At 39.0% G+C, this 66,783-nt stretch overlaps 1 protein-coding gene across 3 annotated transcripts; it reads left to right on the forward strand.

Moving 5' to 3' along the window:
- The first annotated feature begins 11,139 nt into the window (after positions 1-11,139).
- STAMBPL1 (STAM binding protein like 1) lies at positions 11,140-59,463 on the forward strand. 3 transcript variants are annotated; one of them, XM_077944916.1, is made up of 11 exons: positions 11,140-11,531; positions 34,881-34,963; positions 38,697-38,914; positions 42,499-42,574; positions 45,024-45,119; positions 47,497-47,854; positions 48,934-49,058; positions 51,034-51,171; positions 55,586-55,698; positions 56,641-56,740; positions 59,273-59,463. In XM_077944916.1, exons 2-11 carry the CDS (start codon positions 34,934-34,936, stop codon positions 59,327-59,329), a joined length of 1,311 nt encoding a protein of 436 aa, XP_077801042.1. In that variant the 5' UTR covers positions 11,140-11,531; positions 34,881-34,933; the 3' UTR covers positions 59,330-59,463.
- Positions 59,464-66,783: the final 7,320 nt, after the last annotated feature.

The raw sequence follows: 66,783 nt of genomic DNA on the forward strand, positions 1-66,783 counted from the left end.
TTTGTCAATTTGGGCTTTTGTTGACATTGCCTTTGGTGTTTTAGTCATGAAGTCTTTGTCCATGCCTATGTTCTGAATGTACTGCCTAGGTTTTCTTTTAGGGTTTTTATGGTTTTAGGTCTTAAGTTTAAATCTTTAATCCATCTTGAGTTAATTTTTGTATAAGGTGTAAGGAAAGGGTCCAGTTTCAGCTTTCTGCATATGGCTAGCCAGTTTTCCCAACACCACTTATTAAACAGGGAATCCTTTCCCCATTGCTTGTTTTTGTCAGGTTTGTCAAAGATCAGAGGGTTGTAGACGTGTGATGTTATTGCTGAGGTCTCTGTTCTGTTCCATTGGTCTATATATCTGTTTTGGTACCAATACCATGCTGTTTTGGTTACTGTAGCCTTGTAGTTTTTATACGAGCAATTTGGTAAGATAACTTCTGTCTCCCCTCAGCCTTTACTGATGAGATTTCAGATATAAGAACTTCATATTGGAATGGATACCAACACATACTTTTGGCTCTGCACTTTTCTTTTCATCCTTTTCTTCTGCTTTGGTTATATGTGTGGCAAGGATACATGTTTATACATTAAAAAAAAAAAAAAAAAAGAAACAGGGTCTTTCTCCATGGCCCAGACTGGAGTGCTGTGGTGGGATCATGGCTCACTGTAACCTCAAACTCCCTGGCTTAAATGGTCCTCCTTCCTCAGCCTCTTGAGTAGCTGGGACTAAGGTGCATGCCATTGCACTTAGCTGTCTATACATTTTTGCAATTGTCCACTCTCTTCTTGGACTCGGAGAGTAGCAGGAGGCAATGAGAGGTTTCTTGTTTGCTGACCTAATTTCTGGTCCTTTCTTGTTTAAAACCTGGATAAGGATAGCAGATAATGGAAAATAAGTCTAGGAAGCTACACTGATTTACATAATAAAGAGTCAGACCAGAAAGGGGAGATGAAAACACAGACACACACAACCCTGCACAGGCTGTGTTTGAGAGATATTGGTAAAGTTGGAGTAGGGGAGGAATACAAGAAAAACTTTGGAGCCGCTGCCATCGATAAGATACTAAAAAAATTTAGCACTACACAAACATGCTCCTCGGCATCTTTATGACACACAGTAAAATTTACATTGCTCTCTAAAGTTTGGATGCTGAATAAATATTTCTTGAATGAAAAAGTGTGCCAAGAAAAAGTTACAAGGTAGCAGAACTGACTCTAGTTTATTCCTCTACCTCCCAAAAACCAATCTTCCTTCCTGCACCCTTGATCCCATCCTGTCCTGCCTCCTTGAGGTTCTTACTTTCTTCAATGTCTCTATCCACCTGCTATAGACTTCTGTTTCCCGCTTTCTACCATCCCCTTTCCTCTGCTTCTCCACCCAGAGGAAGAAGCTACTCTGCCCTCATGGCCCCGCGGTGACTAATCTAGTCCTCACCTTCCTTTGGGATTACTGGCCTGCAGTTGTCACCCCTATTTCCTTCTCAAAATTTATTTCTCAATTCCCTGTAACTGGCTTATGAGCCCACTCCTTTTCTGAAAATTCACACTCCATGACCAGTAAATTGCAAATCTAATGACCTTCTTTCAGACTTTGTTCTTCTTGTGATCTCTGCAGCGCATGGCCCTGTTCATCGTTCCCTCTCCCTGAGATTCTCCCCTCTGGTGGTTCAGAGCACCAGCTGTCATTATGGCTGCATCACTCCATTATCTCATGAACAAATGAAGAATGGGATAACATGATCTATCTCATAGGATTGTGTGGACTAAGCGAGATGATGCAAGCAAATCCCTCCGCATAGTGCTGGGCAAAGAGAAGGGTCAGTAAGGGTTAGCAACTGTAATTACTATTACCATCCTCAGTTATTTCTGGCTCACTACTGAGATCATACTATCCTGGGCCCTCTTTCTCCCATTGCCTGGTACAGATAGGCATTTGTTAAGGTTCAATCTTTGGTGCTCAGGCCTTCCCCAATTACTGTCCTTGAGGCTCTGATCCATTACCTTGGTTTTACCTATCACCGCTCAGCAGATGACCCTAAATTTATACCATGAGATTAATTTCTCAGGATTACTAGGCATTTCCATTTGATTCATCTGCATTCATCTCAAATACATCACCATCTCACTATAGCCTATACTATTGCTTGATATCTTTTTTTGTTTGTTTGTTTGTTTTTGAGACAGGGTCTCACTCTGTTACCCAGGCTGGAGTGCAGTGGTGCAATCTCAACTTACTGCAACCTCTGCCTCCCGCGCTCAAGCGATCCTCCCGCCTCAGCCTCCTGAGTAACTGGGATTACAGGTGCATGCTGCCACACCCAGCTAATTTTTGTATTTTGTATAGAGACAGGGTTTCACAATGTTTCCCAGGCTGCTCTCAAACTCTTGGACTTGAGCAATCTGCCTGCCTCAGCCACTCAAAATGTTGGGATTACAGGCATGAGCCACCACACTCGGCTTTTTTTTTTTTTTTTTCATTTCTAATAAAGATAATACCACTCCTTTTGTAGTCTGGGCTCAAAAACCTTGGATTCCTTCACTTCACTTCACTTGGACATAGTACTAGATGCATTATAAATGTGATTTCATTTAATCTGCATGAGAGTTCTATTGTATTTACTCATTAAAAAAATGAAACTTAGAGAAACTAATTAACCTACCCTTAAACTACAATCCTTTCAACCAAAAGTGCCCACTTTTTGTGCTTACTCTGCCACTTGATATCTTACTTTCATAATCACGTATTCCTTTGTAATATGTAAATAATGCCCATTTGCTTTCACATGGCATTTCAGTTCCACTTTAATTTTAACCCTTATTGTCACACATTTTACAGATTTGCAGTTACTTCTCGTAAATTCCTTTCTGTGTACCACTTCTAGAAACAAAATCCTTCATCCTTTGGCCTAATATGTGTCTTCCTATCTCCCAGGATTATTAAGGGAACCAACTCATATCATGCCTGGGAAAGTAATGTGCAATTAGTAAAAGTAGAATCTAAGAAACCTAGGTAATAGCAAGCTAATCATGTTTCCTGATCAGAATGGAACAGATAACTAGCTGTAGTACAGTCTTCAATGACTTGGATAAGTTATTGGCACTTTCAAGGTCTGTTTCCTCTTTTATAAAGTAAGGAAATTGGACTAAATGATATTTCTGGTACCATCTGATACTAAAACTAGAAGTTTTTTCTTGCTCAGAGGACACCTTGTTTTCTACCTCAAAGAACGATAGTAGTTTCTCTTAATAAAATTATTAAGTCAAAGAAAGACAATATCAACAACTTATTAGAAGTTCTCCTTCCCTTTTTGGAGAGGGACATGCATTTATTTGTGTTCACTCAAGCCTCTGAAAATATAAATAATATATTATGATAGAGTGAATTATGATGACAAAGTTTGGCATTTAATCAGAAAAATGGAATAAATTAATGTATAAAATGACCAATCCATGATTACACTCCTTTGTAATGCTGTAGTTCCTCAGACACTGGCATGAAACTATGTGGCTTCATCCAAAGTCTATGTTGTACTTACTTTCAAATGGCAAATGACATGTAACCTCCTAAAATTCATACGTTAAAGTTCTAGTCTCCAATGTGACTATATTTGGAGAAAAGGTTTTTAGGAGGTAATTAAGGTTAAATGAAGTCATACAGGTAGGTACCAATCTGATAGGATTGCTGACCTTACAGAGATCTCTCTCTCAGCCTTATGAGGGCATAGCTAGAAAGCAGCAATCTGCAAGCCAGGAAGAGGATCCTTACCAGGACTGAATCAGCAGGTACCTTGACCTTGGACTTCTCTGTCTCCAGAACTGTGAGAAACAGATTTCTGTTGTTTAAACCAACTAGTCTGTGACATTTTGTTATGGCAGCCTGAACAGACTAAGACATAGTGTTACAGCATTATGAGCCTAAGTGTTAAGCCCAGAAGCACATGCCCAAATATGTACTTAGGGATTTGCAATTTTTAATATTTGTCCTTGGAAAGGTCATGTCTTTGCTGATATAGCCATAGATAAATTTAAGCGTTGCATTTTAAGATAGTATTATTTACTCCAGTGAAATATCCAGTGGTCACATTTTTCTTTAAACAGAATTTTTTTTCCTGACCAAAGAAAATTTAAATACCAATACAGTACCATCTTGTATATCTACCACTTTTCTTTAAAAGGAAGTTGCTCAAACCTACCATAAAGCTGTTAAATAACAGCAAAAGTCTATGATGGAAGGGTTTCTATTGCACTGGAGCAGCCCCAGGGGAGATGCAATTTTTACAGAATATATTTATATATTTTGATTGTGAGGATTAGATGCTGTTCTATGACCTCCCACCAGGTCTCCTTCCACCTTTCTGCCCTTGTAAACATATATTTTACATTTGTAAATCAGCCTGCAAAAAAAAAGTATTTAAAAAAAATCTAACACCCCAAACACTATTAGTATTTGCTCCACATTCACCAATGGCTTATGTACCTAAATCAAAGGGGTTAAATAATATCAGCAGAAAAGAGAATTTACATTTTTCATCAAATGTCTCTCTGTATATTGAAATGTTTACTAGTAGTAAGCCTTATATTAATACCTGCAAAGCACATTATAATTTTTCAGAATGCTTTTTCACTTCCTTCATACCTACCTTAAGAGCAATCTAGAGCCATTATTCCCTGTTTTCCAATGGGAAAAAAAAAGCTCAGGTAGATTAGGTCCAGGATAATTTGTAAATGGCAGCAGAGGAAAAGATTCCATGTATTTCCCAAACCTCATTCAGTATCTGGATATGGGGACATAATGGATACAAAATTGTCTTAGTTTAAAGTAACAGGAAGAAAGCACCAAAATAAATCACATGAGTGGAAAAAATCAACCATGCCTGCCGTTTCCAGTTTTGAAGCAGTTGCTTCCTGCATTTAATGACATGGGCTAAATTACCATAGTTATAATCCCTCAAATAAAAAGAACAGGTTATTTGGAACTTACTACTCTTTAATAGCATAGACCAGTGTTTCTCAAACATTTTGGCCTAAAGGTTTCTTTATGTTTTTAAAAACTATCTTTAAAAATGATTGAGAATTCCAGAGAGCTTTTGTTTTCATGGGTTATATCTACCCATGTTTACTGCATTGAAAAATAAAGCAAAAACTTTAAAAATATTTTATTAATTTATTAAAAAATAGTAAATTAATGACATGTTAAACTAAATATTCACATTTTTATTACAATTTATTTCTCAAAACAAAAATTAGTGAGAAAACTGTCATTGCTTTCTATTTTTACAAATATCTTTTGAGTCTGGCTTAAGAGATGACTGGATTCTCCTATCTGCATTTGCGTTCTAGCTGTGGTGATATCATACATGTAGCTGAGACACTCCACTGCAAATCCATGAGAATGAGAGTGAAAAAGCCAAATAATGTGTTTGTGTGTTTTTTAAATAGTTTTGATCTTATAGGCTGTCAGGAATCCCTGAGCCATATTTTGAGAACTACTGGTATAAACAATAACAAAGCCAGAATTTTAAGAACATGTGTTTTCAATAATATAACAATTTCTGACATACATACTTTTAAGTGCATAATAATCTCTGAGAAGGATATTTTTTTTCCAATATAATCATTTGAGTCCTAGTTCTTTTCTTTCCCTGGATGCTTTGTCTTTAGAGATAATTCAGAGCCAGGAAATTCTAAATTTAAAACAAAGAACAAGGACTCCAGCCTATCTAGTGTCAGGAAGAACAGTCAATGAGAACACCACTTTGTGTGCATACACCAAACAACTCCAGTACAGTATATGAAAATAGTTTTAATCTCCTGATTAAGGTAAATTCAACACTAAATGTTCTCTTTTTGTACCGTCAGTTCTAAGAAATAAGATCCTAGTCGGGCGTTGCCAGATGGGGAGATGAGAGATTACTCCAAGCTCGTGGCCTTCGGGGTGCCTTAAAGATAGAGTGACAGACCTCCATATTAAGACCAGTCAGAGGCAGGAAAGGTCCTCTTCGTCTGGAATACCAACACTTTGAGGCTATGCCAGCTTCTCAGAACAGATCTAGCTCTGACGTTGTGAAACAGAATAAAATCTGAGTGCTGGCTCCATATTCCCCATTCAGTGAGAAAGGTATTAATGTCTTGTCACTTGTCATCAGTTGGTAAATACTCAAACACAGCATTAGTTAATGAACCAATTTAGAATGTAATGGCCTATTCCTAGGTATGGCATAAACTAAGCAAATGACAGGGCAGTCACCATCACTCACTTCATCACTCTTCTTTATGAAATAATGTGCCTTTCCTTCGTCCCTCTCTTCTTTATTCTTACCTTTGTCCTTTTCTTAAATACTTAAATTGTACCCATCATGAATGAGGTACTGTAGCAGATTCCAGCTCATATTTATCTGGCTGCCAAATCTGGTTTCTCTTTTTTTCCATTTTTTATTTTTGGAGACAGGGTCTCACTCTTTTGCCCAGGCTGGAGCGCAGTGGCACTATCACAGCACACGGCAGCCTCAACCTCCCGGGCTCAGGTGATTCCCCCATGTTTGCCTCCTGAGTAGCTGGGACTACAGGCGTGCACCACCATACCTGGCTAATTTTTTGTATTTTTACTAGAGGCTGGTCTTGAATTCCTGGGCTCACGTGATCCACCCTCCTCAGCCACCCAAAGTGCTAGGATTACAGACGTGAGTCACCACGCCAGGCCTGTTTATTTTTAATTACTAAATGTTTTTTCTTCTAAAACAAAAGGAAAGTATGTCCTTTATAGAAAAATTAAAGTTAGAGTAAAGTAGAAACAAGTCCATCATAATTGCCCATAACCAATCTCTAGGAGGCCATTTAAATAATTTATCCTGGATTTGCTCCTGTATTCTTATCCATTGGAGATTTACATACTTGAGATATATATGCACGCAATTTTGTATCCTTGTTTGCTTAACATTGTATCATAAGCACTTTCAACGTCATTAAAAGTCCATCATAAACATCATTTTAATACCCAAAGTTGGTGATAAATATCTCAGTGCAGGAATCTTCTTCTTTATTTCAGATTTCCTTAGGATAAATTGCTTCTTAGAAGTGGAATTACTGTGGGCAATGGGAATAGTACATTTTAGAATGTTCCTTGACACACTGACAAATTGCTTTCCAGCAGTGTAGCAAAATCACACCACCAGATAAGAGGGCTGATTTCACTGGACCCTCACCAATAATGAAGAGATGTTTATTGATAAGCAACATTTGTTAATATTACTGGTAAGGGGAAAAAAACCCTATCTTTTAAAAAAGTCTGGAGTTGGTTTAGTCTGAGACAGTACGGCTGCGGCGTTTTGGTCTTTCAGATAAGTTCTTCTGCCAGAGCTGCAGATTTCAGTGTATCCTGGCATGAGAGGCTCCGCCTCCACCTGCTGCCACTGTCCTCTTGGAGCTAAAAGATATCTACTTACAGATAATATTGTGAAATTATAAGAATTTCAGCATAAGAAGATGGTTGTTGCATATAATCTTCCTGGCACCAAATAAATCTGTTTTAGAAACTTGGAAGAGAAACTGACCTAGAACAAGCTCATCTTGAAGGGGAAGTTAAGAACCCTACTTCATTTGCGTGAGTCCTGGGACCACGTCGAACTGGCTAAAAATGTCACTTGCAAGTACCATACAGAAAACAGAAATGTCACTTTGGCGGATTATAAGTTTGGACCACTTTTCATAAGACTGTGTTATGACTCGAATCTTGAGGAATTTGCAATGGAGCTCATGAAAGATGAGCATTTACAAGGGTTCTCAGACTCCACACAATTTACTATTTTGATGGATATGTTATTTACCAAAAGCAAATATATAAGTGCTTTGAAAATATTGACAGAGATGAAAAACCCAGATGGGAAGTTCACCAGTATACCTATGTTCTTGCTTTTGCAATTGGCTACAAAATGAATAGCTCTCAATCTTTCAAAGTCTGTACTACATTAAGAAATGAGGCCCCAATCAAAAGAGTTCTCTCCAGGAGAGCATCCTGTTTCCTGTGGCATTAGAACCAGGTGGCAAAAGCTATGCCCATTTTTTTCTCACATCATGAATCCAGAAAGCATAAAGTTTACTAATTTAGATATGATAATCCATATCCAGTCAAATATGTTAGCAACTGTGATAGAGATAACAAAGGGTGTTGCAGAAGGAAGTGTATCAAGATTCGTTGAAAGGCCTGAGTTCTCAGAGGAACTGCTGGCCAAAGTGAGGAAAAAAGGGAAAGATGCGCTCGTCTTTGTGGCCAGATATCATGAGATGTATGGAAAACTGCATGTCATTGTCCAGGTCACCACTTACACTTTGGATCCTCTGCCTTGCGACATCCCTTTAAAAATGCAAGGGACGGGAAATCCCACATGTTGCCGTAAAACAACAGGATGGTCACCAGTTAGACCTTCACCCTCTCTGCTAGTCCCTGCTGGCTGAGTAAATCCTAGTTTCAGTCCACCCGTGGGTATGAAGGACCTGCTTCTAGTGAGTTATTGGCTTCCCTAAGAAACAGGCATCACACTTCACCAGACACTACAGTGACACTTGATTTCCTCCCTAAAATCACTGAATGGTGGCATGCTGCTCTCTGAGAGGTTATGTCGTGTCACTGTGAAGATCTAGATACAAGCACAGAAAGCTTAGCTCCTTCAGAAAGCAGGCTTCCCCTGTGCACACTATTGAGGATCCTTGAAGGAATATGGTCACTGTCTCCAGTCCAGCTTCCAGTACTGGAGTGGAACCCCGCAGGCACCATCAGGAATGAATTTCACTACAAGTGTGGTCAACTCTGATTTGCAAGGGAGTAATTACTTGCAAATTATACCCTTGCTGAATTCAGGAGTTCCAAAACCCTATTCTACCATATCAGAAAATAGCCCAGGATTTCCTCACTGCTCTGCCTTCATGTATTCTGTAACTTGAGCCGTCATTTTCTCATCTGCAAAATAATAGTGCTTATGTGTATTTGCATATATATTTGAAATCTTCATTCAAGGTTCAGTAGGGTAGAATTTTCTCAAAAATAAGAGAAATAAAGGTTCTGGAGCAAAAAAAAGAAAATCTGGATTTTAAATTACTACTGAGATTGAATCTTTAAAAATGCAAGTAAAACTATAGGTCACTTAAAACTTCTCTAAGATAAATGTTGTATAAATACACTGGTGCTTGCTCTTCATTAACTCAACTAATAAAAGGGAAATAACTTAAATCATACGTAAAGTTGCTATATCAGAGTTCTTGGTCGCAACACTGAAATCATTTCTGGCTGACTGAACCAGAAGAGAAATATATTGGAAAGTCATTAAGTAGCATACCAAAGAGACAGGAAGTTTGGCAAATCAGGCTCCTTCCACAGGAAGGGAAGCTTAGCAGCTGAAATTAGAACAGGTGGGTCATCACACCATTCAAACAGCTCACTGAGGACACCACTGGCATTGCCACAGTGTCACCTCTGGCACTACTGTCTCTGAACACAAAACCCACTTCACAGATAATGGAGACATTTCTAAAATGTTTCTTCTTGAAACACATAATCCAGACTCAAATAACGGTACAGGAGTCTCTGAGGCTGGTGTTGGGTCACAAAATGATACTCTAGCTGCCAGGGATCGGGAGACGGTGGGTATTGGGCCATTTTGGCTTTTATATAAATTTGGATGCCAGATAGCAAGACCAGGATCAATGACTGCTCTAAACATGTATGTGGAATTTTTTGTTTCATAATGCTTTTTAGGAATCTGGCTAACCTTCTTAATTATCACTGAATTTTAAATTGTCCAGGAGATCATGAGATCATCTGGTCCAATACTGCAAACTCAAATGCCTACCATATTCTCAAATGTCAGTGAGGTGGGGGTGTATGGGAGTGGTGGGGACTGTGGAAAACTGAAGAGTGTCTTCACAGTCTAAAGGGGACACCCGCTATTCAGCTCCAGCTGATGGCTGCTAGAACTCGCCTTGGACCAAATATCTGATGTTACAATTTTACAGAAAATGTGAAAAGTCTGAATTTCTGTGAAGTCTCCTAACTTCAACATTTGGAACCAACTTCAAACTAAGAAAAACAACACTGTTGCTTCTTAAAAATCAAGGCTGCAGGCTGCCTCCAACAATCAAACCTCCTCATTTAAAAGAAAAGAATTCAGGAAGATGAGGCTTAAGAAGGTGAAATGCCTGAGACCAAACAACTCAGTTGGTGGCTGAGCCAGGGCTAGAATTTTGGTTTCCAGAGGAAAGACTAAGAAAAGCCAGTGTTTTGCCACCCCACTCTGCAGCCATTTCTCTCACTTGGAGGTAAGCTCCCAACCAAGCTCAACAAAAGCGACTCTATTTCATCCAGCAGCAGCAACCTTCATAAAATGTTTATCAATTAATAGAACCTGTCAAGCCAATAGAAACAGCCTTCAGTATTGGATCAGAGTTAAAATTTAAGCTTCTACTACTTTCTTGGTGATTAACCTGGGAAAAATTATTTTACTTCTCTGTCTCTCGTTCATGGAAAAAACAAAAACAAAAAATGAGTCCTTTTATATATAGGTTGTAGCAGATGGAATAAGATCTTGTGTACCGACTGCCTAACACAGTGCCAGAACTGTAGTAAGAACACTGCATGTGATAGTACCATAACATCCAAGAGATATTCTAATAATTCGTATTTTCCAAGTACACACAAATTGGGGGTAGGGGGAAGAACTAAGGTGCTTCATGGTGGGCGTAGCCAGTTGTGAATAAATATCAAAAAGGAATTCCTGATATGAGGTATAAGTGGGATTTTCAACTAAAACCCTATCCTTCCCCAGACTCCAGTGACAGTTTAACGGTCAGCTGCATCAAGGCTTGTGTACTGTGCCGTCTTCAAAGGCACCACTCCTGTCTATCTCGGTGAAATTGATGGTGGAGCAAAGGGGACTTTAGGTGGTTCCGGGCTGGGGAGAAGACGTGCAGGGTTTCAGATGCGAAAGTGGCACCCAACCGCTTCACTCTCGCTCTAGGCCATCCGCAGGGGCCCTGCTTCCTTCCACCTGCGGGCTTTTTCTGCAGAATGCGGGAAGCTGCCGCCGCCAGGGAGGAGGGGGCGGAGGCAGAGGCGGAGGCGGCACCCAGGGGCCGGGGCAGGGGAGGCCGGGACCATCGCAGTGACAATTTATTTTCCTGCAGCAGCGGCAGCAGGGACGGCTGCTGAAGGTTCGAGGTCGGCCGGCCTGCGCGTGGGTTTGCGAGGAAGCTGTTCATCCCCTGCGCTGAGGTGTCCGACAGTGAGGAGGAAAGCGACGCACGGAGCCCGCGCGAGTGGAACCAGCAAAGCTCCATCGGTCGGCACAGGAGAAGGGGGAGGAGGCACGGCCGAGGCAAACGAGCGGACGCCTAGTCGCCGGGTACCGGTATCACCCTGCTGCAACGCCTTCCAGAAAAAGCCACCGCGGCCCGGGTTGCAGCGGCCGGACGGATGCCAAGGCCACACGGCAGGCGCGGGGGCAGCCGTCGCAGTCGCCGTCCCACGCGCGCTGCGGACACCCAGGGTTGCTGGTGAGTAGCGGCGCGCGCGCTTGAGTGAGAGCGCGCACCGGACGGGGAAGTACGCACGGCGGGTGCGTGTGCCTCGTGGCCTGGCGCGCGCCGGCCCTTCCGCTGGCAGCGTCCGGTCCCGGGCTGGCTCCGGGGGAGGAAAAAGGCACTTTGGCGGCTGATCGCTTCCTTCCTGCCAGTCCTGCGATCGGCCGCCTCCATCGGCGCCGCCTGCATGCGCCGCTCCGCGGGGCCCTCGGGGTTAGTTTCACCTTGATAGGGAGGCAGGAAGCCCTGGCTGCTGGTGGCGGGGCGGGACTCTGGCCTGACTTATACGTGGGTGCGCCTGTTTTTCTGGTTCAGCCCTGGGTTGCAGCCCTGGAGATGATGTCGACCTTGGGAGAGACCACTGCACTGTCTCTAGCGGCGCGGTGTGGAGGAGGGAAGGGCGAGGGTTAGAAAAACGGACCTTTACCCTGGCCGAGCAGGTGCCATGCCTTTCCGGATGATGTTACTTTTGTGCCGTTTATGAGCGACTAAGACATTGCGCCGCACCTGAATAACTTAAAGCCTTCACCTAAAGCCCCCAGTGAGATGCACAAAGAAATGGAATGTCTCCAAAACATATTTTTTTCAGAACTTTCTCTAAAACAACTCACGCTGCTGATACCCCAGAGCCAAAGGTGCCATAATTGCTGAAGTTTAAAAGAAAATTTATACAAGGAATAAGTAATTCAGGAAACGGAACCCAATCTAGAGGTTTGAAAAAAAAAAAAAAAAATCCAGTGCCTGGGAAGTGGGGTGGGGTGGCCTGCTTCCTGGAAATCTGTGTTCCGTAGTAAGTAAAAAAGACAGCTTTCAAAGTAAGCCCCAGTGAGCACACTGCTTTCCAAACATCCTGCTCATTACTGAGAATAACATGAACTCCTGGATTTTAAGCTATTTCCGAAGACATAATAGATATCACTAGGATGCTGGTTTATGGTCTCATGATTTAAGGCCCTGTCAAGGTCATTAACGTAGATTTGTTCCAGCTGATAAATTATACCTGAATGTTTGATTGTCCGTGTCAATATTTTTGAGGGTGGGTTTTGACGGTTGTTTTACACAGAAATTAAGCCACCGTGTTTTGTTTTTATCCCGACCTTGTTTCCATTGGAAATTTTGTGTTTTCAGGATGGATGCTACATTGTACTTCAAAAATATACTCTGCCACTGGATTATAGTGGGCATTGTGTAACTACGCTATCCATATCTTTATTTTTAATACAAGTTAATGTCGCTGAGCAGTAGACTCTTTTTGTTTACCATTTGCACCATGAGAGCTTCTCCATTCAAAGGCGTAAAATGTTATTGGAATCTACCTGGAAAATGAATTGGCTGATTGTTTTCTGTTCAGAAACGCATACAGCAAATTGCCACGGAGAATCTGCTTTTGCATATACTTTGGCTGTAATTTATGTAGCAACTGGTTCTTGGGAATTTCAAGAAGAAACTTGTTTTCTTATCCCCACCTGTAAAGTAAGCACCAAAATTTAAATTATAAGGCAGATAACCTAAGTCCTTTACCCCTATCTCAACCTTCAAGGCCTGTTTCTTGGTACTATTTCCCTGTTTCATAGGAGTCTTACGGTTTGTGGGAGGCTTGAAGGGAGTAATGAGGGAGCTGTCTCCTAAGGATGTCCTCAGTAGAGAGATTTGCTTCTGGAGGAGAGAGTGTCTTTGGGGTTGGTTCTTAAGAAGGACTGATAAAAATATTATAAAGGATTGTTAATAATAGTTCCCTCTTCTTACTTTCAGCACATAGGACTTAATTAACACCATTTGATCATTTCCTTCCTTTAGGACCCTTCCCAGCTGTAAGAATTTACTGCTACAATCCAAGAAATGAGATTGCATTTTACACGAAAAGAAGGCTGATAATTCTTGCCCAAAACATGAGAAGTAGAAGGAATGTGAGATAAAATAATGTAGCTTCCGTCCAGGAAGTGCTAGGTGCTTTCCTCGTGGGTACATTTACCAATTAGAGACATTTTAATTAATCTACTGGATTTGCGATTCTGTCTACTACTAACATCTTTTTCTTGACCTTATGAAAGATTTATAGATGGCTTCAACTGAAACTACAGGAAATGACTCATGGTTATCCCTGAAGATATTAGAGCCAGCTTTCCATTCCTTAGAGCTGATGCATAGCAGCTCTTTGATAAATATTTGCTACATAAATGAAAAATTTTAGAATGTCTTCCTAACCAAACTACATCACCTCTTTTGCTATTGATTTTTTAAATCATAACTTTATATGAGTCACCAAACATTCCATCAAATTGAATCCCAGTTCATATAATCAATTAAGAAGGCCAACATCCTCGATTGAAGAAACAATAATAAAATCAAAACAAAACAAAAACAAACAAAAAATACTATTGGTACCTGTTGACTTGCTTATTCCAGCTATCTGAACATGTGAACAGTCCAGTTGAACGTGTGAATGTACATTCAGAAATCCTGAGTTGACATCAGAATGTTCAACTCAGGAATAATCTGGATGTAGCTACATCTGGATGTGGCTTTTGTCAGAAATTATTTGCATTTCTAAGCAAATCAGATTAACTTCTAGTACAATCTTGCATCTCTGCATGTCAAGTGGACAGGCCAATTTAACATTTGGCATATTGCTGAGTCTTCAAAACACATATTGTTTGATTCTTTAACTTTTAAATTAAATCCATATTATTTTTTCTATTGATGTGGTTGGTTTAGAGACATTAAATTAGACTGGTGGTTACTTAGTAACTTGTGTTTGGTGGTTACTTAGTAACTTGTGTTTATTAAAAGAAGCCCGTTGATATAAACACCAGTACTTCTTATGTCTTGATTTGCTCTAGTTAACCTTTCAAGGTACTCTTTTGGAAATGGGTCCATTGTCTTGAATATTAAGGATGTTATGACTCCTTTTTTTTGTTTGTTTTAATTCTGACTTTCCATCTCCCATCATTAGAAAGTCTCCCAGTTATTCAGGTTCCAGTTTCAGGGTGACAGATTAGAAAGCTATCTGAAATTTACCTGGATATTAACTTTCTAGTGGATAATAATAATGCAAATCTTATTCTTGAAATTCTTCCTCTTATGTCCTTCTCTGATCAAGCTTGTTTCATTCTGAACAAAAGTAAAATAAGATTCTCAATTTATTTTTAAAAATTGGGCTATGTCCAAAGATAAATACATAAAAGTAAAATATTATGTAAAATAAAAAACTGCTTATCACTGTTCTGAAGTAGCACAAACACTGCTATTCTCTGCATAATGAAACGTGGCCATTCCTATCAAGTATTTATTTGATAAGTAGGCTCTTGAGCACTTGAACAGGAGTTAAAAGCAGATTTCCTCCATGTCGTATTAAGGCTGGGGGAGGAATTTTGATTTGAGGTGGTAGCCAATTGTAGGTTCCTTGAAAGGGAGCAGGTGTGAAAAGCATCTTGTCAGAAGAACTCTTTGGCAGTTGGGTGGAGAGTGGATTAGTATTAGCCAGTGGAGGCGACAATCCAGTGTCTGATGGTGACAGCCTGATCTCAGATCCCATTGCGATGGAGAAAAGAAAACCTCAGGCAGATATCAGGATTCTTTGTTTTATGTAAAAGAGATCGAAAACCTGTGGCACAAGTGTGATCATTAATACCTTCCATACCCACAGGGACATCACCAGTGGATTACAGCATTCTTTCCTGTGGAGCCCTGGTGTAACCTCAGAATCTTGCAAACATTTGACAAATATTTATTAATAGCTGTTCGTTATTGAAGATGTGTTATATGCCAGGCACTGTACTGCTTTAACACAAGTTTATCTCAATGGTGATGGAGTGGTTGGAAACAGGATTTTTCCCCCCACTTTCTAGTTGTGTATCCTTGGACAACTTACTGACTTCTGTGAGTCTCAGTTTCCTTGCTTTTCAATTGAAACATTAGTTTCTATCTCAGAAGGTTTTAGGGAGGGTTAAATAAATAGCTGTAAATACAAAGTGTTTCGAACAATGTCTGGCACAAAATTAAGTGCTATATGTGTTCGTTGTTATTCTTGTTATTATTCTTTAAATAACCTTATGCCTAAGTACCATTTTGCAGATTTAAAAAATGGATGTACAGAGGAGCTATGTGAATTGCTCAGCATCATAGGCTGGTAAATGGTAGAGCTGGCCATCAAACCCAGGCAGTATGACTCCAACACCTCTTGTCCTGACTTGTATGGATCCCTGTCTCCTATACTGCATACCGGGTGCTGGGGATACTGATTGGAGCAAGAAAAGTAGGGGCTTGTCCTCGTGGAGCTTCAGTGTTCCAATCCTCTCCAATGTAGATCTGTCATCTCCAATGTAGAATTAGTAGCCGGATTATAACTGTTTTTCCTTGATGTTTTGGTATTTTGTAGGTAATGTTTTTATTAAGTTCTTTATTAAGAAGTGCTCCAATTTGTGTTTTCATATATGCTTTAAAAATGGATTATTTTCTGGATCTTTACCCTAACACAGTTGGCATATACAATACTCATGTCTCTCCTTATACTCAAGGTTTCTTATGTCTCCCTCATATAATGTATCAGATTCTGGGGCAAGTTTTAGTATTCTGAAAAGCTTATATGCCATCCACTTACCTCCACACTCCCAGAGTCTCAGATATCTCCCATTGTAAGCTGTGGTGGAGTGAGAATGACATTTCTAACCATCTTTTAATTCAGCGTATTCAGAATGTTTTATAGAGTAATGGCAAAGCAAGTTTTAGTTATTCTTTGACTTGTTGAAGTAATTATGTCTAGTTATAAGAAGCCAGATTTTATTTATAGGTGGGAAGACTCCTGTGGCAGTGAAGACTAAGCAATTCTTAACTCCTTCAGAGCTTTAGGATGGAATCTGCCATCACTGATTCCCGTATTTTGACTTTATTGCATTAATTCTTATAAACGTTTGTTCTTATAACTCTCAGAAATCTATAGCTAGTATTGTTTTCATCTAAGTAGGTGCAACTTTTTCTTGGTCTTGTATAAAGTTGAATTTGCCTCCAGCGAAGCATCATTGAGTATAAGGAGAGATATATGTGTTGTGTATGCCAACAGTGTTAGGCAAAACAAAAACAAAATAATCAATTTTTTAAAGCATATGTGAAAACACAAATTGGAGCACTTTTTAATAAAGAACTTAATAAAAGCATTGCTTACAAAATACCAAAACGTCAAGGAAAACTAGCAATCCTCTGGGTACTAATTTTACATTGAAGATGATAGATTTACTTTGAGATTTACTTTGGAGATGGTTGGAACCCTGTAGTGCCATGAGGGCAGGCCCCCACTTTTCTTGCTCCAGTCGCTATCCTCGGTACCTAGCATGCAAGTATAAAACACTAATAATTTTGTTGATGGAAATTTTGAAATCTCACTGTCAAAAATATACTCTGCATCCTTTAATTTACCTTTTTGTGTAAATTACACATTATATTATTTGGCAAAAGTTCAATTCTTTTTAAAGAAAGATTTTAAATTTCATGAGTCTAAATCTGATAAAAGATGAAAGAATTTGAGATTTGGTGAATTTGGCTCTTTGTTTTTTAAACTGTTGCGATACTTAGGTTTCAGTGGCATCACAGTAACTGAACCAGATTCAGCAAAAGCTCATGCAAGAGATAACTGTTAAGAGGCCCATCAGGAGTTATTCATTTTAATTGTGTGATTTGATGCTTCTCTGGGTTAATTTAGAAACAGGAAGCCAATGATGACTCATTTTTAACCCTTTCTAGCTCCCTGTGAACCCTGCCTGCCTGTTTTGCATTTGGCTGTGTTCAGAGACAGGCTCAGCTGCAGGTTCACTTTGAGAGTGTTACATTTCAAACTTGCCTGGCTAGTGCACTCATCAGCTATGCACGTTTAATTAAAAGTGTAGGAAAAACTATAGCCAGGAATGATGATTATGGCTAAATTTGGCTCATCTAAGGACCCTGTGATTCTATTTATCCTGTCACTACAACTATCATTTAACACTAGAAATACAGAGAAGTCGTTCTGCCTTTGGGCCCATGCTTCTGTCTTCTGGTGGGTTGACTCTGGCTTTTTTCCCAATCTGTTCTGTCCTTGAAAGGTTGGTTTATAAATTGTTCCACAAGATAAGTTTTCTTTAACTATAGGAACAAATGGACATGGTGGATGGAATGAGATTGGGAAAGAGAGGCCTGAAATATGCCCTTCCTGTGCTAATGTTCCCATTAACCTGGGCAAAGAAACTGCTTACTTAATCTATAAAGTAAGCTAAATAAATTAATTAATAAATAAGATGAAAATCACTCAAAATCATTGGTGGGTGTAGAACTTTTTTTTTCAATTCATGAAAAATTCAATAAATTAAAATGTGGATCTTGAAAGAAATATAACTATCATATTCTTATGGCACACTTAGTTATTTTTCTTTTGTCAAATATATTATTATTGAATAACTTAGGTAACTAGGGCAGTGATTCTCAAACTAGGCTCAAAATAAGAAAATGTCCCCCATCTCACCCCTAGAGATGATTATTCAAAAGATTTGGGTAGAGCCTGGCAGCCTTCCTTTTTATCTTTTTAAAACAAGGGTCTTGCTCTGTCACCCAGGCAGGAATGCAATGGTGTGATCATAGCTCACTGCAGCCTTGACCTCATGGGTTCAAGTGATCCTCCCACCTCAGCCTTCTAAGTAGCTGGGACTACAGGTGTGTGCTGCCACACCTAGCTATTTTTTAAAAAATATTTGTTTTGTAGAGATGAGGTTTCACTGTGTTGCCCAGGCTGATCTTGAATTTCTGGGCTCAAGTGATCTTTCCACCTCAACCATTCAGAGTACTGGGACCACAGGCGTGAACCACCGCGCCCAGCAGCCTTCCTTTTAGCAATCTTCTCAGGAGATTCTGATGCAGGTGCTCAGTAAACCACCCTTTTGAGAAGAATCTACTTAAGAGCTAAATCTAATCTTATATTCAAATTCTTTCTTCTACTTTTATGTTTTGAGCATTTGTTCCTCCTGATTTCGATAGACATTTTCATGTAATAACATATATGTCAGTGCTGCCTTGGAGTTCTCATGAAGGTACGATATATTGCCTTTCCTAGTCTTAATATGATCTATCTTTTGATGGGTGGAATCAAGATACCACAGGGTTGGTGGGAATTTTTAGAGATAATGTACATTCTTCTGAGTGGCAGATATTTGGATAGGGCAGAGATGGTTTTGATCAAACGAATGTAAGAGAAAACATATTCTTACATGAGTAGTGGAAGACACAGAGAAGAGGAAAGGCTCAGATAACAGAGGCCACTGAAGGGCTGACGAGGGTTTAGACCTCTTCTGGCAGGCACTGGGTTGCTGTAGTGCAGTTTTTGAGCAGGGGACAAACTGGATGCAAACAAGTGCACACCTGAGCTAGAGACACACAGTACCTGGTCCAGAAACAGAGGATCAAGGAACAGGTGGGTGAAGCAGGCGGGTTTGTCACCATAAAGGCAGAAAGAAACAAGGGTGAGGACTTGGGGCCCAGAATTTGGTAGGACTGATTTTCAAGGGTTTATGCAGTAGGGTTCTCCAACTCTGTATTCCTGAAGGTCTATAGCTTTTTGGTAAATTGCTTTTTTCTGCTATTGATGTTATGGTGTGTACATGAAGACCACCCAGCTCAGCCTCATGCCAGGATTTAGGAAGTCCTTGAATAATTGCTACAACTACCAGTACCTTAATATTGTGAGGCAAGGAAACCTCAATTATTCTTAACTTTGGGTCAGAGAAATAGACTCAGAGAGTTAAGTAATTTACCAGAATTTACACATGTAGAAATTGGCAGGGCTAGGATCCAAATTCAGGGCAACCTATTCAAAACTTGTAGGTTTTAAAAAAAAGTATACTTTGATTACAAAGTGATACATACTTATAACAAATTGTATAGCAATGAACAAATAAAAAGTGAAAGTCCCTCATAATCCCACCCTTGAGAGAACAGCTGAGAAAAATTCATTAATGTTGTTCCAGACTTGTTTCTTGAAAAATTCCAGTATACGTAATGAATACATGTGTATTCATATTATAAGGATGGAGCTATGTTTTATATGTTATTCCATAGCTAGCTATTTTCACTTACTGCTGTAACTTGGATGACATCCTGGTTCAGTACAAATAGATGTAAGTCATTTCTAACAGCTTCATATGCTATAGAGGTTATTTATTTTAAATATTCCTCTTTTGATGGCTATTTATTTTTATTTCCAAAATTTTAATATTTTAAAACCATGCTGTAGTGTGTGTGTATATATTAAATGGTCAGGGAAATCTATTGGGAGATCTTAGAATTGGAATTGCTTAGTCAACATGAGTGCATATTATTTTAAAACGACAATTTTTTCAATCCTCATCCATACTGAGTTGGACAAATCATGTAAATGTTATCAATCAGATACATTAAATACCTGGCTTAAATTCAGTTTCTTAATTACTAGTGAATTTAGATGTTTATTTCTTGTGACTTAACTGTTTATATTTCTCTTATTACTTGCTCATGTCACTTGCCCATTTTACTCAACTCTTTCTTACTGTTATGCAAATGATTCCTATAGTTTAGAGATAATAGATATTATAGCTGTCAGTGGTGCAAACTTTTTTATTCTTGTTGAAAAGATTTTTAAAAGTACTATTCAAGCATTTACAAAATATTTTATTTAAAATAATTTTAGACTTTCAAAATATTTTGGAAATAGTACACAAAGCTTTTATACAAACTTTACCCATATTCCTCAAATATTAACACCTTGCAAAACCACAGTAGTTGTCAAAACCAGTAAATTAACACTGATACAGTACTATTGTCTAATCTGCAGATCTTATTCAAGTTTCACCGAAGTCCTTCTGGGCAAGGATCCTGTCGGGGATCATACATTGAATTCATTTGTTATGCCTCCTTAGTCTCTTTTAATCTGCAGCAGTTCCTGAGTCTTTCTGTCTTTCATGATCTTGACACTTTTTAAGAGCACTGGCTGATTGTTTCGTAGAAAACACCTTGATTTGGGTTTATTTGATGTTTCTTCATGAGTATGTAATCAAGAGAGTGACCTAGTCTGATGATGGTCAAAAATAAGTTGCCTGAAAAAGAGATGCTTAAGCTAACACTGCAAAGATGGGTAGAAAGTGGAAGTGTGAACTGAGGATGGAGTGCCTTTGCATTGACTTTGCATAGTGCATCTCAGCAACTGAAAGAAGCCAGTGGAGGAGGTGGTGTGAAAGAAGGCTCTAAGGAGGCAGTCTGGTCAGACCCAGCTTTGTGGGACTCATTAAGGATATAGGATATTAACAGCAATAGAACATCATTCAAGTGCTTTAAGCAAAGGAATGGCAATATCTGAATCAGATTTTTTAAAGATCACCACAGGTAGTTTCTTCACCAGGTAGAATTAATCGAAGGGGAGCAAGACAGAAACAAATACAACAATTAGAAGGCAATTCTAGCAATGCAGGCAGAGAAAAGGGTGGGGTGTACATTAAAGAGCCTCCCTGCAAAGATGGTGAAAACCTGCAGCTTTGAGAGATGCTTTGGAAGGCGAGTCTGAATCTGCACATGCAGATGGTAGAATGGATGTGGGGTTAAGGGAAAGGGTAGGTGCAGGATTGCTAATATCAGAGTTTGCCAGATTTTGTGTAAATGACTGGATGTTGGTACCATCCATGGAGATGAAAGACAATTCTTCACCTTCTGATAGTGAAGTCAGAAGCATCACCATCTCCAATTCATTTAGATGTCAACATTTACAATATCTTTGCTTATTTATGCTCCTGTATCTCGTTACAGCCACTTAGCTTCCAAGTTCTATGGTTTTTCCTTCTGAATCTTCCCCAATAACTGTTTGTCCTTCTCCATTTCTTTCATTGCTCTTCAGTTTGGACAAGGGTTTCCTCATTCCCGTGTTGCATACTTGCTTCCTCTCTGGGCTACCAATTCCTCTCTTCTCTGTAACTTTATCCATCGCTTCCAGAGTATTTGCATTTAATAATTATGTACTAAGTGCCTCGTTAGGGCAGATCACCTTGTTGGGAAGAGTTGGGAATTAAGTAAGTTAAGTATATTTTAGATAACTGGAGTCAATTCCCAGTTATAATTGAGGCAGAAGGAAAAAGGCCATTCTGCCTAGCGGTCAAGAAAGGTCCATATTCTTCTTTCACTCTTTACATAAAAATAAATTCCACATGGATCAAATATATTTATCCAAAAATGGCTAACCACAGAAGTACCAGAAAAAAGATTGGTAGACATATTTATTTCAAGACCTTTTAAAGAATGTTGAGAAACCTAGATACCATAAAGAAAATAGGTCCACTTGAAAGCTTAAATTTTAAAAATTCTATGTAAAAATTAAACAACTTTCAAGCACGAATGTCAACTGAACTAATAATTATAGAAGGAATAATGGAAATAGAAAAATGGCCACTTTCAAACACCACAATAATTGTCTTGGGGAAAAAAATCTTTGGATGCTAAAATTAGTGGGCAATGGTATATTTGCATAGTCTCCCTACAAGATACTTTTCAATTGTAAAGAGAAAAATAGTATCGGGAAGAACCTGAGAGATATAACTTAAACAAATATCAAGATTAACATCAATAATTGAACAAATCAATAACATATGTCTCCTGATACATTATGAAGGATACACCATCACTTATAAGGTATTTTTGCCAAAAAAAAAATGCATAACTCTCATTGTTTTCTGTATTTCATCTTTGTCACAGTTACCACAATCTTTATTAGATAATTGTGTACATAATTGTTTGTTATTTTTACACCTTTCTGCCCCATTCCAGGCCCCTAGCAGAATGTAAGGTCCATAAAAGCACAGAGTAGGGGCTTTATAAGTAACATTGAATAAATGAATGAATGAATAAATTTATTTGGAGCTATCAATATTTACAGGAAAGATCCATCTAGCCTTGGACTGTATCAAATGAAAAATCACAGTTGGGTGTCCTGGTGGAAATGGATGGAGGACATTTGAAGGTACAATGCTAAAGCTCAAATTAAGCCGAAGCCACAATTTAAAAAAAAAAGTGTCTTGTAAAATAAAGATTTATCAAGAGAAAAAGATGGAATATTAATATTTGAGATGCAGGGTGAGGGAGGAGAAAGGAAACACCTCCACTTCAGAGAGGCCAAGGCAGGAATTGATTTTAAATAGGGAATGTTCAGCAGCTCAGGGCCAGGTGCCTCGTGGGGGTTTGTAACTGTTTAATGCAGTGAGTCTCAAGTTTTAGTGTGCATAAAAACATCCTGGGCTGCTTGACAAAAACTAGAGATCCCTGGGGCACCCTTCCCAGAAATTTTGATTCAGTGGGGCCTATCAATCTGTGGGGTTTGTGTGTGTGTGTCTGCGTGCGTGCGTGTGTGTGTGTGTGTGTGTGTGTGTGGCCAGCACACCTCTCCTCCACCAAGTCATTGTAATGCAGGCAGGTTATCCAGGAACCACTCCCAGAGGGAACATGGCATAAAAATCAGGGGGATGTCAGCTCTAGGGTAGGAAGGTAGGAAGCGGATGAGTGGTGAGCAAATAGGAACAGCAGATGACCACTTGCTAACAACTTTGCCAGAATAAGGAGCTCTTCAAGAAAACTCTTTAAAATGGATTGCCAGGGAAAGTTAAGAAGGAAACTGTCTTTTCTGCTTCTGCCTACTGCATCGGAGAGATTGTCCAGTGCACAACCAAACATATGAATACAGCCTCCATTGGGACATGTTAAACGGTTAAGATTCTTATGGTTGGAGAACAGTGGAGAAGCAGTGAATGAGAAGTACTTCAGGATAGCCCTCTTTTGCTTTTGAATAATAGTGCTGGACTCAGTTCATTTTGTTGAACTACTGTCCTTAAGAAAGTTATGAAACTTAAATAAAATTGATTAATAATGCCCAAGGACTAACTCCATTTCTGAGCTTTCAGGCAACTGGCAGGCAGGAAAATGATGCTATTTAAAACATTTATTTGGGACTCATTATACTTCATTGAACTAAGTATTTTTTGGATAATATTTTCTTAAAAGCAAATTGCAATAAAAAAGGAAGTATATTAAAATGTACATTAAAGTTTAGTGCCTTATGGGTAGCTTATCTTTAGAAATGCATTATTTCCAAGAATTTTAAGTATTTTAGCAGGAGGAGAGCACAGTTAGCAAGTTCATATGAATTTATGGTGAAAAAATACCTGTGTACAAATGTGAATCTCCAGCACCTCAAATTCATTTGCCAAGTGTTTTGTGATGCATATTAATTGAATCATCACATTTAGAAAAGAATCTAAAATGAGTACAATGATGAGCATATGAAATGCCTTTTATATACCACAAAAATGTAGAATTTATATTAAAAACCAGCAAATATTTTGAATTGAACTGTGTCTAGGTAGAATAATTATGGATTTGAATTTGTTAACTACATATACCATGTAGTCAGTCCACAGACACGAAGTCATTCTGCCGATGAAAAAAGTGAAGGGGGCCGGGCACGGTGGCTCACGCCTGTAATCCCAGCACTTTGGGAGGCTGAGGCGGGTGGATCACCTGAGGTCAGGAGTTCGAGACCAGCCTGGCCAAAATAGTGAAACCCCGTCTCTACTAAAAACACAAAATTAGCCAGGCATGGTAGCCCATGCCTGTAATCCCAGCTACTCGGGAAGCTGAAAGAGGGGAATCGCTTGAACCTAGGAAGTGGAGGTTGCAGTGAGCTGAGATTGCACCATTGCTCTCCAGCCTGGGCAACAAGAGTGAAACTCCCTCTCCAGAAAGAAAAAAAAAAAAAAAAAGAAGGGAATGAATTTCCTTTTATTTCTTTGGCAGGGAGGAGATTATGAATCAGATATTTGTAATGCTGAACTGAAATCTTCATTTCCACAGTAAATTTTGTCATTCTTGTCCAAGGCCCAAGGATGTGACCTTCTCTTGGATTTTCCCGATTACTATGAGAGGCCAGTCGTTAGTGTTGTTGTATGACTGTGAGTATGAGCTCTGGACTCCTGCACATCTGGAGTCCCTGCTCTGTCATTTGGTTGAGTTACTTATCTCTTCTAGGTTTTAGTTTTCTTATCTGTAAAATGGAAATCATGGTCGTAATCATTTGTTGACTGTTTACTGTCACCAAGCATTGTGCTATATGTTTTACAAGCATTATCTCACTTCACCTTCTCAGTACCTCTATTCATTAGATACAATTATCAACCTCCTTTGCAGTTTGGGAAGCTGCAATTCTGCAGTTAGTGGTTCTTGGAGCCAGAATTTGAATTCAGATGTTCTAACCCTGGAGACTGCGTGTCTAATCCCAAGGCTCAACTGCCTCCTATTGGAAAAGGCTAACTGAGATCATGTGTGTTCATGCATCCATTGGCCAGGGAAGGAAAGCATTCTGTTAATGGTACCTGTTATTATTATATAGCCTCATTTTTTGTTTGTTTGTTTGTTTTTTTTTGCTATCTTTTTCTATTGAAGACGACATAGCACCTCACCTGCTCAGAATTCAGCTCGCTCTTACCTAGAAGACAGTCTGGGAAAAAAACAAGTAAGATAAAAGGCTTTTTGAGCAGCAAAATTAGAAATCATGTAGCACATTCACTGTAACCAGCAGGTAGTTCACACAGAAGATCTCTCCTGATGCACACCGAGTCTACACTTTAATTCATAAATAGTCTCAAATAATTTTATCAGTGAGAGAAAATAGATTAAAGGAGGAAAAAGACCGAAGTCAAGAAGTTTAGTAAATAAGTTGCCTTTTAATTGATTTTTTTCCAAATGAATGACAGATTAAACGGAGCAACTTAGAAATGGAGGGAAGCATTGTTATTGGCAGGTACATGAAATAAAATGTTGAATTATCAAGAAAAGGTTAATGTTTCTATATTAAGGAGTAAATAATATATCTTAGAACTGTTTCCCTTCAAAAATATTTAAATCTCACAATATTTTATTATTATTGTTTACTATTTTACTATTCAGAATCACCTTTTTTGTCATGGGATTCATATAGCTAAAGATTTTCTTGTATTTCCAGAGGAATCCTATACTAATTAGGGAGCATATTACAGAATCCTAAGTGTCTTATGTAATGGCATTTTAAATCTTATATAATCACACTTTAGAAGAGAACGGTTGCAGGGTAAGATCAGCAGCCCAGCCATGTGAGCAAGGAGCCGGGCTCATCCACCCTTGGGCTCTGCCATCCTCCAGACACTGGCTGTCCTTGGGCTTGACCCTTCTAGGTTGCAAAATGGCTGCTGCCTTTTAAGACTTATGTGAAGTCACATGTTCAGCTGATGAAAAGGCATATATTCCCGAGGCTGTCTCTTTGCATTAGAGATGGAAATTTCTCACAGAATCCTCCCAACAGATTTCCCCTCAGGTCTCATTGTCCGATATTTGGTCACCTGCCAACCAGCCAAGTCCCGATTACAAGGGAGACTGAGAAGAAAGTGACTATCTCTAGTGGGACTGGGCCCTGCTGGCGAGGAAGAAGTAGTGGTGGCTAGGGGATAGATAACTGTTGTCAAAAGCTCATTGCAAAGAAGCAAGTAATTACACATCAACCAACCATCTGATATCTGTAATATAAGTCAACTTTTAGCAGAGGTCATTAACCTCACCTCTCCAACATTTGCTGTGAGAAAGAATCTGATTTTCTTTGAGTTTCTTCCTGCAAGCTGGGAACTATAATGGAACTTTTATGTATTACCTCATTTAAGCTTTAGTTGAATTCTTCTGGAAAGCTGTTGTTAGCCCTATTTAATAGATGAAGCTAAGGTGCACAAAAAGGTTAAATAAGCTGCTGTAACACTCCCAACTAGTGATAGAAACTGGATCCTCCTAAAGTAGTATATGGTCCCCAAACCTGAGATCTTCATGCTAAGGGCACCGAACCACTTCATCTTGGTGGCTGGATAAAAAGTTTGTATTACGCTATGCAAAATAATTATTTTATGGCCCAGTGTGTGACTTGCTTGCCCTCAGAGTAGCCTAGATCTACCTCCAAGTAATTTAACACATACATCAGGAGTGGTTTATTTAATCATCTTTCCTGTAACAACTGTATTCTTGCTCATTGATCTGATAGAAACCATTCTGTTGTGACTGGTATATTTAATGTGGAATATACCTCTAAAAGTAACAGACAAGCACCTGGCACCTAGTAAATGATCATATATAGTACTTACAATTATGGGGAAAAATCCAATAAAGGCTATTTCTAATATTATGATCATTTCATTTTTATCTTATCAATATTTTAGTACAGATAATATATCATCTAGGTCACAGCATATTGCTGATTGCAGATATTACAGAAGATAAGTGTAAAAACAAATCAATGTAATCTTTGCTTTTGATGGCTGAATTTTTATTTTTATTTTTTATTTATTTTTTATTTTTTAATCAGCATTTTTATTAATTGCTATTTTTTAAATTATTATACTTTAAGTTCTAGGGTACATGTGCATAACGTGCAGGTTTGTTACATATGTATACTTGTGCCATGTTGGTGTGCTGCACCCATCAACTCGTCAGCACCCATCAACTCGTCATTTACATCAGGTATAACTCCCAATGCAATCCCTCCCCGCCCCTCCCCGCAATAGGACCCGGTGTGTGATGTTCCCCTTCCCGAGTCCAGGTGATCTCATTGTTCAGTTCCCACCTATGAGTGAGAACATGCGGTGTTTGGTTTTCTGTTCTTGCAATAGTTTGCTGAGAATGATGGTTTCCAGCTGCATCCATGTCCCTACAAAGGACACAAACTCATCCTTTTTTATGGCTGCATAGTATTCCATGGTGTATATGTGCCACATTTTCTTAATCCAATCTGTCACTGATGGACATTTGGGTTGATTCCAAGTCTTTGCTATTGCGAATAGTGCCGCAATAAACATACGTGTGCCTGTGTCTTTATAGCAGCATGATTTATAATCCTTTGGGTATACCCCGAGTAATGGGATGGCTGGGTCATATGGTACTTCTAGTTCTAGATCCTTGAGGAATCGCCATACTGTTTTCCATAATGGTTGAACTAGTTTACAATCCCACCAACAGTGTAAAAGTGTTCCTATTTCTCCACATCCTCTGCACCATCTGTTGTTTCCTGACTTTTTAATGATTGCCATTCTAACTGGTGTGAGATGATATCTCATTGTGGTTTTGATTTGCATTTCTCTGATGGCCAGTGATGATGAGCATTTTTTCATGTGTCTGTTGGCTGTATGAATGTCTTCTTTTGAGAAATGTCTGTTCATATCCTTTGTCCACTTTTTGATGGGGTTGTTTGTTCTTTTCTTGTAAATTTGTTTGAGTTCTTTGTAAGTTCTGGATATTAGCCCTTTGTCAGATGAGTAGATTGCAAAAATTTTCTCCCATTCTGTAGGTTGCCTGTTCACTCTGATGGTAGTTTCTTTTGCTGTGCAGAAGCTCTTTAATTTAATGAGATCCCATTTGTCAATTTTGGCTTTTGTTGCCATTGCTTTTGGTGTTTTAGACATGAAGTCTTTGCCCATGCCTATGTCCGGAATGGTAGTACCGAAGTTTTCTTCTAGGATTTTTATAGTTTTACATCTAACATTTAAGTCTCTAATCCATCTTGAATTAATTTTCATATAAGGAGTAAGGAAAGGATCCAGTTTCAGCTTTCTACTTATGGCTAGCCAATTTTCCCAGCACCATTTATTAAATAGGGAATCCTTTCCCCATTTCTTGTTTTTGTCAGGTTTGTCAAAGATCAGATGGCTGTAGATGTGTGGTATTATTTCTGAGGACTCTGTTCTGTTCCATTGGTCTATATCTCTGTTTTGGTACCAGTACCTTGCTGTTTTGGTTACTGTAGCCTTGTGGTATAGTTTGAAGTCAAGTAGCGTGATGCCTCCAGCTTTGTTCTTTTGGCTTAGGATTGTCTTGGCAATGCAGGTTCTATTTTGGTTCCATATGAACTGTAAAGCAGTTTTTTCCAATTCTGTGAAGAAACTCATTGGTAGCTTGATGGGGATGGCATTGAATCTATAAATTACCTTGGGCAGTATGGCCATTTTCACGATATTGATTCTTCCTATCCATGAGCATGATATGTTCTTCCATTTGTTTGTTTCCTCTTTTGTTTCACTGAGCAGTGGTTTGTAGTTCTCCTTGAGGAGGTCCTTTACATCCCTTGTAAGTTGGATTCCTAGGTATTTTATTCTCTTTGAAGCAATTGTGAATGGAAGTTCATTCATGATTTGGCTCTCTGTTTGTCTGTTACTGGTGTATAAGAATGCTTGTGATTTTTGCACATTGATTTTTTATCTTGAGACTTTGCTGAAGTTTCTTATCAGCTTAAGGAGATTTGGGGCTGAGACAATGGGGTTTTCTAAATATACAATCATGTCATCTGCAAACAGGGACAATTTGACTTCTTCTTTTCCTAACTGAGTACCCTTGATTTCTTTCTCTTGCCTGATTTTCCTAGCCAGAACTTCCAACACTATGTTGAATAGGAGTGGTGAGAGAGGGCATCCCTGTCTTGTGCTAGTTTTCAAAGGGAATTTTTCCAGTTTTTGCCCATTCAGTATGATATTGGCTGTGGGTTTGTCCTAAATAGCTCTTATTATTTTGAGATACGTTCCATCAATACCGAATTTATTGAGCGTTTTTAGCATGAAGGGCTGTTGAATTTTGTCAAAGGCCTTTTCTGCATCTATTGAGATAATCATGTGGTTTTTGTCTTTGGTTCTGTTTATATGCTGGATTACATTTATTGACTTGCGTATGTTGAACCAACCTTGCATCCCAGGGATGAAGCCCACTTGATCATGGTGGATAAGCTTTTTGATGTGCTGCTGGATCCGGTTTGCCAGTATTTTATTGAGGATTTTTGCATCGATGTTCATCAGGGATATTGGTCTAAAATTCTCTTTTTTTGTTGTGTCTCTGGATGGCTGAATTTTTAAAATCCTTCAAAAGGGAAGTGAAGGGTGGGCCTAGATTTATTTATTTTTCCTGAAGTAGGGCTCAATCTGTAAGGCTGTGACTTGGGAGATCCTTCTTTGTGTCTCTGTCATTTAACACCTGGGAATGACCCTTTACCTCCCTTTATCTAAATCAGATTAGGTCATTGAAGTCTGTAGACTGAGTTACAATAATTTTCTTTATCTATCTCCAACTGAGTAAATTGCACCATATTCTTCCTGGAAAACATGACCACTAACCCAGTGGCTGTTGGTTTGGCCAATTAGAAATGAGACTCCAGGAGGAGGTATAAGGTACTCTGTCCTCTCTTAACTGCCAGTGGGCCACACCTCCTTATCCAGGTCACTAGGGCACTCAAGTGCCTGGGAGAAAATGGCACATTTGGGTGATGGTCTCGCTGGCTTTTTACTGTATGCTGAGTCTCTTAGGAGACTGTTCGCTGCCTAGTAGTCACCTCCTTTCTGAATTCTGGAAAATATTTCTCTGTGGATGAAAATGGGTCAGGATTCTGAACTTTGCCACACACACACACGCACACACACTATTTTAAGAGAAAGAAAGAAAGAGAGAGAGAGACAGAAAGAAAGAAAAGAAAGAAAGAGAAAGAAAGAAGGAGTTAAAGAAATTAAGGCTGAAAAAATCACAAAATAAGCACCATGCTGGGTCAGATATTTTCCTCTGTTCATTCTTGCATTGTTTGCTGCTAGTTTTAAAGGGCAGAATTGTTGAGACTCTTCCATGTTTCCGTGGGGGACTTCAGACTTGGAGAGATTGCAGGGACACAGAAGCCAAGAGGATTTTGCTATGGTTATATAGAGAGTAAACTGTTACAAGCTCAGAGCTGTAAAATATCAATTTGGAGAGGATACCTGCCCCCTCCCAGGCCATTCATGGATGAGAATGCAGTTTTGCCACATCCCCTCTGGGCACAGTCGACTGCTCAGTTGGTTCTGGGAGCTACTTGTTAGCTGAATCTCTGGGACAGGAGTTGGCCTCCATGTGCTCACTGTGAATATGTAGGATTCTGACATCGTGATTCCCCTCATTCTTGTGAGTCAGGATTAACAGAAATCAGATACTCCCCTATTCCTCTATAAAAGGACAGATTAAAGAAAAAAAAATGATGATGTCTTTGGAGGTTATGGTCAGGAAAAGGAGCTAGCAATAAAAGCAAGAAGGCAAGAGCTCTGAAGCAAGAACTTTCAAGAGGTATCTTACAGGTTAAATAGATCACAAGGCTGCAGTTCAGATCTTCAGATGTTATCAAACCATAAGAATGTGAGGTAGAGGTTAGGGAGTAGGCTGAGATTAAAACAGGCATTTCTGATTAATGTTTTCCATTAGTTCTAAGCCACGCTGAAAGCATGGCTTTGACAAGCCCCCTGGCGAATGAGGAAAGTAAACCTTGGAGGGGGCTCAGTAAAGGATATTTAGCAGGCAAATGATAGAGCCTAGACTCACACCCAGGCTTATCTCACTCCAAAGGCTGTTTGCACCATGTGCTTTATAGCACTTTGGACCTCCACTTTGGAGGGGGAATTTGTTTTATTCTTGCATGATACTGAATACTTCCCATTAATTAGCATCTGTGGATCTCAAGTACTATGAGGTGAAGTACCTCTTACTGTACCCTCAGTTCAAATTTTCTAATTGTTTTAGTAAGACCACAGTAGCACAAATGGAAAGTGGTACTTGCCATTAATGTTCCCTGTTTTAGATTCTCCTGGCCCACTTTATTTCTGATTAGATTGAGGTAGCATGGTGAGTTTTTATTTTATTTCTTTGCATTGTTGATCTAGAGCCATGGTTTTCAAACTTTATTGGTCTTGGAACCCCTTTACAGTCTTAAGTACTAAGGACACTAAAAGACTTTGTTTATGTGAGTTATATCTATTTATATTTACTGTATTAAAAATCAAAACAGACATTTATAAGAGTATGCAAGTAAGCATTCCATTAACTCTTGTACCCTCTGGAAATCTCCACTATACAACTGTGAAAGATTGATATTTAAAAAGCCAAATAATGTTTTAGTAATATTATGAAAGTAATATTGACTTCACAGACTCCCTGACAGGATTGTGGGAAACCTTGACCATATTTGGAGAGCCACTGAACTAGAAAACATACCTGTGTTTGTTGATATTGGCAATTCTTTACAATGCAACTATAAGTGCCGGAACTGGGGGCAAAAAATAAAGGAATTAAGGCAAGACCATCAGGTAATAAATGGCTTAAAAAATAGTTACTGACCAGTCTGTGAACTTCTTTCATCTTAGATTTGAGGGGAGTTGGCTTCTATTTCTGAATTTTGAATATATTCATATGTGGGAGTGAATAGTTTTTATCTATAGTAGTTTAATAAACTCTGATGTTTAAAATATGTTTAAACATTTCATACATATGGAAGCTCATTACGGAGATGTTTATTTCATTGTTTCTGCTCACAGTTACCATTGTTTTTTGGTCACCCAGCCCTGAATCCACCTCTCCTCTCTTGGCATATCCCACTGCCTCCTACAAGAGGATAAAGTGCTAGATATTTACATCTTCGGCCATCTTTTCAGCCAGGCTGCAGGCATGGGACCCAGACTCTGCCAGTCAGACACCTGCATCTCATGCTTTGAAATAGAAACTAGAGACATAGAGAAGTACATGGCAGCTGCACGTTATTCCCAGGGCAGCAGCTAGTTGCTGGAGTTGCTGGTGTTGGTGGTAGAAGCTGCAGAATCCCCTGTTCATCAAGTGATAGAGATAGCGGAGGTGTTTTCACCAGACCAGTGCTGCTGTGTAGTCTGGGACAGTGTTCTTGGATCTGTAGCTTCCAAACCTGATTTCTCTGGCCCTCCTAGAAGTTTGTGTTTCTTCATTATCCTTCTGTGAATTCAAGAGTCAGACCTTTGCCTGCAACGAAGAATCCTGCTTAATGTAGTGTCTGTCAAAGTATTGTTTGGAAACCTCATGTGTTGGAATCACTGGGCCATATCTGACAATACCTACTTGTGGGCTTAAAACCGATGGATTCAGAATCCTTAGAGTGGGTCTTAGGAAACTGCATTTTAAACAGATCTCAGGGTTATGTGATTTTAGATGCAGTGAAGTTTAAAAACCCCTATCCTAGTATTTTCAACTTTTTAAAGTCTATGCTCTCTCTTTATGAATCTGAGCAATCATTAAAAGAAATAATTCTACTCTTTTTTATTTATCTTTTATTTTATTTTATTTTTGAGCTGGAGTCTTGCTCTGTCACCCAGGCTGGAGTGCAGTGGCGCGATCTTGGCTCACTGCATCCTCCGCCCCATGGATTCAAGCAATTCTCCTGCCTCGGCCTCCCTAGTAGCTGGGATTACAGGTGTGCACTACCACGCCTGGCTAATTTTTGTATTTTCAGTACAGACGGGGTTACACCATGTTGCCCAGGCTGGTCTTGAACTCCTGACCTCAGGTGAACCGCCTGCCTCGACCTCCCAAAGTGCTGGGATTACAGGTGTGAATCACTGTGTCTGGCCAATTCTACTCTTTTATAAGGCCCTAATAAATGACTTACTAGTGTTTCCTTGTTCCCCTCCCTCCCCGGCTTCACATTCCCCATAAACCTTTGCTCTGTCTTTTTAACTCTTTTAACGTCTTTTCCTGGTTTACTTCTTCTCACTGAGAAGTTTTAATTCCTCAGTTGGTATTGCCTACATTCAGTGGTGCCAAAATTGTTAACTCGACTTCTAAACTGCACTGTGATGAACCATGTTTTTTCTTTCTTGGGCATTTTTGTAGCCTGCAGGCTTAGAGCTCAGTGTTTACCCCAGGGGATTACTGGAGACAATGGAGGAGAAAGACTGGAATACAAGAGTAATTTTTCTTGAAGGGTTCCTCCACCATGGATTTAGGCCAGAAAACAGCACTGGAGGTGTTGATTGATTTACTTCTGAGATTTCTAGAATCACTGAATATTATAACTGAAAATAATCCATCTTAACCCCTTGTTTCCTTAATGAGGAAGTCAGGAGAAGATCCATGTTCAAAGTCATCTAAGTGATACGTGGGGTATGAAGGACAAAATAAATTTAGAAGTGGAAAGTGGTGATGCAGAGCTTGACCTAAACGAGCATAAAAAGGATGGGAATTACTAACATTTATTGAATTAATATTTGAACTTGGGTACATTCACTTGACTTCTCTGAGCCTCAGTTGTCTCAACTATAAAATAAAGATTCTAATAATAGCTAACATTGATAAAATATTGACTATATGCTAGGAGCTATTGATACTCTAAGGACTTTATGTGCTAACTCATTTGATCCTAGCACAACCACGTGATGTAGGAACCACTGTTTCTCCCATTTTGTAGATGCGCAGAAAGTCTATATAACTTCCCTGCAGTCACACAGCTAAGCGTATTTGTTTTCTATTGCTGCTTTACATATTTTTATGAAATTAATGGCTTAAATATACATGTATTATCTTGCTGCTTTTTGGGTCAAGAATCTAGGCACAGCTTATCTAGGTCCCCTGCTCATGGTCTCACAAGGCAGCAATTGACTTGTTGACATGGGCTAGAGTCTCATCAGAGGCTTGGAGTCATGTTCCAAGCTTGTGTGGTCATTGGCAGAATTAATTTCCTTGCAGCTTTGGAACTTGTGGTGGCTGAGTCTTTAAGGCCAGCAGGAGAGAATCTGCTTCTTTTAGAGGTCTTACCTGATTAGATCCAGACCACTCAGGATAATTTTTCTTTTAATTAACTTAACATTATTAGGGGGGATTCATATATCTACAGTATCTCTTCATCTTTGCCATATGATTCAACATAATCATGGGAATAATATTACACGACCTTTGCTATCTTCTATTGGTTAGAAGCCAATCACGGGTCTTAACCATACTCAAGCAGAGAGGATTACACAAACCGACAGATATCAAGACGCAGGAATCACAGAGCTATCTTAGAATTTTGCCTGTCATAGTTCTAAGGTTGAGTTTAAATCCAGACCGGCTCTAGGTTTAACAGTCCATGCTCATAATCAATATGATCCTCTTTATTCCTTTGAAGAAAGCGAACCTACTTTATAACCTTGCATAGAGTTCTAAGTAAGGTATCCCCCAGAAGATTCATACTGGGTGCCAGTCAAATGTTAATTATTTTCACACCTTCACTTTCAAAGGTCAGCTTCGAGAAACCATAACCACTTGCAGTTTTATATTTTCAGGAAGAGATTTCCAACAGTCTCTCTGAACACTCTGAACTTATAACTTAAGGTTATATAAGTTATTTCCATTTGTTCCTGTTTGTCTGAGGCAGAGATAACCCTGGGATTTGGGATTTCAAACTTGAGTCTCAAAAAATAACTTTAGTTCTGCTTCTTGTTTTTGAAACAGATGAAGTGATTGAGAAGAAACAGTGAACATCCTCATTTCACAGATAAGACAGCATGGATCAGCCTTTTACTGTGAATTCTCTGGTAGGTTGCACCAGCTGATATCTAACATTTGGTTGGAAAGCCCAAAAAGAAGAACAGAAACATACAAATGTGAAATGAGTCACAATTACTTTAAGAAGTTTAGCACTTGTAGTTTCTCATCCATCTGTGTGGTTGTCTCCTTTGAGGAAGTGACTAATAAAGCTATCTTTGTAAGACTTAAAAATACATTTTATTTTCCACAAAAGTCTAAAATTTTAGTTTATCTAGCTAGATTCCAGGAGTGTAGTCCTTTGGCAAAACACCAGGGAGAAGAATTTCAGAGTTGATATCTGAGGAGCTACTTAAAGCTCTTTGTGTCTCAGCTTCTTTATATAGATAAAAATTGGAGGCTCACCTTGTGTGGTGTTAGCTGAGAAAAACATACATAACACCTAGGTATTGCTTTGGATCCTTGTGTAAATGTCTTTGTACTTGACGCTCTTGTTCTTCTCACTTTTCCCCTCACTGCCCAGCACTGTGCACACTTTCTCTAGCTACATCACATGGGCTTATTCTGTGTCCTAGATCAGTCTCTGACTGTGAATATAGACACATTATGTAATCTCCATGGCCCTAATTTTGTACTTTTTGCCCAATGACAATTGGAAACAATATTTTTTGATGCTCCTAGCCTACCAAGATGGTACGATAAATGGAAACTGTCATTCCCATTTTCCTCCTCCCGAAGACCCTTCCCAACCACTCACAACGACCTTGTACCAGTGTGCAGTATACTAAATACCCTGTATGCACAGAGACTAGCACCAGGACATAAAGAAAGAGAGAGCCTGGTTCTTGTACTGAAATAGGTTGTGACCTAATGTTTTTTCTTGACCAAGAAAGTCCTTCACAGAGCTTAGTTGTCTTCAGAGTATGTTTGGAAAGTAGACAGTTGCAGAAATGTTTTCATTTTCTGTCCCCATGTTGTTGTTCCACTATGGTTAATAAATACTGACCCATTTCCACCTCTTCAGAGGAAGGAGTCATCTTTATGAGATGTCTTCTGTGTTTTTCTAGAACATTATATAACAATAATTAAAATTTTTATTGTATATGTCACTGTAAAAATGAACACAAAGGCTATGTATCTGGAAAATTTGTGTTTTCATCCAAGAAACTTGCATGCAAATGAAATATTATAGATTGGCCGGGCGCGGTGGCTCACGCCTGTAATCCCAGCACTTTGGGAGGCCACGGCGGGCAGATCACGAGGTCAGGAGATTGAGACCATCCTGGCTAACACCGTGAAACCCTGTCTCTACTAAAAATACAAAAAATTAGCCGGGTGCAGTGGCGGGCGCCTGTAGTCCCAGCTCCTTGGGAGGCTGAGGCAGGAGAATGGCGTGAACCTGGGAGGTGGAGGTTGCAGGAGCCGAGATCGTGCCACTGCACTTCCAGCCTGGGCGACAGAGTGAGACTCTGTCTCAAAAACAAACAAACAAACAAAAAAAAACTATAGATTGATGAAGACTTTAGGTTATTTTCTAGCTTATCTTTGAAATCAATTTTAAATTTGGGAAGGATAGGACCATTTAGAAGAGGAAAAATAATCTAATTTTCATTTTCAGGGAAAAAACTAATTATAATCTCTTGTTGCTTCCTTCTCTCACTTCTTTGTCTCTTTTATTTGATATACTTATTATCACATATGTGGCAGGGAAGATGCTACAGGGAACAGAGATAAATGGAAAGTGATCCCTTTTAAAACCCCAAGGAGTTCATAAGGGATCAGACACATTTGTACAGAAATAATTGTAACTCAGTGTGGACTATATAGTAGTAAAATATGAACACATTACTTTTATACATATGAGAGGCTGGAACCCCCTTTAGAAGACATTCTGATTTTCATAGATTTTTTTCTCTAGTCATTTTCTGATATCATTGAAGCAATTATCTGTGGTCAAATGACAATATTTTCTTTTAGTGCTGTTGAGTTCTATAGGTGAGTGTGGTTAGGGAAAAGCGGATGGATTGCTGTAGGATTTGAGACATCTCAACTGGAAAAGACCATATACTGAAGCCTGAGGCTCAAAGTTCAGAACTCCAATTTCTGTCTTTGATGTGGTGAAGCCATATAATAAAACGTACAAGGGAAATGGTATGGTTCTTACTTAATGAAGCCTTGAGAAACAAGTTCGTGGGTCTCTGGTTACATGTTAAACCTTTAGGACCAAGAATCATTTCAGATCTCTAGGGTTCTATTGGCTATACATTTACCACCAAAGTAGGCCAGATGGCATTGGAAGAACTCCAGATATCTAATTCACTATGCCCTGCCCCTGAAGGTTGGCTCAGTAATTCACGGCCAGACTAAAAGTATGCTTACCTTGACTTCTTTCATAGCTTTCGGCAGACCTGAATTAAGTGCTCCAGCCCCACAGTAGTCAGACTTGCAACCTACCCTTAACTGACCAAGGAGGCCTTGAGAGGCTAAATTTGCTCTAGGCTCACTCTGTTCTGGGAGCATCCAGCAATGGTAGAAGTGGTTGGTCTAAAGCCTTGCTTCTCAAACTGTGCATGCATAAGTACCTCTGGAAAGACGGATTAAAACATTGGTTCTCCAGCCTACCTCCAGAGGTCCTGAGATCCTGACTATAGGTCTGAGGTGAGACCTGTTAGGAATTTGCATTTGTAAGAAACTCCCAGTTGATGCTGATGCTGCTATTACATGGACCATGCTTTGAAATATGCTGATCTAAAGCAGGGGTCAGCAAACTATGGTCTAAGGGCCAAACCACCTGCTTGTTTTTATAAATAAAAATTGGGGGGACACAGCCAGGGTCATTTTTTTCCATATTGTTTATGGTGACTTTCATGCTGAGAGCTGAATTCAAGTTGCAATGGAAACCATATGGCTAGCAGAGCCTAAGACACTTGCTATCTGGCACTTAACAGAGAAAATTTCCTTTCTGAAGCACTGACTTTTTATTGAATAATCATTCTGAATTATGTATGTTCTGTGCTTTACCAAAAGTGCATAGATGCTGTTTTTATTAATAAAATCCAAATTACTATCACTGACATTTCTTAGTAACACATCATTATTTTCTTGGTTAAGGACTAACTTAACAGTGTAATTACTATTATACGGAAGTCTGAGACTCTTTTTATGTTTAAAAAAAATGGGAGGGGCATCCTTATGCTTGAAAAGGCTTCTCCAGGACTTATTTGTGTTTTTTGGTTTTGGTTTTTTTTTTTTTTTTTTTTTTAACTCAACGAAGATGCAGAGAGGCCCTGAAAACTTCTTACTAAACAACACTTATTCTGGAATAGAACTAAATCTTTACAGTAACTTGAATCCAAGTTACCTCCTTGGAGACCCTTCAGAGTAGACTGACATGAACCCTACAATGGCAGGAATTCATCTTATGACCTGCTTCACATGATCCCAGATAGAAGCATGCACAGGGATATGAGGGGCAATGATATTTTACCTAACATGACCTAAAACATTTGCATACCCTGGAACTTCCAGATAATTGTACCCTGAAACCTAAAGTGAGATCCCACTGCAATAAAACTGTATGTTTACCCTGGAGGTTTGTCTTTTTGTTGTATAAACCATGTTTACGCAAAAATGCTTTACTTTGATCACATCATTAACTTATGAAAAGATTTCCTTAGATGATAGTGTTAGGTTCCTCATAAAGAAAATACATCCGTAATATTAGTCATATCCTTTTCTTACTATAATCAGCAATTAATCAGAGATTTAAATTTTGCTTTACAGAAAAAGTTAGCTGCTATGCCTGACCATACAGATGTTTCCCTAAGCCCAGAAGAGCGAGTCCGTGCCCTAAGCAAACTTGGTTGTAATATCACCATCAGTGAAGACATCACTCCACGACGTTACTTTAGGTCTGGAGTAGAGATGGAGAGGATGGCGTCTGTGTATTTGGAAGAAGGAAATTTGGAAAATGCCTTTGTTCTTTATAATAAATTTATAACGTAAGTTTTTTAAAGGCCTCTGAAGTGAGAAAATTGGAAAAATATTTACATAGTTATTTTGATGTGGCAGTTTGGGTATCAGTAATGTTTTCATGTTCAGACCAATTGCACAGTCTCTAGGAGCTTTAAATGTTCAGGTTTTTAAATTACCAACTAATGTACTCACAGGCATCCCAACACCATCTCTGATGCTTAGGGTCAGGGAAGGCAGGAGGCTCCAAGGCCAGCACAATAATCTATTTAATACATGCTTCACTCTTCATAAATGTAATTTATTTTTTCATGCGATTTTCCCCAACAGAAACTGAAGCTTTATGAGAGCAGGAACTACAGTGTAGCTCCACTTAAAGCACCTAGAACATGTCATCAACATTAAAAAAGTTTGATTTGGTGGTTTGAGTCTGGGGGACAAGTTGGGAGACACAGGAAAGATCTGATTCAGGTTCAGGGATAGGTTCAGGAAACTCATTCAAGTTTCATATAGCATTTATTATTTTTTAAAAACATTTTATTTGGCTATGAAGAGCACTATGTACAAAAGAGCTGTCAAAATGTTGAGTAAAAGTGGCTACATCAAAACAGCCATATCAAACTATCAAATTTCCTATTAGACAGATATTTGCTAGTGGCATATCCTAGTTGAAGAGTTAACAGAAGTGGGACTTGGACTTGCCTTACTATAAATCTGGTAACTTACTAGTTGAAAGGATGTCCTGTTATCAATAATTATATCTTCTAAGCTGAACCTTCTATTTTTTTATTTTAATTGAAAGTCACGTGTCGATTACTTTTGCTAGCTTATTATTAATTTGATTTAAATTGACAAAAATTATATATATATTGTGGGTGTGCAACATGTTTTGATACATATATGCTTATATTGTAGAATGACCAAGTCAAGCCAATTAACATATTTATTACCCCACAGACCTTTTACTGAGACAGGGCCTCCCTGTTGCACAGGCTGAGTGCAGCGGCACAATCATAGCTCACTGCAGCCTCGACCTCCCAGGCTCAAGTGATCCTCCCACCTCAGCCTCCCAAGTAGCTGGGAGTACAGGCATGTGTCACCATGCTCGTCTAATCTTTTATTTTTGTAGAGACGGGATCTTACTATGTTGCCCAGGCTGATCTCCAGCTCCTGGATACAAGTGATCCTCCTGCTTTGGCCTCCCAAAGTCCTGGGATTATAGGCATGAGCTACTGTGCCAGACCCAAGCTGCATAATTATGCAATAAATTGTTATTAACTATAATCATCATATACACTGGACCTCCTGAACTTATTCCTCCTGTCTAACTGAAGTTTTGTATCCTTTGACCAACATCTCACCCCTTATCCTCACCCACTGGAACTCTAATAGCCACCTTACTACTGTCTGCCCTGCTATAAATTCAACTATTTTAGATTCCTTCTACATTATAAGTGAGATCATGCAGTGTTTGTGTTTCTGTGCCTGGCTTATTTCACATATAATTTCACTAGCTTAGTCAGGGGCTTAGCCTGAGAACATTTAAGTTGAAAGATACAATATTTTAAAAATTGCCTTCCATGGCTCAGCGCGGTGGCTCAAGCCTATAATCCTAGCACTTTGGGAGGCCGAGATGGGCGGATCACAAGGTCAGGAGATCGAAACCATCCTGGCTAACATGGTGAAACCCCGTCTAAACTAAAAAACACGAAAAATTAGCTGGGTGAGGTGGCGAGCGCCGGTAGTCCCAGCTACTCGGGAGGCTGAGGCAGGAGAATGGCGTGAACCTGGGAGGCGGAGCTTGCAGTGAGCCGAGATTGCGCCACTGCACTCCAGCCTGGGTGACAGAGTGAGACTCCGTCTCAGGAAAAAAAAAAAAAAATTGCCTTCCATGATTCTACCAAGGGCAAAATTAAAGGTGATTTACATGGTATACAAATTGAGATCTGCATTTTATCCAAGTTACTGAACTTGAAAATTTAGAGAATGGTTGGCAGTATTTACCCTACCTGGGAAAACCACTTGTTTTTAGAAAGTTAAGTAATAAATATGAAATTGGAAGTTATTCTCCACCATTGATAGCCAAGCTTTTCCAATAAATTTTGTTTCTGAATAAGTTACCAATTAATAATATTTCTTTTTCACCTTCTGCTCTGAAAGGCCCCTATATCTCAGAATTATTGTGTAATCAAAATATTTGAATTCTCTTGTGTGATAATTTGTAATTCACTCATTCTTCCTGGGCCTTAGTTCATCATCTACGAATGAAAGATTTATGGGAGAAAATCTCTGAGGTCCCCTCTGCTCTAAATGTCTTTGAATTTATTCTATTTATAAAGGCTTAGATAGCTAACAACTTTTAAAGCTTCTTTAAGCCTTAATTTTCTCATTTAAAATGGGAATTACTCTAACATTTCTGTCTAACCTATAGCCTGTCGTCAGAAGAAATTAAATGATGAGTATATGTGTGTATTATTTGGTTTACAGAATCAGTAAGTATAAGGCATATTATTTGATCAGAAACAGCATTTACAGCTCATTATGATTTTTCAAGGAAGGGTTATTCATTCATTTTGCAAATATTTATTGAGCACTTATTATGAGCTGGATTCTATTCTTCAGGCTGAGGATACATCGGTGCATAAAAAAGAGAATTCCCTGCCCTTGTGGTAGCAGTTTCTTCACTTTACCTGGAAGCGATGCACTGGGTTTCCTGTAGGAATTTCCTTTCATTGCGGCTGTCTCTTGTTCCTCAAATGGTGATGAAAAATAATGAATTCCTAATTAGCACCTCCTAATTCACTAGGGATTCTGGTTGTCACTTTTCTTAGTTACAAGTTTTCAGTTAAGAGTTTTTTGATACACACACGATGGCGCTGCTGGTTCATCAGTGGTCATTTGAGTTTTTTTCAAGAGTGAGAAGGAATTTACATCACTCTTTCCATGCTCTGATATTTTTATGTGATTCTCTGTGTTGCCAGCAGTACACAAAAGTAAGATGGTGCTCTTTTGGGGTTAAGCATGCAGTACCTGAGAAAGATCAAACGACTTGATGTGTTTAGAGAGTACCCTGACCTTAACCTTGTTAGCTCTGGTGCTTAGTTTGTTGAGTTTAACCGTTAATACCAAAATAATACTCATGCCAGACTTTAGTGAAAAGGCAGATAGAAAGACTGTAGGTAAATAAGTTATTAAACATGTGATTTTTGAAAAAAGATGCTCAGGCCGGGCGCGGTGGCTCAAGCCTGTAATCCCAGCACTTTGGGAGGCCGAGACGGGCGGATCACGAGGTCAGGAGATCGAGACCATCCTGGCTGACACGGTGAAACCCCGTCTCTACTAAAAAAAAAATACAAAAAACTAGCCGGGCGAGGTGGCGGGCGCCTGTAATCCCAGCTACTCGGGAGGCTGAGGCCGGAGAATCGTGTGAACCTGGGAGGCGGAGCTTGCAGTGAGCTGAGATCCGGCCACTGCACTCCAGCCTGGGTGGCAGAGCGAGACTCCGTCTCAAAAAAAAAAAAAAAAAAGAAAAAAGATGCTCATTCCCTTATTAGAAACCATGATTGAGCTTTTGCTGTTACATAATGCTAAGAACATGTTTTCTCTTTCTTAGCTTGTTTGTAGAAAAGCTTCCTAACCATCGAGATTACCAGCAATGTGCAGTACCTGAAAAGCAGGATATTATGAAGGTATTGTGGGTTTGCTTATCCACTGTGGAATCAAATGCTCTATAAGTATCCATTATTGATTCATTCTTCCCCTTCCTCCACTTTCTCTTTCTCTTGAGAGTTTGAGCACGAGAAATTCATTCCATTAACCATGATGTTTCGATTTTTTTCTTAGACGTTTAATGATCATCATTGAGCCAGTGTGGTTTGTCTAATTGATGCTGGGGGAAAAGAAAGAAAGCAAAACGTTACCTAATGGTGTGAAGAAGGAATTATTTTACAATAATCTCTCCCGGAGATTAAGAGAATGTTGTGTATTTCTCCAAACTTTTTTCAGACATTTTGGCTGCTTTTGATTATTTTATACAGCCCTGAACTCAATAACTGTTTGAAAATTAGTGTTAGTTATTAAGGCAACCACAAAGTTCTAGCTATTTACATCTTATAGAACTGTAACTATAGATTATAAAGTATTGTGGGGGAAGCAGGAGGTGGAAGGCTAAAATACTATCAAGGAAAAAGAGTGTTGCAATTTATCATCATTTTTTAAGTGATTTGTTTATCACCAATAATTGCTATATCTATAATTTTGGTTATGTCTAGCTGTGAATATATTCTTTTAAATAAACATTTACAATATTTCCCATTTATTTGTCTTTAATAGCTTGTGTTGGTCTTATATGAAGGAAGATAAAATCATGTACACAAAGCCAATTGTAGCATGCAATTTTAAATAACTTTTGAAAAACACTTTACCAAATAATGAAATAAAGGCTTTCCTATGAGTCTTTTCAGACCTGAGGATGCATAAGCAAAATGCAGATTTTGTCAGATGGTCATCTACATTATTTATTTATTTATTTGTTTGTTTTGAGTCAGAGTCTTGCTCTGTCACCTAGGCTGGAGTGAAGTGGCGCAATCTCAGCTCACTGCAACGTCCGCCTCCCAGGTTCAAGCAATTCTCCTGCCTCAGCCTACTGAGTGGTTGGGATTACAGGCACCTGCCACCATGCCCAGCTAATTTTTTTTTTTTTTTTTAAACAGAGTCTCACTCTGTCACCCAGGCTGGAGTGCAGTGGTGTGATCTCGGCTCACTGCAAGCACCACCTCCCAGGTTCACGCCATTCTCCTGCCTCAGCCTCCCCAGCAGCTGGGACTACAGTTGCACGCCACCATGCCTGGCTAATTTTTTTGTATTTTTAGTACAGACGGGGTTTCACCATGTTAGCCAGGATAGTCTCGAACTTCTGACCTAGTGATCCGCCCGCCTCGGCCTCTCAAAGTGCTGGGATTACAGGCGTGAGCCACCGCGCCCAGCCTGATTTTTGTATTTTTAATAGAGATGGAGTTTCACCATGTTGGCTAGGCTGGTCTCGAACTCCTTACCTCAGGTGATCTGCCTTTCTCTGCCTCCTGAAGTGTTAGGATTACAGGCATGAGCCACCACGCCCAGTCAACTTTTTAAATGTCTACAGTCACTTACCTGAAGTATCATTTATTATCATGTCTTTGTGTAGCACTCCCCCTCAATTCTCTTGTTCATTCAACCTCAGAGAGTTCTGTTTGGAAACTAAAGGTGCCAGGCTGTGAAGGTGACTTTCAATTTAGGGTTATGCTTATTTTTTTTTTTTTTTTTTTGTAGGAGAAAAATTGTGCAAAACCATATACATTTCTCTTGTTTATGCTTATTGAATAGATATATGAATAAATACATAAATGAATGACAAAGGATTAAGAGAATCGAAATTTGGTGAAAGAGCTAGAGAGTCAGGAGACTTGAGTTCCAGTCTTAAATGGGCTGCTGGCTGGTTGCATGATACCGAACAGGAATTTCAATCTCTTCAGGCCTTTGCTCTCTCACCTCTAAAAAGGAAGAGGTAGTTGGCCTTTATAAGAATTCCCAGATATTCTTGCCATTAAGAATCTCTGAGGAAGCTGTTTGAGATCCAGATTCCCAGACCGCTTCTCTAGGTGTTAATTCAGTAGATCTGGATTAGGCTTGGGAATCTGTATTTTTATAAAAAGTGCCCCAGCTATTCTTTTTACAGTCTAGCATGTGTAGAAATCCCTATCCACCATATATTCTCTCACATCCCTTCTAATTCGGATGCCACATGATTTATGTACTGTAGAACGAATGATTGATCTCAAACTCACTGTCTAAAAATGGGGTACCACAAAGGTAGCCATGAAGTTCTAGCTATTTACTTTTTATAGCATTGGGCTATAACGAAATGCTTATCTAATCAGTGGGGCCAATAAAGTTCTTACAAAAGGGATAATAGTGTTTCTTTTCTGCTGGAAAGTTATATTTTGGACCCATAAAAAAGAGTTACTTTTCTGCCATCATCTTTGATTACTCATGACTTTATTTGCAACACACCTACCAGCTGTTTTTCTTTCTCACCTGAGGATCTGAAAGAGTGTATTGAAAATCCCACTAATCAATATGTATATATATTTTTAAAAGAAACTGAAGGAAATTGCATTCCCAAGGACAGATGAATTGAAAAACGACCTTTTAAAGAAATATAACGTAGAATACCAAGAATATTTGCAAAGCAAAGTAAGTTCATTTGGTACACTTATTTCATGACTATTTTATGTACAAGTGGTTTTTGAATTTCATTTTTATGTGATGAGTTTTTGAAATGTTCTGTGCATTTAAATTAAAAATTAAAGATGCAGTGATGTGAAACCAATACAAAATTTATGCTGATATCCAGGTTAAGCAGTTGCACCAACAATGTGGTATTTCTATTTCCCTACAACATCTAACAAAGCAATGTGTTAGAAAAGAGATTTCCTACAGCGATTTAAGTAGAACTTTTTGATCGACTCTTGCCAATATAACCTTGAGCCAGATGGCTGCTCTTTTGCCAGAAGAACAGCCAGTAGGAGGTAGGGAGAACAGAATATGGTTTTTGATGTGCCTAATGATGTAGGCCTTAGAAATGTGAATTTGATTCTTAGAATGTTATAGTCAGGATTGCATTGAGATGGAATAACAGCTAACCATGTGGTTGAAATGTAATTGTATCACCCAAAAGTGGTGGCTTCTGGGTTGTTATTAATAAACAGTGACCATCATGATAATGTCTGAGAGGCAGAAAGGCATTGGAAGAAGAAATTGGCCAGTCAGTGTATCGGATACTCGCATTCAACATAGCATTATTATAAAGCTATTTTGCTTTTTTGTTTGTGTTTTATTTGCTTTGGAAGTTACCACCTTCACTGACTCCCACTTCAGTTCAATCTCATCAGCTCTGAGAATGCTCATTGAGCTTTTTGACTTTCTATGGGCAAAGGTGGAAGGCTAGTTTGAGTGGTAAGTTTTAACGAAGTGGTAGAGGGAATGTTGAAATTGGAAATGTCCCTGAAGTGTGTATATTAATAATGTGACTTGAAATATGAAAGACAGAAATGATCTTGGAGGGTAAGACAAAGCAACAGCAAGGCAGACGAAAGCCCAGTTCAAGTCTCCCTTCCACAGTCGGCAATGTGTATGATCTTCCTCTTCATGATCTTCCTGGGAGGAACAGGCTCTGCAGCTGTTGCATGTTCTGCCTTTGATACCAGTCACTTCATAGCCTACGGTAGTGTCCCATGTAGAAATCTCTGTGGGGTTAGAATAGCAGGACTGAGCCTAGGAGAGATGAACAGCGATGCCTGTGAGCCCTCGCTTCAGCCAGCATTAGCATCATTTGGAAGACTGTTAGACATGCAGAATCTCCGGCCCTATCCCAGGCCTTCTGAATCAGGATTTGCAACTGCAATTAGCCCCAGGGTGATTTGTATGCACCTGAATGTGCAGCTATCAGCTGTGTCCCCTATGCTACCGCCATCTTACGGTAGCTCCCAAATCTAGCTTCTATCAAAATCACTTGAAAGGCTCATTAATACTTCATATTATCTGACCTAATAAGCCTGAATATTTTGTTAGGACTGGAGAGCTTGGGACTCCTCATTTTTAGCAAAACTCTTCGTTAGTGGTGACAGAGAAGGTTGGAACACATTTTAATAACCTTTTTTTTTTTTTTTGAGATGGAGCCTCGCTCTGTCCCCCTGGCTGGAGTGCAGTGGCGCCATCTCGGCTCACTGCAAGCTCCATCTCCCGGGATCATGCCATTCTCCTGCCTCAGCCTCCTGAGTAGCTGGGACTACAGGCGCCTGCCACCGCGCCCAGCTAATTTTTTGTATTTTTAGTAGAGACGGGGTTTCACCGTGGTCTCCATCTCCTGACCTTGTGATCCGCCCGCCTCGGCCTCCCAAAGTGCTGGGATTACAAGCGTGAGCCACCACGCCTGGCCTTAATAACCATTCTTTTTAGTGATTCCTTCTTATCCATAAATTTCCAGCAGAGTATGAGTTCTAGAGTCAAATGCAAAAGGTTCTAGGGCAGCACTGTTCAATAGAACTCCCTGTGATGATGGAAATGTTCTGTTTGACACTTTCCAATATGGTACCCACTAGCCACATGTGGCTACTGGGTACTTAAATGTGACTAGTGTGCCTGAGATGCTGAATTTCTAATTTTGTTTAATTTTAATCAGGTTCAAATAATCACACGTGGCCAGTGGTCACTATATTGAAAGTGCAGTAGGGGTGAGGTATTTTGTTTCATATGGTCTTGTCGGTCTGACTGAGCAAACAACCTTAACGTTGATTTTCCAGTATTTACAAGCATAAGGGAATGGAGGGATCCTGATTGTCATGGCCTGTCTCTGGTAAAATATCAGTGGATTTAGAACTGCTGCATTAATCAGATCAAGGGGCTTTTGCCCTGATGTTATGTATTTCTCTCACTGTTCCCTGAGTGTCCCTGTGGGTATATCACAGTATCTAGCCTTTTCTCTGTCTGCTTGAAGACTGAAAATGTCTAATTCCAGTTCAATGTTTTTCCTTGGACACTAACCTTCTCTTCTGGCTGCCACACTTTATAGAACAAATATAAAGCTGAAATTCTCAAAAAACTGGAGCATCAGAGATTGATAGAGGCAGAAAGGAAGCGGATTGCTCAGATGCGCCAGCAGCAGCTAGAATCGGAGCAGTTTCTGTTTTTCGAAGATCAACTCAAGAAGCAAGAGTTAGCCCGAGGTCAGATGCGAAGTCAGCAAACCTCGGGGCTGTCGGAGCAGATTGATGGGAGCGCTTTGTCCTGCTTTTCCACACAGCAGAACAATTCCTTGCTGAATGTATTTGCAGATCAACCTAATAAAAGTGATGCAACCAATTATGCTAGCCACTCTCCTCCTGTAAACAGGGCCTTAACGCCAGCTGCTACTCTAAGTGCTGTTCAGAGTAAGTGATGAAATGCACCCCCGTGAGACACTGAGGCTCATCGGATGGAACCATATTTCTATAGCATCTGGGAGGGTCCTCCTCATTTCATTACTAATTGTAGTAGGACCCCTGCATAATATGGTATGCATGACAGAACTAACCTTTCAATACTCTCTGGCTTTTACTATATATAACCTTAAAATTCAGGAAATATGATGCCCCCGATAGAGCAGAGACTCTGTCATAAATGGGAAGTATTTTGTCATTGAACAGAGATTTTAAATGAGAAGAATTTCAAGTCCTTTTGTCTTCTATGTATTTTAACTAAGAAATACATACATCTTAAATACATCCATCTTTCTGGAGAGAAAAGGTGTTGAGAAAATTGTTTATCCAGACCTTTGCTCAGCAATAAATGTTTATACTCGGTATGCTTAGCATCATCCTTGGACTGAGAGAATCTCATACACATAGATAATTAACCTCCAAATGGCCTGTGTGTTTCTGCAAGAATTAGTGCTGCTCCGTACTGCCAGATCGGTGCTGGCAGGTTTCCAAAATACAGAATTCTTCTTCACAGACACTGTCAGATGGAATTTGTGTTCCCATTTATTTGAAATGAGTGATAATAGGCGACCATTCTTAAAGTTACTTTACTGCTAATTGTTTACCAAAACGTTGTGCTTTGACTTGCTGATCACCAACTTTCATAAAGATATAAGTAACATGGTAAACACAATATTTATCATATGTCTTATGGGGTATGAGATGCATTCTACGCAGCCTATGCATTTAACCCTATATTTACTTCATGCCAAAAGATAAAATAACATGTAAGTAGTTGACCCAAGGTACAAACATGTAAAAGTGCTGGTACCTCCTCACTTTGCTTATAAAATAATTTATATACATAATTTAATTTTACTTCTAGTTAATGTTTACTTCTAAGAGTTTTAAAATAAAATATGGAAAGTGGAACACCTGATACTTTTATTTTTGAAATTTATGTCCAACTGCGACTGCTTGCCAATAGCAATTTTGAAAGATGGGACATACAGTTTGTTTTTTTAGCCTTTTCTCCCTTTTTTGTTTCTTAGATTTAGTGGTTGAAGGACTGCGATGTGCAGTTTTGCCAAAAGATCTTTGCCACAAATTTCTGCAGCTGGCAGAATCTAATACAGTGAGAGGAATAGAAACCTGTGGAATACTCTGTGGAAAACTGGTATGATCCTTATATTTTTATATATGTATCTGCATAGGATACTTTTAATAGTACTAGATTTCTTCCGATAAGTGGAACAGAATAAAAGCATGCTAAGAGTTATAAGTATTATGAAATTAACATTATGCAAATTAACTTTATAAAACTACTGTCATTATTAATGGAATGATCCTTCTAGAAAATAGATTGTAAAATTTCAGAGACTCTATAAAAACTTGTCCTAAAGATCAACCTATAAATCAAATCTTTGATTAGAAAAATGGTATGAAATATAGGTCTTCAGATTTCCAAATCTATCTGGTTGCCAAATCAAATTTTCATTGCAATTGTTAGCTTCACATACATTCGTATAATTAACTTAATCTGTGGCATGTATTATCTTGCTGTCCTTTTTGAGAAACACATGGAATAAAACTAGGATTTTGTTGTTTCCTTTAGTTTAAGGCAGTAGTTTCAACAAAAGCCTATAGGCACAGGACATATTTAATTATGGAAGATATCATAAATATGTGATGAAAGACAATGTCATAATAGAAGGAGATGAAAGAAAGGAGATGCATTCAATTTCCTATCTACAACAAAGATAAATAATGTTTCTTTGGGCATGTCCTTTCATAGTCTGCTTTGAGTGCTAGTTTATATATCTGGGTCCAGGTATATTTTCAGTCCTCAAAATTTAGCTTAGGAACCTCTGCTTTATTGAATAATACTGCATTGTATTCAATACGCAATCTCCTCCTGCATTCCAGTATTCTGTCATCTCTTTCCCTCCAAGATAGAGGAAGCCATTGGTGGCAAGCACAGGAGAATGGGCATCTACAGTCACCTCTGTTGCACTTAAGGAGACAGTGTGCTATTGAAACATCCACCCGCACATCCTGTGTTGTATTCAGATTGATTTATTGATTCATTTGTGATTCATTCACTCCGTTGTCAGACAAACATTTACCGAATATCTAAATGTGCCAGGCAGTGTGCTGGGTATTAGCAGTGGGTGTCCAGCAACAGCCTGACTCACGATACTTATGATGCTGTGAAGACCCAGACAGATGACTAATGATAAGTGGGGCTGAGTGCTGTCTGTGCAAGTGCAGGGAATCATGGGAGTGTGTAACTGGTAAATCTAACCTTGAGGTTGGATGGAGGGAAGAGTTGAAATCAGGGTGAAGGAGCAGTGCATAGTGTGCAGGAAAGCCCTAAGGCTAGAGAGAGGATGGTCCTCTGGACAGAGAAAGGCCAGCCTGCCTGGGGAAAGACAGCCTCTCACTGCACAAACATCTCTTCCTTCAGGATCCCATGGCACTTCACAACCCTCTTCCTCTCAACTCTTACCTTTTGCCTAAGAGGAATAATTTGTTTTTTCCTTTCTCTTTATCTGATTGCAAATCCAAAACATTATCTTAATTACAGAAGATCCTAGTGAGTCCTCGCAACATTCGAAGAATGTCGTAAATCTTGAAGTGACATTCAATATAATTAGTAATATAAAAACAAAACCATCAACCTTCACAACCCTAAGAAATGCCTTTTGGTAACACCACAAAATTATTTAACTAGTATCTCCCCCTCCAAACAAATCTGTCCTTGTTTTGTTCAGTTTTTCCATTACAGCTATATCAAGACATCATTTATTAACTAAACTTCCACAGAAGCCTGGCATGCAAATTCCTATTTATGTTATGTTTTCTATTGTGAAAGTGGGTTTCAAGCTACAAACAACTGAGTCTCAAACTTTTGGCAAAGAATCCATTTTTACTGTTGGGACTTGTTTTTGAATTGGGAACGGTTGTGTGTCTCGGTACAGGGAGGGATAATTTAAGTGGTCCCTGTACCTAGACACACACCCCTATTGGCGGACTCTTTAGTCTTAAACATTGCACTTCCTGTTCCGTTGTTTTGTGTGTGTGTGTGTGTGTGTGTGTGTGTGTGTGTGTGTGTCAGATGCATGTAATTCTTTCTGCTACTTGTTTTTTAGACACATAATGAATTTACTATTACTCATGTAATTGTGCCAAAGCAGTCTGCGGGACCAGACTATTGTGACGTGGAGAATGTAGAGGAATTATTCAATGTGCAGGATCAACACGATCTCCTCACTCTAGGATGGATTCATGTACGTTTGACCTTTTGGGTTTCAGTTTATTTTTGTGTGGCATGCTATTTTCCTCCTTGAAAAAGTTTAGCTTCATTTAAATAGCTTCTTCTTTTTAAATTTTTCAAATGTAATAAAGGTCATCATTTAAGTAGTGGTTCTCAAGCAAAAAGAAAAGAATAACAGATATTTAAAAAAATAAAGTTCATCATATTATGGCATGTTTTTCAGTGTTAGATTGTGTCTAAATCTGTCAAATCTGGATTTGGAGAACGTGTATCTTTTGCTTTTTCGTATCATCTAAAGTTAAAAGAAGTAGGAAGAAAGAGAGTAACATTTGGAAATCAGGTGATTTGTTTTAGATGATTTTACATAGCCTAGTGAAGGCTTAGCCAAATTGTTAACTGATTTGGCTACACAACTATTAATGTGGGTCTAAATTAGATTATTTTAAGAAAATATCTGAAAATGTTTCTTTTAAATGTGTTTGTATATATCAGCTACACTCCCTGACACCCCTCAGATAGGCAAACGATGTATGCATTACTGTATAAACAGCCACAGAGTAAGGCAAGAGGATAGGGCCCAAAACATTGAATTCCAACATCCACCAGGCCATCATAGGAGCAAGTCAAATAGACATGAGGTTAAATCTTGGCTGTGCTAAGAATTTACTGTAGGGGCATTGGCAAGTTATTAAGCAATCTGAGCATCAGTTTTATCATCCATAAAATGGAGATCATAATACTTCACAGGATATTTCATATTAAATGAGATACTATTGGTGAATTTCACAGCACATTTTTTGAGGGACTCAGAAAATTGTACCTGTTATAATTGGTGATAATAATCTATCCTTTCTAGCCATAGTGCAATCCAGCTGAGGGAAATTTTTTCCATTCAGTCTCACATAAGCTGGATCTGGGATAACATCTTGGTGTGTTTTTGCTGCTATAACAAAATGCCTGATATAGGGTGATTTAAAAAGAACAGAAATTTGTTTTGTCTGGTCCTAGAGGCTGGGAAGTCTAAGATCAAGGCACCAGCATTGGTGTCTAGTGAGGGCTGCTCTCAGCTTCCACAAGAAGCCTTCACTAGACACCAATGGCACCTTGTTGCTGTGTCCTCACAGGGTGGAAGGCAGAAGGGCAAGAGAGCACTCCCTTCAACCTTAAGCCCTTTCACAAGGGTCTTAATACCATTCATTAGAGTGGAGCCTTTGTGAATACTCACCTCCCAAAGACCACACTTCTTAATACTGTTGCATTGAGGATTAAGTTTCATCATGAATAGTGGTGGAGACCCCACCATTCAAACCATAGCAGGCTGGGATAAGCCATCCCTCTAAGATGGGATACTGGCCAAGAAAATTTCCAGGACACATTCTGGGGACCTCCAAGTGCCCTTGAGGAATGATACATGATCATTTTTACTTGCTTTATAGAGAAGCACTGGGGAGGGGCAGCATCCACACACACACACACACTTCCTAAGCATTTGGTATTATGCAGTTCTGGAGGGTACAGGAGACTTTAGTCCCAACTCCACCTGTAAATTATTATGTTCTATCAGTCAGGACTTCTTGCCTAGTTTCCAGATTCCCTCATTGGCTGAGTGAGGCTCATGAATGCCTTCTCTCCTCACTGGATTTCTGTGAACAGGAAACAAGATACCAGGTGTGAAAACTCTTTGAAAAGTATAAACTGCCTCTCAAATGCAAGAAATTATTTATAATGAAGAGTTTGTAAAACTCTACATATGTGTATTTGCTTTACTTAACAGTAAGTAATATGCATTACAGTTTGCCTGGAAATTGCTATATTATTTAGCTTAACATGATTTCTGTAAAAAGAATGCCTTATTTAGCTTAACATGATTTCTGTAACAAGAATGCATTTTAAAGCAAAACAAATTCTAGCAAGAATGACAGTCCATTAAATTATGCATTTACATTGACAAGTCAATGTTAGCTTAGCTAACAAAACATTTTCCAAATTAGAAACAAAAATTTTCCCCTTATGAGGTACTGTGAACATAATGCATGCAATTATGAAAGTGAGTTGTTTAATAAGTTTAGCATAATTCTTGAATTCTAGGACTTTTTGTTAAACTCATTTCACCATATCAAATTATTGTGGTTGGATGAAAATACAAAAATGTTACATTTCTAAACCTCAGTGATTGTAATGACTTTTTATGATGTTTTTTATCAAGTGTAATAATAGCAACAAATTCCAGAGCTGGCTTTTTTCAAATACAAATTAGTCATCGGGAAAAAAGGTCTGAAATATAATCAGACAGACATGTATTTGAATTTGGACTTTTTGGTTTAACTAGCTTTATGAGCATCCACAAGTTACTCACTTTCTTGCTTACCTCAGTTTCCTCACCTGCAAAATGGAGATAATAATAGCACTTGTTGCTGTGAGAATTCAATGATATGACTCATGGAAAGTGATTAGTTCACATTATACAGTTGCAATAAATGGCATCTGCTGCCATTGTTATCATTGTCATCATCATTTTCATTTCCGTAGAGTGAGGGAATGGGAGCCTCATTCTCCCATGGGAAAACTGTTCTCATTGGAATAGACATAATTCCTTTTGGCAGAAATGAAGGACTCAGGTCATGTGGTGTGCATTCCGTGTGGAAATAAATTGACAAGCAGAGTGATTTGTCTGTATGGTAACCTGCTTGCCGCCTCCACAGCACTATAGTTTCTTTGAACAATTTTTAATTTCTCACAAAGACATAGAAGCCTCTATTTTACAAAGAGAAGGTGTTCCTTGTAAGATAACAGGCTGTCAGATACTCCCACTCGTACCCCCTACTGAAGATTTGCATTTTAAAAGTTAGGATAATTGCCATTCCTTTGTCGATCTAAGTTTTTATAGGCCAAGTGTTATTTTTTCCTTGCAGAACATGTAGCTTTCTGTAAATAATCATCTGATTTTGCCTTCATTCTATTAAAGCAGAAAAAAACTTTTTCTTGCTTTTTTTTTTTTTTTTTCCAAGACAGAGTCTTGCTCTGTTGTCCAGGCTGGAGTGCAGTAGAGTGATCACAGCTCACTGTAGCCTCAACCTCCCTGGCTCAAGTGCTCCTCTCACCTCAGCCCCCTCAAGTAGTTGAGACTACAGGCACATGCCACCATGTCTAGCTAATTAAAACAACTTTTTGGGTTTTTTTTGGTAGAGATGGAGTCTACCTATAGTGTCCAGGCTGGTCTTGAACCCTTGGGCTCAACTGATCCTCTCACCTTGGCCACTCAAAGTGGGGATTACAGGCATGAGCCACTATGCCTGGCCTAAAAATTGTTTTAAAATCTTACATTTCTTTAATAGAATATAGTTTTGTGTAAAGACATTTAGCTACTACTATGGATCTGTGCCTTTTAGTTAATAAAGACATTAGAATAACAACAGCCAATGACTTTTATTTCTATGTGCTAAGCACTGTTCCAAGAATTTTAATGGACTGTCATATTTCATCTTCATAACAATCCCATGCAGAAAATATTATCCCAATTTTACAGATGATGAAATGGGCAAGAGAAGGCTAAGTAATCTTCACAGTGTCATATGGCTAGCGAGTAATGGAGTCAGGACCTAGACAGTGGTGCCAAGAATCTTTGTTTCATGATTAAAATAGTCACATTCTTTTTTTCAAGAGTAATTAGGGTTTAATATGAATTTTTAAAATAACTAGATGTGCATTTATTTTTTATATTCAAATATGAACCTCTGATTGACCATGCATAAACACATTTGCATGTAGCCAGAAACTTGGCAGATTTCTTTTAATTTATAATCCCCCTTTTTTCCTCCCCATATATTTAGTTGCTATGCAAGATTAGTCCCAAATACCTTTAACAACTTGGAGTCTCCCATTCTCCCATTTATAGGAAATGGCAATCCACAAAACGATACACAGCAACATGTGGTCTATTTAGTGAAAACTTCCTTTTAATGTTCCTAATGTTGTATATACATATCTTGTGTCCAGGGTTTCCAATCACAGCTCTGCTCCTTACCAGCTGTGTGACCACAGGCGCATTATGTAACCTCCCTTAGTTTTGGGATCCTTGTATGTAAAATTCAGATAATAAAATAAGTATCTCATAAATGAGTTGTGATAATTATATGAGAATCTATTTAAAGCCCCTAGCAAATTAATTTCCAGCTCGCTCTTTCCCCAAAAGAAGAAAGGACACCAACACTTCTAGGAGCCTCTTCTCAAAGTCATAGTTATTCCAAAATAGCAAATAATAGGAATGCATAAAGGGAAGGATTATGTCAGCAAAACCTTTTTAAAAATCCCTTATTTGATTGATGGTTAAAAATAATTTTTTATAAAACAGAATTTTCTATTAAAATAAGCTGTGGCCTTGCCTAAGACAGCTATCCTAGTAAGATTGTCTTCTTTTGTGTTTATAGACGCATCCCACTCAAACTGCATTCTTATCCAGCGTTGATCTTCACACTCACTGTTCCTATCAACTCATGTTACCAGAGGCCATTGCCATTGTTTGCTCACCAAAGCATAAAGAGTAAGTGTGACTCTTCAGGGGAGCCCAAAGAAGGCTTTGTCTAGGGCTGCTGGTTTCCTGTGTGTCCAGACACCAGGTTGTGGTACTTGGATTGACAAGCACACAACACCCTTGGGAAAAAGAGATGGGTGGCAGTCAGCTGCCATTGACCTGTAGCTCTGCAGTTTAAGGTCCATTCTGTGGCAGAATTACTGATTTTCTTTCTTCAGTTAGCGTGACTTTGAAGTGAATAACATTTAAGAAGGATGCTATCCCAGTTAGCCTTTTTAGGACTCATTTCTACTGTATTATGTTCTACCATAAGAAATGTTCTAGCCTTAGCTGAGAAAAAACCTTTCTAGCTTTGGGGACACTGATTATTGTAGAGTAGTTATGAGCATGGGAATCAAACAAACATATGGAAATCATGGCTTCACCCCTCAAGTGTTGTGTTAGGCAGGATACTTGACCACTGTAGGCCTCTGCCTCTTCATCCCTCATACCTGCCCATCAGGGATGGATGTAAAGATGAAATTAGATAATAGCCTATGTACAGTGCTTAGCATAGTGCCTGGTACCACAGCAGGCACTCAATACCTATTTGCTATTGCTATAATCTGTATTAACATTATTAGAAGAATTCGAAATATCTGCCACTTGTAATTTCCTCTCGTGGGACTCTCTGGTGGGGCCTTGGCCTTTCCTGTGAGGTCACACACAATAGCTTATTTGCCTTGTCCCCTTAACGATCCTGCAGGCTCCTAGCAGCAGCATTGCCTCCTCCTGGGTTTCTCTCCTCTGGGCCAGTCACTGGTTAAAAAAAAAAAAAATCCCTATGGAATTCCTAGTTTGTGAGTTCTCAATCCCATTTGAGGAATATGTATGTGTGTGCTGTTCAAATAAAGCATCTGGAATGCCCAAATGATCGTTAATTTTTCTACCTGTTTTCACTCTGAAATTTAGCACTGGCATCTTCAGGCTCACCAATGCTGGCATGCTTGAGGTTTCTGCTTGTAAAAAAAAGGGCTTTCATCCACACACCAAGGAGCCCAGGCTGTTCAGTGTGAGTACATCATATTAGTTATTTTTCCAGGTATTTCTTATTCACTGCCCCCGCAACCTGTTTTTAAATAAATAGTAGCAGTCTAATATAAGATAAAATACTGTACTGCTTAGTTTGGAGTTTTATCTCAGAAAATTAATCTATCGGCATACTTAATTTCTGATTTATTCTCAAAATAATTGTATTTACAAGGAAACATCAATATTTCTATAGCAGAATTAATGGTGCACAAAGTTACCTTTCCACTTATATATATGTATGATATTTAAAAGTTTTCTTCAGAGTCCAAATAAGTAAACAATTATCATAGAAAATGGCATTTAAAATGTTGCATGAATTCTTTCTGCTTGATATGGCCAAATTAGTTTTTTCATAGCAATTGTATGAAAACTACGATCATACTTCTTGATTACTTTTGCATAGTCCAAAAGAAACATTTGACTACGCCTTTTTTTTCCCCTAATTTTTTGGCGGTTCTGTGGCTGTAACATCAGAGAACATTATATTGAAATTAGCATTTACTTAAAATGAAAATTATTTGGCAACCCCTGTAAATATTTTTGTTTTTGTTGAAATTAATAAATGTGATTGTATTTGTTCTGATTGGAAATATTTTAAAAATCAGGAACAATTTAAAATTAGGAAATCTGTACTCCCTCCCTAAAGAAAATCATATGGTAAACATTATGCTAAAATCAAACATATAGTAAAACCAATTTTTTCTTTCCTAGATATGCAAACATGTGTTGGTAAAAGACATAAAAATAATTGTGTTGGATCTGAGGTGATATGTTCTGAATGTAAGCACCATCAACATCAGACACCTACTCACGGACATGTGGTTGCCGGATTTTCTTAAGATGTTTCCAGAAATGACTGATATTTTATATTTATACATTTTAGATCAGAAAGCTTGATATTTATTGCTGTTGCACATTTTGAAGTTTTCTTTTTGGGTTGCTCTGTGTCAAGAGAGGTTACATGGTGTTAAATCGGTACCTAATAATGTGCCCAAATACTATGACCAGATAATAAATTGTGCTGCAAACAACATGTCTGGTATTTATAGAGGTCTCTGCATACACTTTTAGAGCTTTAGATGATTTACTGTATTTTTTATTCATGTAAAATGTAATTCCAAATAAGAAATTCTGAGTGTATGTAGTCCCCAAAGCAGACCATCTGTTTCTGAAACCTTCCCCTGAGGTAGGTGAGCAGCTTCCGTGTGTAGATGAAATATGGCTGCCATTTATAAAGCTCGTTCTATGTTTTCAGTGTCATGAAATCCCAGGCTCAGAGAGAGATCTCTGCAGTGAATCATTGTGTAAGATACAAGAACAACAGGCTTCTACTCAGGGGATCAGGTGTCAGAGGGCCTGAGATAGCAGACAATTCATTAACTTGATTTAGAAGACTAAAAGTAGAGAAACTTGAGAGAGGAATTTTTTAAAAAGGGCTCAGATAAAAGTACAAAGCCTGTTACTGTGAACATGGAGAGAGGTGATAGGAAGAAGAAATGAGACATAAGAAATAACTGGTAATTCTTAGTCGAAAAGATTGAATCAGAAAATAGTTTGGAAAGTTTTGTCATTAAAGGTATCTCTATATAAATTAGTCCCCAGAGAAAGAGAATCAAATAAGTTTGAAACTGAATAGGGTGACATAAATGTAATGTTTTAGTAAGGTGTGAAATGGCATTTGTGGCTATTACCTAGATAGTACAAGCATTTACCTGGATAAAAAGAGACAGATTAAATAGAAGGAATGAGAAACTTGGGTACTCTGTTAGCAAGCTGAATTGGTGGGAAAAACCTGAGGATGGAAACAATGTGGAGAAATTTTAGCTGCAGATACACAGAGGGCAGAATGGAAGTGATATTGTTGAGTTCTTTGAGAATAGGTCCTTCAGGACACTGAAGACTAGTTTTGCAGGTGACATCTTTATCTTGGAAGACATTGCTCCCAGGCATGTTGGGAAATCCTGGGCTGACAACCCTTTCCTTGATCAAGAAACTTGTGATCACTTCTTAATCTCCCTTCTCATCCTTTAGGGCCTTACCTTACTCTAGTCCAGCTTTCTTCTTTTTTCTTTTCAGCGCTTGAGTTTCCTTCTCCAGCCACCTCTTCCTGGATCTCCATGACTTTTCAACAGGGCCAAACTAACTATGTAACCTTCTGTCTTCCCACTGTCTTCTGTGCCAGCCTCAGCTATCCCTTCCTTTGCTTTCCTCATGACATTGTATCTGAGTTGCCTAAACGACTCATGTTTCCATGTACTAGCTTCCACTGCTTAGTTCAATGATTTCCACATTCCAAAGAGTGGTATTTCCTGTACACTGTGCTTGGATGGGTTAACATCTGATATGGTTTGGCTATGTCCCAACCCAAATCTCATCTTAAATCGTAGTAGGAGGGACCTGGTGGGAGGTAATTGAATCATTGGGGTGGTTACTTCCATGCTGTTCTCATGACAGTGAGAGAGTTCTCAGGATATCTGATGGTTTCATAAGGGGCTTTTTCCCTTTTGCTCAGCACTTCTTCCTGCCATTATGTGAAGAAGGACGTGTTTTGCTTCCCTTTCTGCAATGATGGCAAGTTTCTTGAGGCCTCCCCAGCAATGCAGAACTGTGAGTCAATTAAACCTCTTTCCTTTAGAAATTACTCAGCCTTGGTCAGTTCTTTATAGTAGCATGAGAATGGACTAATACAACATCCCTCCCTGCTTGTCTAGTCCTCAATTCTGGTACCATGTCACCTGAATTCTGTTCCTGTTCTCATTTATACAGAATCACCTACTATGGGCAGGTGAATGGCTTGTTTCTGTTTCATGGCATCTTCTAGCTATGGAGAGCTTAGGTCTCAGACTTCAGAAGTAGAACTTGGCTTACCTTGTGCATGGACACTTTAGTCTATGGCCACTACTAGTTAAGAGCAGATTAACTCTGCAAGGCTAGCTCCATAGACACCTCACTTTTTCCTGAGTGGTGCTGTCCTCAGTGTCTTAACACTTAAACACACCATGATATTCTGATATACTTGATCAAAGGAAAATATTATATACTTTATTCAAGTAAAAATAATTGTTGGGACAATGGATAGTTGAGAAATGAGTGAGATCCTCTGTATAGAATTAAAAATTATAGTAATACACTAAGAGGATATAAAATGAGAGTTGTCCGATGAAAAAGCTGGGGACATTGAATGGTGCCTAAAGATAGAAAGGACTCAGTTGAGAGCCAAGAACATTTAGCATCTTAGATTTCCAGAAAGATTAGAAAGAGAAGCTATGAGTATGCAAAACCATTATGTCCCTTCTGAATAGCAAGTTAGAAGAGAACCCATTTTTCACTAAGAAAGTATATTGCATTTCATAAATAAGGGAGACATTCTTGGCACTTTTTTTGTAGTTTTTTTGTAGGTTTTTTTTTTTTTTTAAGTACAAACCAAATTAACCAGGATCTCACAGAGTGGGACTGTTGGAGGCGGCAAACCAGGGACCTGACTTTGGCTGCCAGAATGAGGCCCTGGGGCTGTGTCTGAAAGAAGAACCAACAGAAATGTGACCACATCACTAAGTAGTGAACTGGTCACGAGGCAGGTACCATGTTAACCAACCTGGAGATGCCAGTACACACACATGTGCATGAGCACCAGTGTTCATTGGATAAGCTATCTATGGAAGGTCTCTTTCACAACAGGCAAAGAGCACCTTCTCTTTTTTTGAGACCAGGTCTCACACTGTCGCCCAGGCTGGGGTGTAGTGGCACAATCATGGATCACCGCAGCCTTGATCTCCTAGGCTCAAGCTGTCCTCCCATCTCAGCCTCCCGAGTAACTGGGACTATAGGCACTCACCACCACACCTGGCTCTTTTTTTTCTATTTTGTAGAAATGGGGTCTTGCTGTGTTGCTAGGGCAGGAGATCCTTCTTTTGAATATGCATCAGTTCCAAAGCTCCATTTGCCACATCCTAAGGCAAAGATGGTTCTTCATTTCTTTTCAGATTTGTGTTTCTGTAGAAAAAAATGAAACAGTTAAGAACTTCCTTTGATTTTTCAATGCTAATTGGTTTGCATACAGTGCCTGACACTGTATATGTATTTGTTATAGGCTGAATTTTGTCCCCCAAATTCATGTGTTGAGTTCGTTAACCCCCCAGTACCTCAGAATATGACCAAGTTTGGAGATAGGGTCTTTACATAAATAATTAAGTTAAAATGAGGCTAGTAGAGTGGGCACTAATCCAGTATGAGTTGTGTCCTTATAATCAGAGATTAGGACAGACATACACAGAAGGAAGACCATGGGAAAACATAGAAAGAAGACTGCCATCTACAAGCCAAAGAGAGGGATCTCAGAAACCAACCCTGCCAAAACCTAGATCTCAGACTTCCAGCCTCCGGGACTGTGAGAAAATAAATTTCTGTTGTTTAAGCCATCCGGTCTGTGGTATTCTGTTTGGCAGCCCTCACAAACTAATGTGGTACCCGATAAATATTTGCTGAAGTTGTTTATTTCCTTTTTCCTTACAGACTGAATTGGAAATGGCTTTCTTTGTTGTCATGCCGGGCAGAAATCATGCTTTCCATAGACCTTGTCAGTTGTAGAAGAGCAAAGCAGAATGTTTGCAGATTATTTTCAGCTACTCAAATTGTTCCTAGTTTTTTTTTTTAGTAGGATTTTGCTTGTGGAAATTTGACATTTTATTTGAGGCCACACTGGTTCACTTCTGTTTTCTCCCAATTCATTTCACATTGCAACCACATCAACTGTGCTGGAGACTGTGTTATTACAATGATTTGACCTTAGATTGAGGTTTCTGTTGCAAAACCAGCTGAAGAGGTCCTAAATGTGGAAAGCAGATGTTTCTCTTCTGGCATGTCTTGCAGAATTATCTGGCAAGAGAATATCTTCTGTGAAGAAAATGCTTGAGAAATGTCATGCATTTGGCAATGATTAAGAAAGAAAGGTAAACCTTCAACTCTTTGTTCTTAAAAGAATTTGGCTTGTTAGTTAGTGGGAAGACAACTAAGATGCAAAGAGCTTTTCTGCTCCTTTAAGAAATTTGTTTTCTTTTCTAGTCTTTTGCTTCTTCATAAGGCCAGAATATACTTTCTCAAGGACAACTGACAAAAATACGATTTAGTGGCTGTTAGAGATTTAGCATACTGATGTCCAAGAAGACGTTGTTGTTTTTAAAGTATCGAAAGACAGGTCTTCATTTGGACTGCTATACAAAAATGCCATAAACTGGATGACTTAAACAACACTGTATTTCTGTCTCCCAGTTCTGGTGGCTGGAAATTTGATATCTGGGTGCCAGCATGGCCCAGTTCTTGATGAGAACTCCCTTCCTTATTTGCAGCTGACTGCCTTCTTGCCCTACCCTCAAATGGGGGAGAGAGAAATCATCTCTCTCATGTCTCTGCTTATAAGGACACAAATCCTATCATGAGGGTATGACTCTACCTTCATGACCTAATTATCTCCCAATGACCTCACCTCCAAGTATCATCACAACGAGGATGAGGTTTCTGCATATTAATGGTGGGGGCACCAACATTCAGTCCATAACTAGGCGAGTGCCAACTAGTTAGTTTCTTGTCTTTTTTCTGTGCCATATGGAGGCTCTGCTGTACATCTTCTGAGATCCCATAGTTACTATATTAAAAAGTAACATTCCAATGAGAATGTGAATAGCTTTTATTATATTACCTCTGATCTAGTGTGAAGATGCTTTCAAATAGATTTAAGAAATTACTCATTAAAAGGATATTTTGCAAAAGGAATTGCCAGTTGATTAAATCATACTAAGTATTAAATTTTGCCTCATGGAAAAACAAATTTCTTTGACAAAAATAATTTCTTAATTAAAGCCATATCTTTTCATATTAATAATGTTGCTGTGTAATTATAATGTTTTAATTTTACAATGTTTTTATAATTAAAGGACTTAGTAAAATCCATATTCCTGTATATGTTTGAACAACCAGAGATACAGAAATGGAAAAGGGAAAGAAAATCCAGGGAAGGGAACATTATTTAGAAAGGAAACCTGTGATACTCTTAAGGTCTGTCACTACAGCTTACTAGATTTCAGGATGGGGATAGGAGATGCAGAAGATGAGAGAGGAGAAAACAGAGCAGGACCCTGGGGGAGGGAAGGTAGATTAAGAGCATTGCAAACTGTCTTTATTTAATTTGTTTGCTAGAAGTAAATGCCTTGACATTATCTGGACCACAAGACATTCTAAAACCAAATGGAGATAATTAGATTTTTTTTCTCTATCAAGGAGGATTGTCCGTGCATCTCTATCAGGTAAACAAGAGTTAGTAGTGAAAAATTACAGTTGTTTACATGAATTAGTCATTGTCTCACTGGGTCCCAGATGTACCAATGGAATGCATGGTTAATTCATATTCTTGAGTCTGAAGAGGATGTTTAAAAATTATCCTCTGTATTTTCTCCAAGAGAAAAAGGCATTTACAGATTGATTTAAAAAGAAAAAAAGCTCAATTATGTTTCCTCCTAATATAAAGGCTCACAGACAAGGAAAGCAAAGCAAACAACTAGAAGAGATTTGCTGTGCTCTTGACTTTGGGAAAGGCCATGGGCAAATTATATCATTTTTAGGGAATTTAATTTCCTTACCTACAGAAATAAGGCATGTGAATCAACTGATTCATCTGGCTCTCTTCAGCAATAAAATTTTGTACTTATCAAGGTTCTTCCCAAGGCAGTATGTTTTTTATTTTTAAAAAATAACTTATTGAAGCTCAATTCACGTAACTTAAAAGTAATCATTTTAATGTGAACAATTTAGTGGCATTTAGCACATTTGATGTTGTGCAACCACCATCCCTATCTAGTTCCAAAACATTTCTGTCACTCCAAAGTAAAACCCCTTGTCCACTGTATTAGTCTGTTTTCACCCTGCTGATAAAGACATACCCGAGACTGGGTAATTTATAAAGAAAAAGAGGTTTAATGGACTCACAGTTCCACTTGGCTGGGGAGGCTTCACAATCATGATGGAAGACAAAAGGCATGTCTTACACGGCAGCAGAGAAGAGAGAATGAGAGACAAGTGAAAGGGATTTCCTCTTATAAAGCCATCAGATCTCGTGAGACTTATTCACTACCATGAGAACAATATGGGGGAACCACCCCCATGATTCAGTTATCTCCCACTGGGTCCCTCCCACAACAGGTGGGAATTATGGGAGCTACAATTCAAAATGAGATTTGGGTGGAGACACAGCCAAACCATATCACCCACTAAGCAGTTGCTCCCCTTCCCTCCCTCTCCCCCCAGCTCCTAGCAACTGCCAATCTGCATTCTATATGGATCCATCTATTTTGGATATTTCATACAAGTAGAATTGTACAATATGTTAGCTGTTGTGTCTGGCTTCTTTCACTTAGTGTATCATTTTGAAGGCTTATCCGTGTTGTAGTATGTATCAGTCCTTTATTCATCTTTATGGAATAACATTCCATTTAGGTATATACCACATTTTGTTTATTCATCCATTTATGGACATTGATGGACATCCATTGATGGATATTGATGACATTTTGTTTGTTCATCCATTAATGGACACAATAAACAAAAAGACATTTCCTTTTGGTTATTGTGAGTAGTAGTGCTCTAAACATGCTTGTACATGCATTTGTTTGAGCACCTGTTTCAATTATTTTGGATCTATACCTAGAAGTGGAATTGCAGGGTTATCTGGTAACTCTAGGCTTAGGTTTTTGAGAGACCTCCAAACTGTTTTTCACAACAGCTGTACCATGTTATATTCCCAACAGCAACATATAAAGTGTCTGATTAATCTACATCCTATTATAGCCATCCTAGTAAAAAGGTAGCATCTCATTCTCCTTTTGACAGAGCAATATGTGGTCAGCTTAATTCCTCTAAAGTCAAATTTTAATAGTAAAATAAAGTTGATGATGAAGATGTCTGAGGCCTCCAGAATTCACTCACTCCTATCACTCTCTTAGTGTTGTGGGACACCAGTCCCAAGTCCTTATCAAGGTCACTACCACCATGTTTAGAGGGAGAATTTATTTTTATCAAGGATGGTTAGGTCAGCTGTTTCAGCTGGGTAGGATTAGAAATACAAAAAGAGAGCAACCAACAAAAGGCACTAGTCATAGCACTTTAGAATACTACTCTTGCTTTCCATCAAAGTCAGTGGTTTAAGCATTCGTAAGGAAGAATACTATGTTGAGGCATCTCTCTGAAATCACAGACTTTTTTAAATTTTAAGAGCAAGGGCTCATTCTAAATTTGAAAAATATAATTTACCTGTTTAATATATTTTTGCCTGAGTAGGGGATGTTATTTTTTTTTAAAGGAAGGCCTGAAATTACATGATTTTAGGTCATTTTTTAGGGAATTTCAGGTTGTGGCATATGCAGAGAGGTCTTAAAGGAGGAAAAATAATTGATTCAATGAAAGGATAGGGGACTAAGTCTCAAAACTAAATGTGGAGGGGAAGAAACAGAAGGCAAGAACTAAGAAGAGTAGTTCTTTTGACGTGGTATGTCTGCAGTACCACATACTTTTCTCCTAGGATCAGGAAATCTCTTAAGGACCCCTGAGTTTTAGGCCTCTGGAAAACTGTCATTAACCTCATGATACAGAAGCCTGTTCCATCGTCAGTTTTCCTTGAGGACAGCATTGTTTCAAACACAGACAAGTAGTAATCATTTTTATTCCCTTTAGCCCAGAAGGGGCTAGAAATTGCTCTAAGGAGGACATTCTGGAAGAACTACAGCCTCCATGAATAAATTAGACTGAGAGGTGGCGAAGTTTGCATGTTCATTTCCCAGATATAAGATGATTAATTTAACCTGAAAGGTGAAATGCTCAGGAAAAGCAGGTGGTCCAGAGATGCCATACTTCTCATTCAACATTGCCTCCATTGCTTGAAATTGGTATCTGATTTTTTCATAGAAAAAATGTTATGAATATTACTTTGGAAAATCATAGTGAAGTCGTGGTCACACTTGTGTATGTGGTCCAGTTCTTTGGGGTTCCCTTTTTCCCAGCTGTGCAGCACTCTTACATCTCTGGGACTCTGCTGGGAACATGTCCCATGGAGGTCCTACTTCCCCTTCCCAAACCTCAACCCCCTCTAGCCCCCAGCCCTTTTTATGGTCTACTCAATTCTTACTCTTTAAGTCTCTGCTTAAGCACTATCTTCTCAGAGAGGCAGCCTCTCCTGAGCCCCTGGCTCAAGTTAGAGCCCATGGCTACAAAAGCCAGTACCCCATAAAATTCTTCTTTTGAACCCCTTACAACGTGCCCAAGTGCTTATTTAATGCCCATCTTCCTCACTCGGCTGAGGGTTCCATCCAGGCAGAACCTTGCCTAGTTCTATTTCCTTGACACTGCTGTCTGTCCTAGCTCATAGTGTTCTTCAGACATTACTTAAGTTGACTCTGATCTCCCAGGAATAAGCATTACTTCATACTCTGATAAGGAAGAACCCTATCTCAGGCTGCCCCATTTTCTCTCTCTCTCTCTCTCTTTTTTTGGGGGCGCTATCTCTTTCTGAATAAGCTGAACTACAGCAATGGCTTCTGGTTGGACTGCAAGTGTATGTTGGTCCAGACAGCCTCCTCCCTAACTACAGTCAGATGTTCTGTGTTAGAAATTCTTCTAAAGAGAATTTCCTAGCTGCACAAAGGATACCACATTGACAACAGAGGATTATTAATATTATTATTATTATTATTTTGAGGCAGAGTTCCACTCCTTTTTGCCCAGACTGGAGTGCAATGGCACGCTTTTGGCTCACTGCAACCCCTGCCTCCGGGTTTCAAGCAATTCTCCTACCTCAGACTCCTGAGTAGCTGGGATTACAGGTGTATGCCTCCACGGCCAGCTAATTATGTATTTTTAGTAGAGATGGGGTTTCACCGTGTTGGCCAGGCTGGTCTTGAACTCCTGATCTCAGGTGATCTGCCCGCCTCGGCCTCCTGAGACAACAGAGGATTATTTTTAAGTAAATAATGCCTCTTCCCA

Source organism: Macaca mulatta, chromosome 9 (genome assembly GCF_049350105.2).
Source record: "Macaca mulatta isolate MMU2019108-1 chromosome 9, T2T-MMU8v2.0, whole genome shotgun sequence".
NCBI lineage: Eukaryota > Metazoa > Chordata > Mammalia > Primates > Cercopithecidae > Macaca > Macaca mulatta.

Excerpts from the sequence above, each read along its gene's own strand:
- STAMBPL1 (XM_077944916.1), top strand. The coding sequence starts at position 34,934 with ATGGATCAGCCTTTTACTGTGAATTCTCTG. Across the intron at positions 47,855-48,933 it reads TACTCTAAGTGCTGTTCAGA|ATTTAGTGGTTGAAGGACTG; the intron begins GTAAGTGATGAA and ends TTTGTTTCTTAG. Across the intron at positions 56,741-59,272 it reads AGGAGCCCAGGCTGTTCAGT|CACTTCTTCCTGCCATTATG; the intron begins GTGAGTACATCA and ends CCTTTTGCTCAG.